The following is a 72,089-nucleotide window of genomic DNA, read 5'->3' on the forward strand; positions in this document are numbered from 1 at the left end:
GTAAACGTTCACATATGTAACCGGCGGCCCGACTGCCTCTACTGCCACTCTCGCCCCGTTCACTTCAAATCCTTCTGCCACCATTAACCTCGTGGCCTGGCCAGCATTGCGGGTGCATACAAGAATTTTTGCGCCTCCCATATGTTGCAGTACTAATACGCTGTCGTCACCAGCTGTCTCTTCAATTGCGTCAATCCACTCATCGACAGAGATATCGCCCTCGGGCGCGGAAAACATGAAACAATTCTCCCTCACCACGGCCGGGCTAGAGAGCGAGCGGCGTGCGCGCTTTCGTACGGCCTCCGCAGTGGCGGCGAGAACAAAGGGGAGGAGTCTCGACGTACAGTTCTGCCGGTCTCCGCACGGGGGCTACGCGAGTCAACCCTTGCCTGGCACTTGCGCTGCTTGCGCGCTTGCATTTGCAGGCTGCTTTCGACGCACGTGCGGGCTGCTTTCGCAGTGTTTGTGCTTCTGTGATTCAACCGCAATCACATCGTCTTACTTTTCTTCGGTCTGAGAGAGGCTGAAGGCGTGAGTTTTCAGAAATTCATCGCAGTGCGCTGCATGTTGTTCAACATAGTAAAGTGAACTCAGTGTATATGCTTCGACCGGTGCTGTAATGGTGTACTGTTGTGTCCCGTACTGCAAATCGCGTGCCGGGAAAACGCCGGGGGTTCCGTTCCACCAGTTCCCTGTGGATCAAAGACTGTGCTCAAAATGGCAGCGGAACATTTCAAGGCAGAACCTCGTAATAAATGACAGGTCACCGTCGACTGTCGTATGCAGCAGGCACTTCCGTCAGATCGATTACGCTCTTGACTGCAGGATAAGAAAGCTGCTTCCCGGAGCCGTGCCAACTGTCTTTGAAGATTATCCCGCATACTTGGCGCCAAGTGCGAAGAAGCCCCGGAAAGAACCAGTCGTAAGACAATCTTTGCCCCCTCGCAAACCAACTAAGCGGAAGGCAGAGCCAGAGGAACTACCTGCTGGTTGGGATGCTCCGGAGAGTTTCGACAAGCCGTCTGCAAATGTTTTCACCCAGACCACTAACAATTATGCGCAGCGAGCAAGTCGGTACCTTTCTATGGTTGGAAGGCTGCGTTCTCAAGTCGCCTATCACCGTTCTCAAAGTCAGAAGTCTCTGTCTCTGCTGAGAGCTGAACAAAAGGCAAGCTAGGCGTACCGTGCAAACAGGCACTTGGCTGCACTTGAGGAAATTGTGGCAGACGCTGAGCGAGGGGGAAAAAGGGCCGTTTTCCTTCTACATCAGATCGGAAGGTACGGGAAAAAGCATGACAGTTACCCTGAAGAGTTCATTCGAGAGTGCGTAATATGGCGTTTCATTTCGCCGAAAGGATATGACTACGCTCGCACGTCGGGCCTTTTAACCTTGCCTGCAAAGTGTACTCTACAGATACATGGGTCCATCCCCGACGACATCCGGAATGAGCGCCGCGATGAAGGAGAGGCTCGTTTCCGAGGCGTCGATGCTGAGCAGCAAGCAGCATATGGCCTCCTTGATAATCGATGAAGCAAGCATCAGACCCAAGTGCATCTATGACAGGAAGGCCGACACTGTGTTTATCCTTAAAGACAAGCCCGGCGGTGATACGCCCAGCAGCTCGAAGGAAGTGCTCGCGAACAGAGTTTTGTGCTTTGTATTGCAAGGCCTGTCAAGCAAGTACAAAATTCCCTGTTCGTATTACTTCACAAAACAGCTGAGCGGCAGGGACCTGTTCACGTGGACAAAAGAGGTGATCGCTGTGGAGGAATTGTATGGCTTCGTTGTGACCCGCATTGTGACTGACAATTACTCAGCCAACGTCACCTTGTTTAAACACTTGGGGAGTGGCTCCCTGCAAACAGTCGTGAGGCACCCACACGATGACAGCCGCATCATTCTGCTCAGCTTCGATCCTTGTCACGTCCTGAAGAATGTGCGCAACCAGTTCCTGGAGCGACAGCTTATGGATGGCTCAGGTGTGATTAGTGGCACCTTCGTACAACAGCTGTACGAGCACCAGAAGAATATGAAAATCAAGCTTGCCCGGAATTTGACGAGGAAGCACGTCTACCCTACAAACCTGGAGAAGATGAATGTACTTCGTGCGGTTCAGATCTTCTCCCCACAGGTTTGTGCAGCACTGGAACACCTCGAAGAAAACTCCCGCAATGACCCTGCACTATCCGCATTTAGGCGAGCAAGTTCCACCGTTGTTGTGCCACAGACATGTTCCTCGTTCGGGAGCACGTCGCACAAGATCGAGCCCTGTTTCGACGAACTGTCTCCCCCCCCCTCCCAGCGCCGCCTTCCGTGCAGAAGAACCATGCAGTTCCGGGGATAACGTCGCTTCCTCCGCCGGACCACTTTGCAGTTCCGGGTATGGCTACGTCTCCCCCTCCAAGCCCGAGAACTGGTCCGAGAGAATGGGCCAAAGACGCTATTTAAGGCCGAGCCGTCCCCATGTTAGAAGATTTTGCCCCAGCCGACGTTGTCGTGCTGGCCGGCTCTGTAAAACGACAACCTGCTACAGTAAACGCTACTTTTGTTGCTGTTTTCCAAACGGATTGCCTCCCTGTTTCACCTTCGGGCTAAGGCTTCATCGAAGTCCGCTCGACGGCTCGCCGCTCTTCGTCACCGCTACCATCGCGACAAAGCAAATTCATAACAGTGGTTGGCAGCTACGGGATACGATATCCTACGTTTGGCACGCCGGATCGGACCCCTGGAAGCTCGAGCACGACCGACTTGATATTAGCGTTTGAATACGCTGGGATACGCTACCCCTGTCCTCAACGTTTTGCTGCTCTGGGACCCGCTACCCCGATCTCAACGGCTGAAAAGTTTGATCGGATCTCCTAGCACGAGGAAGCCCGCCGTTATAGCGTTTGGCTACGCTGCGATACGCTACCTGGTTTTCATCGTTCGTCAAGCTGGGACAAGCAACCCCGGATCTCAACATTGGCAAGTTGGACCGGATCCCTGAAGGCCTGACACTGTTCAACGGCAGCCACGAGTTGGACCATCGTCGGCTACTTTGGTTGGGTGAGTGCCCAACGTTTACTGTTCATTTCGACAGACCTCTCTAGCACAGGCAGATGTTAAGAGAGTGTTTTGTTTTGTTTTGGTGGTTACAATTTGATATTCACCTACTTTAAACCACGAGATTAGTTTTGGAGTACGGTGAATATCAGTAGTAAAGCATCACGAGGGACGAGATCGCGATGGAGCAGTACCTGGTGCAGGACCTCCTTGAAATTTGTGGAGCCATGGGGATTTCCGCCGGGTCCGCTAAAACAAAGGAAGCGATTCTCGAGGTGATGCGGGCAGAAAATGTGACTGCCGATGAGGCTGACGAGTTTTGGGAGCTCATCTGTGAAAAAAAGCAGAAGGCCGAAGAAGCTCAAAGGCACGAACAATGCAAGGCGGAGCAGAGACGAAAAAGGACAGAGCATGCTCTCAAAATGAGACAGCTTGATCTTAAAATTCAAGCACTTAAGTGGGAGCGAGCGAGACAGCAGCTCCACAGCTTTCAGACAGGCGAAAACATCGCGCATTTTCTGGATGATTTTGAAGTTGTTTGCACTAATGGGGGTGTTAGCCGCGACCTTTTGGTGGAGAAGCTCGCCACGTTGTTGCCACGCAAAATCGTGCATGTTTTGAGTTGTTTACCCTACCAGGAAGCAGGAGATTTTAGCCAGGCTAGATACAATTTGATAAGATATTTTTTTCTTTCAAATCTTGCTGAAAGTCGGAGCGATAGAGACAGCGCCGAAGCACGCCGTAAGGCGCCTGAAGTAGACGCTTGCCGAAGAGAGCGAGAGGATGAATCGCGTTAAAGAGAGCAGGAGGCCGACTACGAAGGCCTGCGAACACGGGTTATCCTGGAAAGAAAGAGAGAACCCTTACAAACAAGAGAGACACCTTCAGGCGAGTTGATTGGCTTTAAAGGCGTCGGAAATCCCGTTCTGTCGCAAGCAGAGACAGCTAGCAACGGGCCCGAGGAAAAGCTAGCAAACCTATCTGGAGCTTTGACTCCACAAGCTGAACGCAGCGTACTTGCGAATAAGAATAAGAATACCAGTGCTGCGAGCACGGCGATCAGTTCTGTTGAGAAGAGTTGCCGGCGAGAACATAAGGCAAAGTTGAAGAACGCCAAATGCGTGAAAGTGGCTAAACGCCATGGCTCTCGAGGTGCCATGCTCATTGTCAGGGCCGAGGTCGGGACAAAGCTCAATAAAAGAAAGTTGAAGTTCAGGCCGCTGCTGAGATCTAGATCAAACGCGAAGCGCGTCGCGAAGAAAGGAACTTCAATAAAATTCCGAAGCCAAAATCTCCGTTTCCTCTCATCTCCAGAGCAGACACCTAAGAATGACCACAAAGATAAGTTGGTTCAGTCACATACAGTTTTGGCAGAACCTGTCGAAGGCAGCACACTTGTTAATAAGTGTGTCGGGGCTTCCAGCGTTCCTAGCCATTCGAAAAGGAAAAGGCCTCGGCAAAAGCGCAGCGCAGAAGAGACGAGAAGCGTCAAACATGTTAAAGCAGTTGTTAAGTGCCGTGACGCCTTCATTCGAGACGCCAGGTTCAGGGCTACGCGTAGGATCGCGAAAGGGCTCTATAGGAAATGTTTGAGGCTCCTACCATCACTGAGATCGAGATTAGGCGAGAAGCACGTGAAGAAACGCCAAATTTCAGGGAAATTCGAACGCCGAGATCCCCGCCTGGTCTTATCCTTTTCACTGCCGCGCAGATGCAAGCAAGTGGGGAAACGTTGGGAGCGCTTGAGCGGTAACACGAGCGGTTGTTCTCCACCATGGCGAAAGGGTGACTGGTCGAACCGGAGGGGTAAACGACGCAGTGCAGATGCCCCTTTCTTCGAGTTAAGTGGGTGTACGTCAAAAGTCGGTGCTACTAAGTTCGGCGAACAAGTTGGTTCGTCGTCCCATTGTCCAGACCGCAACCCTCGAAAGCTGTGGAGTGCGCGACTCCCCAGAGTTCGTCTGAGATAGTGCGGCCTTACCATAATAACTTTTTTTGAGAATAACTTTTTCTAGTTTTGTCGTCTGCCGATCAGCAAGGAATGGTTCTAAATTTTTGCAAGTTTTACTTTTCTTGTCGTCGCAGAAGCAGATATTATTCATATGTTTGGTTCATTACTTTTGTTCTCCTTATATCTCGAAAGGTAACAGTTGACATGTTTTATTTTAACAGAGAAGGCTGAGTAAAAGCCCTGTTTAAAATACCTTCTTTATTTGGCATTACGTGTTGGTAAGCGTGTCAGTGTAGGCTAACTTTCACTTTGTTTTGTGTAACGCACGCAAGTTTCATTCTTTCGTTCTTATTTCATTCTTATTTCATAATTTTTACTCTTATTGTCTTACTTTTCAAGCGTGTTTTATCTTGTTTTGATCATATTGGCTGCGCGCATTGAAAAGAGAGCTTGTAGGAGGACGAACGTAGTTAAGTTGACAATATGACGCTTGCAGGCGACGCCAATGTGCGTGATTCAGGATTGCTCGGCGTACTAAATTGTAGTTTCGGTGCTAAATTGAGCAATCCTCAGAAGCTTCGATCATCCAGAATCTGCCTAAATCACAATTGAGAATCGCTTGAAAAAAAAATTCTGTTTGGTTTAGCGGTGTCATGCACTGACACTTAGCTAAAGGTGTGTCCGCATTATGTATTCCTCCCGAGATTCGTTGCTCGTGATGCTATTTGTTAGCCCAGCGTAATCTCGAGGAAACATTTGGTTTCTGCTGGTCTGGCGACTTGATCAGCATTTGGAGGGTGCTTGCTTTGGCCGGAGTGGTTCGCCTTTGTGTTCGACTCCGTCGTTCCAGTGAACCTCTGCAGGCCTATGGAAGTCTCAACGGGCGGAGAGAGCGGAACGGCTACCGATGGTCAACCAGCATCCCTCCTTCCGAGCCGCGCTGACGGCTCAAAACTCCGGATGCATTGTCTGGCGGCGGGGATGCTGTTGTGCCACAGACATGTTCCTCGTTCGGGAGCACGTCGCACAAGACCGAGCCCTGTTTCGACGAACTGTCTCCCCCCCCCCCTCCCAGCGCCGCCTTCCGTGCAGAAGAACCGTGCAGTTCCGGGGATAACGTCGCTTCCTCCGCCGGACCACTTTGCAGTTCCGGGTATGGCTACGTCTCCCCCTCCGAGCCTGAGAACTGGTCCGAGAGAATGGACCAAAGACGCTATTTAAGGCCGAGCCGGCCCCATGTTAGAAGATTTTGCCCCAGCCGACGTTGTCGTGCTGGCCGGCTCTGTAAAACGACAACCTGCTACTGTAAACGCTACTTTTGTTGCTGTTTTCCGAACGGATTGCCTCCCTGTTTCACCTTCAGGCTAAGGCTTCATCGAAGTCCGCTCCACGGCTCGCCGCTCTTCGCCACCGCTACCATCGCGACAGAGCAAATTCATAACACCGTGCACTTCATGAGGACAATGAAAGATTGGTTTGATATGCACGACACCTCTTTCGGGGGAACGGGGCAGAAGGCCCCCATTGCAGACGTGGACGATGGCCGGCTATTGTGGCTAGAAAATGACTTCACGTGCTATGTAAAGAAAGTACAAGCAAGCTCAGTCGCCTCTGGGAAGGGCGCTTTCACCGACGAAACGTTTGAGGCCCTGCTTTTCACTATAAAGTCAACAGTGGAAACAACTCGATACCTCCTAACCCAAGGCATCAACTACGTGCTAACAAGGAAGCTAAACAGCGACCCCATAGAAGCAGTATTCGGCAGAGTCAGGTACATGTGCGGTGGAAACGACATGCTCGACGCCCGGGCTGTGACGGCTGCTTTGAACCAAATTGTAAAATCCAAGTGCGCAAGGCCACCTGAAGTCGTGACGTGCGACACTGATGTTGACAAGTTGGTCAGTAGCCTGTCGGTGACGTTCTCTGACGACCTGAAAGAGCTTAGGGAATGTACTTCCGCTCCCCCACTGTCTGTGACATGCTCTGGTTTGGCCTACGTCGGCGGTTACATTGCGAAACTGATCACGGACTTCGGGTGCGAATCTTGCGCCATGCTCCTCACTACAAGCGACAAAGATCAGCCACTGTACGCGCTTTTGAGAGGCCAGGACAGAAGCAGCCTTGCCTACCCGAGGCCAGAGTTCCTTGCACTTTTAAACGGGATCGTCACATTCTTCGAGAAAATAGCAAAACACCTGCCACGCACGCATGTTCTCGAAGTTCTACAGCTGCTCGTAGGACCGCATCGTGAGGACGTACATCTGCTGAACTGCCCCGAAAGTGTTGACAATAGTCACGGAAGACGGTCAGCAAGTTTGATTGCTGACAAATTCTTCAGGATCCTTTCAGTGAATCACTCCACTCGAGTCACCGACGACAATGAAAAGCACATGAACTATACACATAAGCCGTCGAGGAAGCACTTCCGACTGTGAAGCTTCTCCAGCTCGAACAACGTTTCTTTTGTGCAAGACTGTTCTGTCACGCCGAAGATGATTTTTCTGGTGCTCGAACTCGTTTCCATATAATAAACTAATAAACTCGTTTCCAGTTTGCCTGGTGCCTTTCAGTTCACAGATTATCCCCGATGCTTTTTCTTCAGCATGCGTTTTTAAAGATTTCTAACTAACGCTCTGCAAGTTTTAAGTCGTAACCTATGACAATCAGAGTACGCCGCTAAGTACTTCAATGTGCATATGAAACTAGCCAAGGCGAATCAATCACGCTGCGCTGAGAGCAAAATTTTGCAGCAATTCTGTTTGTTGCACCCGATGGCGGGCGCCCACGATAGCGGAGTACTTAGGATTTCAGTTCAGAAAAGAGGGAGGGGGGGGCAGGGAGGGCAGCGTGAAAGACCAAAAAAGTACACAAAAATTAAACCACACAACAGAAAAAAGCCAAAGCTTGTAATTTATTCAGGATACACTAAAAATTTAGGACGATTCCACGTTCTGTCGAATTTTGTAATTATTTCATTAATTTCTTCAGAGAAATTGCAAAATGGCTCATCGTCGCTTTGAGAACATACATCGAAGTCGCGTATGGCTGGTCACGGCCGGGCTAGAGAGAAAGCGGCGCGCGCTGTAGCGCGCGTGGCGCCGCTCTCTAGCCCGGCCGTGGGCTGGTGCGTAGCGTGCGACACAAATAATCAGCCGAAGATCAGAAACCATTATTCGGGGATGGGCACGCAGTCGTCGTTTGGTTCTTCTTACCCGGCCCCCTTTAACCCCCCTTCTGCGTACGCCAGTAGCGGTGATTGTAGTGAAAAATAAAAAAAAAAGAAGAGCAGAGGCCGCGCATAGCTCGCCCGCGCGCAGAGTGGTAGACGAGCGCGTCCGCATGGTTGGCCCGCAGCGCCAGCTCCTAGCAGCGGCCGCAGGCAGGAACTAGGCCTCTTGCGAAGGCCGTAAAAGCGAGCGCGCCGCTCGCTCTCTAGCCCGGCCGTGCCCTCACCGGGAGCTCAAATGGCGTGGCCATTCTGGTGGGCAGACCCCGCAAGCCGCCGGTTGGACGTGGCTCGTGGGTGACTTGTTACATGCAGTCGAGCTGCACTCTGGTAGGAAGCGGCTCAGCCGAGGCGGGTGCCGCGCAGGTCTTGGTGGTACCAGGTGGACCGCAGGGGGACTCCGGGACGGCGGGCCTTGCACCTCCTCCTGGCATGGGGTAGGCGGGCTTCAGGCAGCAAGGCCCGAGACCCAGGGGCGGCGGTCGCACGTACAAGACGCCGGTGCCGCGTAGACTTCTTTTGTCGACTTGAACCCCTGGGGGTCGACGTCCGCGTGACGTGACCCCGGGTCTCGCGCGAGGACTCGAGAAGAGACAGCTAGATCGGCGAACGGAGCGTCGGCCGTCGATCAACTACAGACTAGCGGCGAAGCGCGTCGGCATTTATACTCTTGCCGTCGAATGCTCTAGCGTTATCGCTGGCGGTGGCGTATGTTCCAGAATAATCTGTACCGTTCGCAGAGTGGGCGTGATCTTATTGAAACAATCTACTACAGTCCGGAAGCTTCTCGAAAACTGCAGGCGCGATTTGCGCAAAGAATCGTGTAGTGTTTTGGGACGATAAAAAAACTTGGGAAATGGAACGTGGCAATACTTCATCAGATAATCTGGAAATTTTGGATATCCTGTGCAGCTGTGATTCATACACTCCTTCATTCGAGTAATATTAGAATAAATGTTTAGTAATAAAGTTTAACATTCCAAAACCACCATATGATTGTGGGAGACGCCGAAGTGGAGGGCTCCGGAAATATTTACCACGTGGTGTTCATTATCGTGTACCTTAATCTAAGCTCGTGTACCTTAATCTAAGCTGACCTCAAGCATTTTCGCCTCCGCCGAAAATGCGGCCGCCAAGGCCGGGATTTAGTCCCGTGACCTGCGGGTGAGCAGCCGAGTGCCGCAGTCACTATAACACCATAATATTGGCCGCGAGATTGATCAGAGTCGCCGCCTGGCGGCAACTGGCCCAAAATATGAAGTGTGGATTTCTCCTTGCGTCGTCTGCTAGCCACGTCGCGTCTCTATGTACGCGTAAGTCAAGCACGTTAGTGTAACTGTTTTACGTATGCCTGAAACGACGTACGAAAGCATTTGGTCTTTCTCGACTGCTAATGCTTAATAATAAGATCGGCGAGTGCAACTTTCTAGAGTGCTGCATATTGTCGTCGTACCCTTGATTCACCAGAGTAATTTCAGAGTGAGTGCTGGTATCTGTTTCTAGCACATGGCAAAATGCTCTTGGCATCCTACCAAACACGAGGACTATTGAATTCTGGGCGAATGCAGCGCTTTATAGCGACTCAGCTGTAAAAAAAAAAACACAAGCTTTAGGCCATGCATCTTGGTAGGTGTGCAACTATGGCACTGTAGTTTATCGATCATGCGAGGAGCCTTAGTTGTGTTTATCTGGCCGTGGTAACATCATAGAGTAACATAGTAAACTAGGTTACTTTATGGTACCACTACATAGAAATATTGCTATCACATAAACTGTGAGACTTCGGTACTTACACTGTACTTAAAACAGAGTTACCATACGCAACCGTGTGCATAGATTTATGAACGCTTTAAAGAGTCTAGACATTGAAAATTAATTCAGACGGCATGCCCTATATATAATGTATAATTGCACTGAAAATTTCATCTTTTTTACTTTGTTTTCAGCGTTTGTGTGGCACTGTTATTGACCGACGGAAGGCAGTGGTAATTTTCATCTGTACAAATAAGCTCCGCCGCAGTGGTCTAGTGGCTAAGGTACTCGGCTGCTGACCCACAGGTCGCGGGATCGAATCCCAGCTGCGGCGGCTGCATTTCCGATGGAGGTGGAAAATTTGTAGGCCCATGTGCTCAAATGTGGGTGCACCTTAAAAAACCCCACACAGTCGAAATCTCTGGTGCCCTTCACTACGGCGTCTCTCATAATCATATGGTGGTTTTGGGACGTTAAACCCGACATATCTATATCTAATTTTTGTCTAAGAACATGCTTGTTCCATTAACTATAGGCCTTCGTTGTAGCGCCGTCATGCACGTAATCCATCGATCAAAGCTTTCTGCTGAACTCCTATAGAGGTTTTTTTACTCGTGCAAGAACATAACTTTACACGTGGTAAACGCAGTGAAGCTCAAAGCGCCGTCAGCCACTAAGTTTTCTTGATTAGATTTATCGACTGACTACATTTCATCTTGAACAGATTGAGAAAAAAATCATATGAGCATAAGGTGCGAATGGTGGTACTGAACGAATTGCACAGATATGCGGGCTTTCTACAATCGTCCTTTCTCTCTTTTTTGTAGTATGTAGACTAGAAAGATGTAAATAACTAGTTCAGTCACGCTACAGCAGTGCGTAGCAGGCGGAACACAAGCTAACCACGTACAAAAAACATAGCAAAGGCGTGATTTATTGCGAAAGCGTGAAGAGAGGCAACCTATAGGCGAGTGTCCCTATGAAAGGCAAAATGTACTTAACAGCGGGTAATGTTAACGTTGCGTAGAAGTCGTGCACCGATTCAGTAGAGAAGAGCGTAGATATTAACAGTAAACTGTAGTCAACGCATTTTCTCTGCCGACAATCGGCTGAGAACGCACGCAACGAAGCGCCGCTGCGTGTGTTTGTATACGCGCCGCCGACCGCCTATCCACACTTTCGCGGGGCAGTGCTGCCACCTATAGCCCAATCTCGCGATGAATATCGCCAAAATTGTTGCACAGACAGGCCACCCTGACATGAGCTGATCATTGAAATAGAAACTAAAATGTTTGCTTTGCAAAGTATGCCTACTTGAACATAGTTCAATTATATTGTGGTGTATATGATACACACCAGTCTGTGGGCCAAATGAGGCACGCAACCAAGAAATACAAACATATTGAGCAAGATGACAACACGAAGAAATGATCAAGATGCTCACCGCTGCAGGGAAAGGCTTGAGTACAGTCCATAGTCCAGGTTCAGTTTTTTCACGGTAATATACGAAGGTCACAGCGTCGTCCAAGATGAAATACGTAAAATCTACTAAGGCATTTCGGGTCATGGTTCGAGACAAATCCCCCAATGCAACGTCCGCCACCTACGATGAAAACAGATTAACTGAATGCCGATGAAGGCAGATGATGGTGATGATCCTCGAAAATATTTTCATTGACTAAGAGGCTTTTGGACAAGTAGTTCTCAGTCCAGGGCTCCACTGGCCTTTGGTGGAAGCAGATCTATTACATTGACTGCTGCCTAAAACACTTCATGACGATCATGTTCGAAGTAGATTTGTTATTGTGATATGTGCTTAACGCAATTCAGTGCCAGCAGGTTTAATTGTAATTCGGTAACACAAAAGTTCGATTCGCACAGCTGCGGCACAGCGTTTTTGCGATAGATGCCATATAACGTGGTTGTGAATATCATGATTTAATTAATGAGGACGTTATGACAGTGAAATGGGTGTCGAAGTAACATGCTGAATGTAGTGTTGCGTGCTTCCATGCTCGCTCCCAAAAGTTCCTGCCAGGTATGCTCAAATATTTTCATACGCATCATAAATCTTTAGGTCAACTTGAGTGACTGGAAATTGTTAAAATGCAGTCGATTTCGATCGGTAGTCTTATAGAGAAACAAAAATCGGCAGATCCCACGCACGTTCCAAACACAGTTACCTTCCCACGTAAGGAAGGTGACCATGTTTCAATTTTTATTGAGTGGCATGCCATGAAATGACGCTAAATATATGTACAAACGTTGCACGCAGACATATGCAGAGTTGCAAATGTTTATACAACCACTTGTCTGCAGTTGCGCAACGATGCCAACTGCAACGTGCGTAATAACAACGCAGAAGCTAACATGAAGCTCTGATGCTCGCGAGGATCCTGGCCCTGGACACTGCTACATCAATCAACTTTAGCGCATGCCAACTACCAAAAATTGACGTTAATCCGTCGTGGTGGCTTTATCAAAGGAATACACAAGCAATGTTCATAAAATTGGCTAGGCAGCACTGCAACCAATATTGACGTCGATATTGGTTGACGTCAAAGATAAGCGTCTACTTGAAAAGTAGTTCTCAAACCTGGCGTAGCCGTGTCTGTGGTAAAATGCTTCATTGCCACGCAGAATGCTTGGGTTTGATTCCATCTGGCACCGCGACATTTATTTTTTTCATTCATCGGGTCGGTGCTATCGATTTCGGGTATTGCTTAACGCTCACGCATTAAAATTGCCAATGTGTGTTGCCGTCGTTCGTGGGTAGATACTAAGTGTTTATCACCCGTACCTACCCGCACTCTAGCGGCACATACCCACCCATGGGTATGTGCCACTGTCTGGCTGCAAGTGTTTGACTACGTACATGACGGCATTTTGACAATATTGATGTCTTGACCAGCGCGTCATATTCGTGAAACCACCTTACCCTTCCATGCTAATTTTGGTTTGCGACTGGATAGATAGATAGATGGGTAGATAGATAGATAGATAGATAGATAGATAGATAGATAGATAGATAGATAGATAGATAGATAGATAGATAGATAGATAGATAGATAGATAGATAGATAGATAGATAGATAGATAGATAGATAGATAGATAGATAGATAGATAGATAGATAGATAGATAGATAGATAGATAGATAGATAGATAGACAGACAGACAGACAGACAGACAGACAGACAGACAGACAGACAGACAGACAGACAGACAGACAGACAGACAGACAGACAGACAGACAGACAGACAGACAGACAGATAGATAGATAGATAGATAGATAGATAGATAGATAGATAGATAGATAGATAGATAGATAGATAGATAGATAGATAGATAGATAGATAGATAGATAGATAGATAGATAGATAGATAGATAGATAGATAGATAGATAGATAGATAGATAGATAGATAGATAGATAGATAGATAGATAGATAGATAGATAGATAGATAGATAGATAGATAGAAATGCTTCGCATTTACAACATTAGTAACATGCGAAGAATTCCGCTCCGCCATGAAGTGAGGTGCGGGAATAAATTAATTGACCAGCAGATTTTCCACATGAAAAGAAAAATGGGCAACGCAGAAAGGTTCAGGCAAGTTCACGAATATGAAAGAACTAACGTCACTACAATTGTTATGAAAAGTGGCGGCAGCCACAAGGTCTACTAGTTGCGCTCATCGGTGTTTTGGTTGATATATTGTGACTAGACTCGATCAAACTTCAGTATTCTGCTCTAATTACCAGAGGCCGCGTTTCCCAAATCTGAAAAGAAAACGGAATTTATAGAAGCAGGACTTCATTCGGCCAAGTCTACAACCTTTAGGAAGGTAAATATTTTCATCTGTTTAGTTGAAGCTATAAACAAACTCTTCAATCATCTTACGATACCACCGCTACGCATATAATTCTAAAGCAAATATGAAAGCAGTCTTTTGAGTACTTCATTGTCCTTATTAGTAGTATCTGCTTGAATACTTCTGGAAGCACTCGGTATCGCACCAAAGATGTTGAGATTTTCCTGCTAAGACCAAGATAGCACTACATAGGTATACGGTTCTACAAAGAAAAGATGGAGGTGTTACGCTTACACGGAAAACGCGAAATACAACTTCCGCAATGACTGAGGATCTAGAGGACATTGAAACTATTCTTTAGCGAACTATAAATTGTTCTAAGAGTTCACGGTTGGTCTTCCAAAGGTAGTTAGAATGCATACATCCTGCTGCAAACCACATCTAACTTAAACTTTGAAGGTGCTATACAAATTCAGTCCTAGAACTAATGTCAGTGAATATATTGTGATGCGACAACACCTCACAGCATAATTTAGAGGCGATTGACGTCGGCGGAGGGGTAATTAGCCTATGCGCTTACTTTCTTTCAATCATCCAAGATCATCTGCAGCGTGAATACAGGCCTTCCCATGTCTATTCTTTTGATTTCATGTGCACACCTGCATGCCGTTCTCGTGTGAACACAGCAAACAGGATCGACACCATGTGCGACTTGCCAAGTGCCAAGGTTAGTTCTTTTGTGCAAATACAGAATTTTGTGAGGACTCTTAGGCATAGTTAGGAGTAGCCGATTAGATAACATCATTTTGGGGTGAGTTACAAATACAGATTGACTTGCACTATGGATATAAGGATACTTTCGCAAGAGGCCTGTCGTGTATATGGGCCATCGATGGGCCTTAAAACCTTCGTGTAAGGAGTGTAAAGATAGAGGAAGAGCTTATATTAAAACCGTTCATTGTTTTATACCAATTCAATCAACATTTTTGCTAAGGGACCAATTCCCAATACAGTTCACGTATCCGAGTACGAGATTTGCGGTAACAAGGAAAACATACCTAAAGCCTTTCAACAATGCTCAGATAGCCAAGCATCACGTCAGTACATAGGGCATTTACCAGTCACCTTACTCTCTTCCACAACGCTGGTAAAGTGGTTGCGGCGCGATGAAAAGGGGTTGCAGCTAGCCCGAAGGCCATGAGTTTGATCCAGGCCATGACGGTGGTATGTCGATAAAGGCGAAATTCTAGACGCCCGTGGCTATGCGATGTCCACGCACGGTAAACAATACCAGATGGTCAATATTTCCGCAGTGCTCCCCAGCGGCGGGTCCCATATTCATTTCGTGGTGTTGGCCGGTGGAATCCTATATAATAGACAGATTTAGTTACGCATCTGCAGCAGCCGTACGGGCGCGGCCTGTAATTGAAAATGGCTAGCAGGCTACATCCGTACGGCTTCTCATGACGCGCAACTAAATCTGCGTATTATAATAAATTATTTAGCCCACTACCAATAGCTAGCAAGTAGTTCACACGAATGCGAATAAGAATGAGCAATAGCGGTAAGTGCTTCAGGGCAACTGACTGAATGGGAAGACTCATCTGATATTTTTTGAATAGCTTAATTTCGCAATATCATCCATTAACGTCGTTAGCTCAGTCAACTAAAGTTAGAGTGTAAATAGTATTTGCTACTATTCTGTAAAAAAAACATACCCACAACCCAACACTTCCACCACCTATGACATTTTGGTTGGGAGGAAGTTTATCATGTCAGAGGACTCATCGGTGAGCAGGAATTCTAAATGAGAGTGCACGCGCACAACATAATGAAGAATATGATGACAACACACGGTGACGATGAGGACAGAGAGACATGCGGATTATGATAATGTACAGATAAGGCAGAAGCGGTTAATAAATGTGTGTACATTATGCTAGATAGGTGAAGTTTTGCGCTGTAGCTTCTGGATGCATCTTCGGCATTATATACAGCCATTCAAAAACAGACACGCGCTCACCTCTCGAGCTACGTCACCAATGACGCCCACGTACGCGCCACTGGGAAGCTGCGCGAAATAGTAGTGGTGTTCCGGATCTCGGCTCTCGTACCTGCGGACATTTTTCACGTTTCACGAAGCCCCTACTGATTGGGTTGCAGTCAGAAGCACACGTATGTTTAATTATGAGATTTTGTTCTTAACGTGGAACACACTTCCAGCAACAATTACTATGAAAATTGCCTCCCCAGAAGAAATGTTGCTTACTAGGAGGGATGCACGCATCTAAGGCAGGGCCATATTTTCTACACGTGCGCCATTTTACGCTTTTTTTTCTCATGTGTTTCACAATTATTCAGCACAGAAATGCCTTCAATAGTCCGTGCTTTTGCTACTTCAAGTTTTAAGTAGTATCAATCACGATCTACAGAACTGAGCATCAGCCGCCAGCTGTCGCGCTTGCCCAGTGCTCTGCCCGACCTCAATTCTGCACGTGTCAGGGTCGCTTCTACAATGATTTTTTTTTTTCACAAAACAAAAACGCGAAATTTAGATGTTTACTTTCTTATGTTTCAAAAAGATTTAGCTGTTTTATTTACAGTGTTCGGGCGCTGTTTTAGAGACGAAGCTCCTTAAGGCGTACATCTGTACGTCCTCTGGGGTATGTAGTTGTAGTAGTAGTAGGTATAGGCACTTTTAGATTAGTTTTTGCAGTGTTCTCTAGATGGCGGTACTTAGATCGATGAATAGATGCGAGATGTTATAAAACTAGATGGCGGTACCTATAGTTGATAATGAAAGATGCAAGATATTATAATAAAAATGATGTCACATATTACGCGTGTCACTGGTGGAAGGCAATCGTTTGATTAAGTGCAGCGACGTACGCTATAGGCGGAGCGTTGTAATAAAATTCGTTCGCTGTTGGCGCGCCATGAAGCTGTGTGACACCGCTACCAAGATCCTTCCGTACGATGGCGGGAGGCCCAAGCAGCCCGACATACACACACAGTATTTCTCCCGTCTTTGAATGATGATCAACTCGGCGAATTACGCAAAAGATTCCCGGTTCACCGATATTTCCCTCTGGAGCTTCGCGCACTCGTCATCATTCACCCTGTGGGTATGCTGTGATTTTTTCTTCATTTCTGCGAAGTACGTAAGAATCGGTAAACTCGTGTTTGAGCAAAATATTTGTAAAATATCAGGGATTAACGGGACTGCAACTGCAAAACTACCGCAAATAAATATTTTACCAACTGTAACGTGTGGATATTCTAACATTGTAGATGAGGGTTACATGTACCTTTTTCATGTCTGATGCCAACATTATGCGAATAAAATATACTTCGCAAAAAAAGTATTGTTGATCACCAACATTGGTTGAAACGCCCTCAGGGTTATTTTCTAATTAAAAAAATCTATAGGCTGACCAAATTACAATGTGCACAGTTAATACTGAATATGTGCTTCTTGTGCAGCTTATTTCAAATACATCGAACCTCTTACAGATTTGTTAGAACTACTATGCATGTTGTGCAGTTGTAACGCATAGCAATGCTGTGGTGGAAAGCATGCTGATTTTCTTCGTGCTTGCCACAATGGACACGCTCGCTCCCCTAGTTGGAACACTGGAGGCAATGACACTTAAATATGACTGCCTGAAACAACAACACACTAACCACCGAATTTTCAAACGTATAGTTTTCTCATCATTTGTTTCCTTTGTTGTCGTGGAGCGTTCAAGATGTTTTATTGTTTATGTAAATTACGCCAGTATTGGGGAAAACCTATGAGTTGATGATGGGTGGGGTTTAACGTCTCGAAATCACAATATGAATATGAGAGACGCTGTAGTGGAGGGCTCCGGAAATTTCGACCACCTGGGGTTCTTAATCGCGCACCCGAATCTGAGCACACGGGACTACAGGATTTTCGCCTCCACCAAAAATGAAAAACCTATGAGTTAGCTTTTGCTCTGTTTAGCGAGTTTGTTGTTTTAACTCGCACTAACAGCACAGGACGAAGAAAAAACGTGAGAAGTCTAAGATCGGCTTGAAAATGATAGAATTTGAAACGCGGTGCCGATGTGTCCATTCCTATTTTAAATATTGTGAGCAGGTGTACAGCTACAGTTTTGTGGGGAAACCACCAAAACTCATGCAAACTACAATCTTCATTACCTGAAATGTAGAGAATCTGCGAGGCAGTTCAAGACATCAAAGACGAAACCACTCCACCTTCAGTCATCTTCCACTTCCGGCTTCTTGCGAACTGGGTAAAGCTGAAGGCAAGGGACACAAGTAAAATTACTGTTAGAAAATTCCGAAAAAGTGACCCCCCCCCCCCCAAGCAAGTGGCATTTCTTATCCACTGCTAATTTCATACTTGAGGCCATTGTGGAAAGCGCCCTCACCCCTACTTCTGTGCCACCCGCACCCCCGTCATGTACATAGTCCATGCGACACTGGCCTGCCTGAATCCAAATGAGTTTTGGTCAGTTTCCTGATATCAAAGTGCCTGCACATGTTACCTCTTTGTCATTTACAGTTATGCAATAATAGTGTTCCTAAAATTGTGTGTGCGTGCGTGTCTGTGTGTGTTTGCATATGTGCGCTTGTGTGCTCATCGTTGCTGCACTGTTCTTAGTGTTGTCATGGAGCATTTAGTGTTGTTATGGAACGTCAATGGTAAGAGAGCAGATGCTGCTCTCTTGGACTTGAGCAGATGGAGCATGTGACCGTGTTCGATTCGCTCAAGGACAAGAGAGCACCATCTGCTTACTTGTGGGCCAGCATCTCATTTTCCATCAATGTTGTTAAAAAGTTGCGGCGAATATTTTCTCCTCTTCCCACGTAATTATGCCCACCTAAGCTTAGCACGAACACCCCTGCCGCTTTTCTGGGTCACGTGAGTAAAATAATAAACTTTGAGATTCATATGTATTACAAGATGATGGCTAGCAATGAGGGCTAGTGAGATATGTGTCTCGTGCTAAAACTGCGGCACTGACTCATCATCGGACGCACTTCCATGGCGTCCTTCCGACGGTCTCATCGCGGTGCAATTACGCTGATTGTAATTTAGAGCCGTTCTTGGAATGTGCCTACAGTGGCGGGAGCAAGAATACCAAGAAAACCCATTGGCACCCCATCTTGAATGCAAGGCATTTCTGAGCAAGTGCAATGATTTGAGGGTTCCTTTTATCCGTTTGTCTGTGTGTTGTCCGTCCGTTTGACCTTCCGTCTGGTCCCCATATAATCATAGTATTAGAGTACCCTACCGCTATCTAGCGGTGTTATATACAATTAAACTTTATACACACAACGCCACCAATGAGCAATTCCTAAACTAGAGCTAGCTACATACTATGGACGGAGGAGAGAACGCCTCACACCCAAAGCAGTTTCACACCTAAAATGGAAAGAAAGAAGGCAGACCATCTGGGTACTAACTTCTTTCAGGCTTCACAGCGCTAAAGTGAAGGGACTTTATAGCGCTAAAGTGAAGGGGATTTATTTCTTCCTTCGTTGAAAACTTTACTGACGCCATCATTATTCATTGTGCAGTTCCCGAAAAAACGCCGCCATACCCCTCCCCTGGGTTTAACGGTACATATAAGAGCCCTGTTAGGGCCTTCTCCCTATTTATGTGGTAATATGTGGGAGAAATACATGGACCTAGTGTAAAAATTTCGGCCTTCAGTGGCTTGTTTCAATATTATCATGCCCACTACTAGTCTTTGGTACTAATATGGTGTCAATAAAAGCTTAATATATTCCTCCATCTTTCATTCGACACCCGTGCATAGCATCCCCATCACGCAGAAACATTGACATTGAACAACATCGTAAGACATATTCATTACCAATATTTGTTGTGGCAGTAGCAGGTTTTTGTAGGAAGCAGTGTCGTGGAAAGTTCCAGAAACTACGAGGCTGCCAGAACGCTTACATCGTCAATGAAATAGTATGTTCTTTGTCTGTTTTGAAACTAATTATTGTGGCAAGTATTGTGCTGTGCGGAAGAAAGGCGTGCTAATAACGAAGAGTAGAAAAAGGGACATTACTATAGTCAAGCCTTGGAACTATACAGCGGGTCATCCTCTCCAGTGCCTACTAGCAGGCTGCCCTCTTTGAAAGAGATGAGCAGCTCGTTGTGAGAATTAGTCCCCACCTTGACTGCCGCTGTCGTGCTTCGTCGCCGAGTGCCCGCCAATGAACGTCTTACCAATTTCGTGGAGGTTCTATGCCTTTAAAACAACTTAGGTCCGCATTCAATGCGCTTGGAGCTTCAATTCAGTGCCATGCCATCTACCATGCTCCAAGAAACCGCTAAGCAAACGCTTCCTCCTGCGCCAATCCTCCGCATCCGCGACCCTCTGCCTGCACCGGTGCAGATGGCACCAACATCGAGGACTGGCTTGCCATTTACGAACGCGTGAGCATCCCCAATCATTGGGACGAGGCATGCGAACTCAGCAACCTGATTTTCTACCTCCCCGGTGTGGCCGGCATGTGGCACAACAATCCCGCATTCCCGAATCCCACATTCCATATTTCAGACTTGGCCCACTTCAAAGACTACCGCCTTCGAGGTGTCGGGCCGCCTTGCCGTTCGCTCATTCCCAGCGAAAGAGCCGTTGCATGAACGACCACAGCAGACGAGCGAGTCCTTCATTAGCTACATCGAGGACATTTTTGACTTGTGCAAGAAAGTGGATGCGAACATATCGGAGTCTGACAGAATCGCGCATGTTCTAAAATGCATCGCTGACGATGCCTTCATCATGCTCCTGGCCAAGAACCATCGCACTGTGGCAGAGGCCATTACGCTGTGCCCACGTTACGAGCAGTAGCGCCGGCAGCGCTTGACGACCCTTAAGCCACCATCCCGCGAAGCTGATCTCGCGGGCTTGGTGGCTGTTTCTGGCCACACCACCTTGAACGCCGAAATTAAGTCGTTCGTGCGTGAAGAAATTTGTCGCAAAGCCTATTTACTGGCTTTAGCTCCACCGCGACTTGTTGAACAGCCGTCGATTACACTTCTGCCTCCCTGCTCGGGGCAATTCAGCTGCAAATCGTGGAGGTCATTCCTGAATATACTACCAACGGCCTCCGGTACCTGCGCCAACGAGCTACGCACAATATGTAGCTAGGTCACGCCGATTCACGTGGCTGGCTCACTTGGTTACACCGAAACCGTCACCAGGCCTCAGGCCTTCAGAGAAACTGTGCCGCATACATACGCCGACGTCATCCACGTGCCCCGAGTGCCACCCACCATGCAGTTATATCAGCAGCCGGCTAGCTCATCACGTTCTGCGACATGGATAGGACCCGCGAACCGATGGCGCACTTTTAAAAATCGCCTCATCTGCGTTACTTGTGGTCGCGTCCGTCACAAAGCTCGCTATTGCAACCGCGTGCAGCAATCGCAGGTCGCCTCCAACTTTCCAGCCTATCGAGCCGCTCTTATTATGACCAACCGCCGTCTATGTCATCATCGTCCCGCACCGATCTGTCTACCCGCCGTTCACCATTTCACTGTCACCGATGAGGCCACGTCCACAACAGGCGACTAGGAAAACCACTCGTCGCAGTCCACAAGGCAAGGGCTGCGACACTGTTGGCCTGCGAAAGCCCTCAGAAAAACCCATGGAACGTGATATATGTGTTTGTTGATGGTGTTCATGCCTTTGCTCTTGTAGATACTGGAGCTGCCGTAACCATCATGGGCGCAAAACTTAGCCGATTGCTCCGCAAAGTGATGAAGCCACTTTCCAGGCTCTTATTTCACGCAGCCAGCGCCCAAAGTTTTCACGCTACAGTGGTGGCCACAGCCAGCCTCGGGATTCAGGACGCAATGTACGTCGGCGAATCGGTCATAATTGCCGCATGCTTTCACGACGTTATTCTAAGATGAGATTTTCTCTCCCGCCACAACGCCATCATGCATTGCGCGACAGCTGAAATACAGCTCTCCTCAATCTCTGATTTGACGCCGGAAGACATTTCATCGGCTGCAAGTAAGGTACTCGCCAAAGACGACGCCTATGCGCCTGCCGACTCGTCAACGGCGGTATCGGTTTACTGCGTCAGTCTTTCCGACACCACTGCAGGCACTCCTCTCGTCATGTGAACATGTTTTCATTAAGAAAGGCTTACTGGTTTCTTTCTTGACCATGCAAGTCGCTCATGGCAGCCCCTCTATTATTGTTATGAACTCATCCCCGTATAGTGTTGCGTTGGTGCAAGGAGAATGTATCGGCAGCGTGTGACACATCAAAAACGAAAAAGTTCTTGATGAGCCCTACTACACGAACGGTCCGGATTCCAGTACGCTTGATCAGTGCTGTTTTTACATCTACTTCATCATCCACTGATGTATTTGGTTCCTCCATTCCCGAAGACCTTACGCTGGTCCAGCGTTCCCAGCTTCTGGGCCCGTTGGAAAAATTTCGCTCTTCTTTTGGTGTCACTCAACCTTCCCTTGGCCGCAAATACGCCATAGCGCATCGCAGCGACACATGTGCCCAACCACCACTCCGGCAACGTGCATCTTGCGTATTTCTTGCAGAACGCAGTGTAAGTAACGAGAAAGCCGACGAAATGCTTCGACACGATATTATTCAACCCTATAACAGCCCCTGGGCGTCTCCTGTTTTTATAGTTGCGAAGAAGAACGGTTCTGTGTAGACTATCGACCCCTGAACACGATCACTCGTAAAGACTTTTATTCACTACCGCGTATAGACGACACAATTAACAGCCTGCGAAGAGCATAATTATTTATAGGAGGATAGCGAAACGGTGCGTCGTCTGCTATATGGTACTTACGGTTCGAGGCCCATCCCTTCGCTGCTTCAATGTGCCTGCTGCGCAGTGTAACCGGGGAGAAAACACGTGCAATTGTATGACACTTTTGTGTCCATTTGTTAAGCCATTGTGTTAGTCAATCCTTTTTGCGAATCAATATAAGATTTTTCGCGCATTTCAGAGAATGATTCAAGTAGTGGGTATCGGCATACACGAAGAATGGTTAGCGGCGAGTTTCGAGCGCAGCATGCGGTTATACTTTGGAACATGCGGTAATCTTTTGCATATCCACTTTGATGTAGTATTTTTGAGCACAAACGCTGACCACTTCAAAATAACTCGCACATAAGGGCACGTGCTGGCAATGTTAACGTACGAAAGATGACAACATAACTACGCGCACTCTGCCCCCCTCCCCCGTATTTGCATTGCATATTCTGCATCGCCAACTGTGAGCGCAATATACATGAAAACACTCGAGCGCGTAAAGGCACACGGGACAAAACGGGCGCTGTGGGACGTAAAACAATCGAAGTCGCTTTTGAAGCAACGAGTAGCATGGAAGAGCGCCTCTATTATGTCAGACCCGCAAGCTTGAAGTGCCGATAGGCTGTGTTATGTATGTTGAATGCGGATATTTCGCATTCATTGCATTGAAACACAATGTTCCAGTGCGCGAGAGAATGACATTTAAAGGGAGGTGGAAAGGCGTAAAAAATTTGCCAGAAAATTACAAACGCGCATTTCAGTTTTTGAGTAAGAAACAGTTACTGTTGTCATTCACTGTATTTAACCCTGGATAATATCTTTGCAACACAAAAATAAATAAATAATTTTACGAGTGAGCCCCTGAAAGCAAATGAGCGGATATTTTGTGAGGCTATGACGTGCCGTAAAATGTTCGTATGAGAAACAACATGCCCGATAACACCCTTTGCTGCAAAACAACCAGCATGTGTCCGGAGGTGCATGCCGCTTGAATGAAGGTATGACCGCTCGCATGATTATAGCTATCTCGTAGTGACGACATTTGTTATTCATCTAAACTGCATAGCACTGCAAATTTTTTGGAAAAGTGCACCGAAAGTACGTCATGGAACACGAAGAAAGCGGTGGCACTAGCAATTATGCCCGTGCGGTGGCACACTTCGAACCGGAAGTCGATGCAAATGAGCTCCGTAGCCCACAATCCTTTGCGTGAGCCACGATTTTGCTATCCACCTATTTCGCTCTTCTTTTGATGTCACTCAACCTTCCCTCGGCCGCAAATGCACCATAGCACATCGCATCGACACAGGCGCCCAACCATGCACCACTCCGGCAACGTGCATCTTGCGTCTCTCAATCACAGAACGCAGTGCAATTAACGAGAAAGCCAACGACATGCTTCGACACGATGTTATTCGGCCTTCTAACAGCCCCTGGGCGTCTTCTGTTTTCTAGTTGCGAATAAAAACGGTTCTGTGTGGTTCTGAGTGGACAGAGGCGGTGTCGTACACAATGAAGTGATAACTGAGAGCGACTATTGCTAGTTGGAAAACTTAGTGGACTACCGACGCCTCAACAAGATCACTCGTAAAGACTTGTATCCACTACCGCGTATAGATGACGCTATTAACAGCCTGCGAGGACGACAATTATTTTCATTTCTCAATTTGTGGTCAGAGTACCGGCAAGTGTGTATGGCTGAAGACGCTCAATCAAAGACCACCTTTGTCGAGCCTGATGGTTTGTACGAATTCAACAACATGCTGTTAGGGCTGTGCAATGCGCCCACCACCTTTGAACACATGATAAATACCGTTCCGCGTAACCTGAAATGGCACACGTGTCTGTGCTACCTCATCGACGTCATCGTTCTCGTTCCGGGCTTCACGCAGCTTAAACGCCCGCATCTTGTTTTGACGCATCTGAGTGACGGCGGACTGCAAGCAAACCCCAAAAAGTGTCAATTTGCAGCGCGGCAGCTAGCAATGCTCGGGTACGCCATGTCCAAGGAACGCGATTCTTACTGATTTACCCAAACTTCGGGCCCTGACCTAGTTCCTCATGCCGAAATTTGTGAAGAAACTGCGCAGTTTCGTAGGACTGTGCTCCTACCTTCGGCACTTCATACGGAACTTCGTTACTATCATATCGCCACTAACGAAGCTCCTCAGAATTAACAGGTCTCTACAAATATGGTCGTCACAGTGCGAGGATGATTTCGCAACACACTGCCGTTTGTTGAAATCACCCACCATACTGTGTCACTACGACCCTACGCCTTCTAAAGACCTGCATGCGAACGCGAGCGGTGTTGGCCTCGGTGCTGTTCTTACGCAGCGCCAACCAGAATTCCCGGAACATACCGTGGCACATGCAAGCCATACGCTTACAAAACCGAGACGAATGACGCCATCACGGCGAAAAAATGCTTGGCAGTCACCTTGACCCTAACAAATTCTGACCTTATTTGTATGATCGCCCATCACGCACTCTGCTGATTGTCCGTATCAAAAGGTCCCTCAGGCTGTCCACCCGTGCGGCACTTCACTTGCAGGACTACAGCATTCGCGTGCTGGACAGCAACAAACGCCAGCATGCAGACGCCGGCGCCCAGTCGAACGCTCCCTTGCCTGACGACACTGCCCACAGCTCAGCATCTCACCTTGCCGTTTTTTTCATCCACATTTTTACAGCCGCTGCAGAACAGCGTAAAGATCAATGAATTGCCTCACTGATAGACTTGTTGACTGATCGGCAACACCATCCACTCGCGCCTTGCGTCGTTAAGCCCATCATTTCCCCGTTCGCGACGACCTCCTCCACCGACGCAATCACAATGGTGGCGGCCGCCAGTGGCTTCTAGTCATGCCCTGCAGTTGGCGCTCTGACATGCGAGTCGTTTTAATCTGATTCGCAGTGTGCGCACTCCGGGGTATATAAGACATACCACCGCATTCACCTACGGTACTTCTGGCGAGGGATGCATCCCTACGTGCAGCAATTCCTTCACTCCAGCATGGATTGTCAGCGCCACAAAACTTCAATGCGCCTGTCGTCGGCAGCTCTGAAATCTCCACATTGTCCTGACAGGCCGTTTTGGCACGTTGTCATCATAATGTATGGGCCACTTCTGTTAACATCAGCTGATAGCCACTCTGCCATCGTCGCTGTAGACCACCTTACGCGATTCCTGATACGGCCACCTATCCCCGCGGCTACAGCACACGATGTGGCCTCTTTTCTGCTCCCCTAATTCATGCGGTGTCACGGTCCACCCCAATAACTGCTCACTGATTGAGGCAGTGACTTCCTGAACGAAGTCCTCAAAGCCATTCTCTAAGAGAATAAAGTTGTTCACCACAAAACTGCTGCTTACCACCAGCAGACGAATGATTTCACCGAACGCTTCAGCCATACGCTCGGTGACATGCTCTCCGTCACCGTCGATCACACGAATTGGAACTTTATTCTAGCGTTCGTCACCTGTGCCTATATTCACACCCCTCTAAACACTACTGGTTTTTCACATTTCTTTTTATTGTATGGAAGGCACGCGTACCACACCATTGACTCGCTGCTTCCATACAAGTCAAATCCATCCGAGTGTGCGCCTATTTGTGACTCAGCTAGGCTTGCTGAAGAGTGTCGAGAGCTTGCAAAGACAATTACTGCACAGGTTAAAGGGCAGCAGAAGAGCGTTCGCGCTGACAAAAGCCCTTCTGTGCCCTCCCTGGAGCGTTGATATCTCTCGACCCTTTACACTGCAACTGACTTCTCTTCAAAATTACTGCCTAAACACGAAGGCCCCCACCGTGATGCCTAACGCACTTCCAATATAAACTACTTTATCCAACCCATTGAACCATATTTGGACATGCGCCGTCGAGAGCACGACATTGTCAACGTGGCGCACCTCAAGGCATACCATGACCCGCTCGTAGTAACCAGCTGTTAGGTAGCCTGGCGGCTGCCTTTTCGTATCTGGGGTAATTCTAGGAAAGCCTCGGAACTAAGCAGTGGGCCTTAGTGGGTCGTCTTCTCCAGCACCTTCGAAGAACAGCAGCTCGTGCAGAATAAATTCGTTTATGTAAATGTTTGTATGCATTACATTAAGCACCACACTTTCCTAGGCTATCGGTAATTTTTCTGTTATATACCTCCATTATTCCAAATCTGAACAGTAATTTTTAAAACCACTCGATTCTTGGCCAATCCCCTAACCCCATAGTGGGTATGCGCCACTAACAATACGTGATTAACAACAACAACGACTCTCGCTGTCGTTGGTAGCCGGCGAGTACCCACCCAAAAACGTCCTAACAATAATTCGTGGTGGAGGTAGTTTGCGTATTATGATTTTACACAACTTTTTAACCTCTTTATATACTATAGTCTATAGGTTCCATATAAGGACTTCTGACACCAAGTAATAAGTGTATACTATCTACTTGCGTGCATCATAGCTTATTATTATGGGCTAGCTGGGCAACGAAATAAGTTTTGGTGCTCGTTCATCTGACTGAGATAAGTACTTCATATTTTGAAAACAGTTCTTGTAATTTTTTTTCATTTTTCCACAGATTTTCAAACAATTCATATTCTGCTGAATCTATTTTGTGTGCAACACACTTAGCATATTCGCTCATCTCTCTGGCGTGCTACATCAAGCTAGTCTCCATACTGCTATTAATGCCGAGTTCACAAGAAAGAGTGAAATATTGAGCATGGCACTCACACCAAGAGAAACGACTCGCAGGGTCCTGTCAGACAGGCTGCTAGGATAGGTTTCGAACAGCTGCGATGTCCCGTCTCCAACAGGGGCCCAGCACGTGCTTCCATTCCATAATGATCTTAACTAGTACAGAGTCGCTTGAGTCTCCTGCGTTGAGTAAAAAAGGGATGACTGAACACAAGATCCCAAAATTCTGAATACCCCTTTCTGAGGCGGAACTTGAATTATCTTTGACAAAAACTTCAAAAACTAAACACGAGATTGCATCATTGAGCGCGTGCTTAAAAAGAAGAGCAATGAATTGAACGGCTCTCAATCGCCCTATTTTGAACAGCGAAACTGCGTTAGCCCTCCGTAATAAGTTCGGTGTGTATCATGTGTGCAGAAGAAAAAAGCAAGAACAAGCGCCATGCGCAATGCCCGCTCGGCCAAGTATGGCAAGTAAAAAGTTGGAAAGAAAGATATATGTAGAAAATAAAATAAGAGCAAAATACTAAAATAATACACAGACACGGAGAGGAAATAAACGAAAGTAAGAAATAGTAAGAGTAGAAATGGGCGAAGCCTGCGCTAATTGGCGCAACGCTTGAAGTTGCGAAGCGGAGCCATTCTCATTTCTAAAAAAAAACAACCAATGAGCTATAGCTACGACATCCAGCAAGGCAGAGACAGCCTAAAACTTGAAGCCACTAAAATAACAAAAAAAAAACTTTGAAACCAAACTAAACAGCCTAGTAACTAGTCAAAACATTAAAATGATAGAAGCCACCCAGAAAACAACATTGCCAAAAGATTAGGAGCTACGTAGAAAGAACCTAGCGTTTCTAGTTAAAAGTATAACAACCACCTACACACAGCCTAGCAGCACCTGGGTAAAGCCTAGCAAGAACTGAGAATCAACTTATTAAGGCATCATCGGCATTAAGCGTAGCAAAAACTAGAAGCAGCCTAACTAAAACCTAGTGACAAGCTACGAGCGACGATGTTATACTTGAGACAGTATTAATTGCTCGGTTGGACCCACGAAAGCCGCGGCATGATTATGAGAGGCGCTGTAGTAGAGGGCTGGAGAAATTTCGATCACATGGAGTTCTTCGAGATGCACCTATGTCTCAGTACATAAGCGACGGCCGTTTTAAAAATGCAGCCGGCGCGGATGGCATTCGATCTTGTTACCTGCTGGGCAGCCGTCAAGTACCATCAAGCATACTATGAAGTTTCCTTATATACACTAAAGGGAACTCTGGCGCTAATGTCTATGAGAGCTGCAATGCACGGCGATTCAGCGAGCATGGGTATGATGGGTAGTACACGTATTTGTACAATCTGCGTACTTCTGGCCTGCTTCTGGCTCCATGTGTGTTCGTGTGGCTTGGAGCTGTTTTCTCACGAAACAAAAATCAGCAAATGTTCAGCCGTCGTGAACTTGTTAACAGCGCAACACTTGAAACACAGGACAGGGAAGGAGCAAAAGAGTAAAGAAAAGACGGCGCTTTCTTCTCTCTTCTGCTCCTTCCCTGTACTGTGTTTCAAGTGTTGCGCTTTTAACAAGTTCACGATGGATCCCAACGAACTGGCCCAACTTACCGTCTTACTAAAATTTTCAGCGGTTGCGCTTCACCACTTCATTTCTTTAGGCTTACGATATTGAATCGGGTCACAAAGCTCAAAAAGGTTCGTTCTTTCCTTCAAAACGAAACTGTAACCAGCAATAAATGGAGCCGCAAGTACGATTTACCACCAGCAAGTGCGAAGACTAGGCAAATTCTTGTACTATACCATCATTCCCATGATCGCTGAACGGTCGGGGCGCCAGAGGTCTCTCTAATTAATTTTCGAAAACTCTATGCCATCAAGTACAAGACCCCCGTGGCGGGTGTACTTGACAGTTGTCCAGCTTCGCTGTTTCAAGCTTTGCGTGACTTAGTGCAACCTTCGCTATATTGAGGGTGTTTTTTATGCAAGCATGAATCGTATTTCAGATCCGGTCGTGATACGTAGTTATTTGCGATTGTGTGCGCGCACTTTGTGATATCTTGCATGTAACAATGATCCGATTAGGCAGAAATCTCATGAGCAAAGTTGGAAGCAAAGACTTATTGTGGCCAACCATCAACTTTTAAACAACATTCTTCCTGATTTTAGTTGTAATTGAAAAAAAAACGTAGAAAGTTAGAGAGTTCTGCTACGTTGTCTGCCAGTTAACTTGCCTCAGCTACAGTGGCAAGGGGACCTTTGTGAAGTGAAGCGCACACAAGCTACATGTTGAAAAAAAAAAGAAACACAGAAACACAACGTAGTAAAGAACTTCATCCCTCTTATGAATGCGGTATTAAAGAGTTTGTAAGTTCTCCATGTGCGAGTAATCTTATACTGCAATCGAACCACAAATATTTGAAATGAGGACGCCACTGCGTCAGCGTTATTTAATTTCTCAAAATTAATTGTTGATCCTGCCAGACGTGACTGACACGCAGTGGGCTCTTTCTACGTTGAAACGAGCTGGATAAGCCTATCGCGCTAGTCTCATGGTACATCGCGATACTCTCATGGCGATTCGCTCTCCAGACTCCAGAGACGGCGCTTCATAGAGAGCTACGCACTAAAGGTATTCTTTAAAACTGAGTTAAGTGCGCTCTCAACATCCCTTGGGGCTCCTAGTTGGACTGACGGCTCACAGTGCTGCGGGCATCATAATCAGGTCATGGTTTTGACTAGCGAAACCAACAACTCAATCAAACCCAATCTTTGGCAGTGTTTTTTGTGAGATCAATCCGTGCTGGAGATACTACCACCCACATATTTATGTATATTTAGAGCTTAAAATAGAAAGCAGAAGTAACGAAAGAATAACATTAGAAATTTCAATAATCGAATATGCTTCTACAATTTGTGGCGCCGCATATAAATTTAATCTAGGCAACGGTGTATTTAGCCTTGTTACGACGCGGAGTTAAGGCTTCTGTGTGCATTTCTTCTTGTCCCGTCACGCTCACTTCAGTTCTGCGCTCGACAATATGAATGTAATATACGGTTATGAACAAAGGCTTTTCAGTTGGCGTGTTAGCAAAACGTTTCGCTCGACATGCCAAAAGTTAAGCCATTATATAAAGACGCTGCGGTATTGAGCGGTAGCTTAAATTTTAATATTGTAAGCTACGCAGTCGTAAATCAGTAAAATATTATATGGAAAGTACGTTGGTTCGAATGAACGCCAAAATACCACTCGCCTTAAAGGTACTTCAGTACATGATAAGCATCTCGTATACTTTCAACATGTATTGTTAGTAATCCAAAAGTAGTGCTTGTATTCTGATGTTCAAATTTCACTCGACTTCTTATAGAAGTGAGTGAGTAATCTAAGGTGTAATCAGATGCTGCAGTAATGCCTATACACAATTATGATATACTTTCGTGTATGAGTTGAAGTAATTATGTCATGCGCAAATAAGGCGGGACTCAATATTTGAAAAGCTGAGGTCGTCACACGTTATATATCTCACATGTTCACGCTGAAGAGTTGTTGGTATGGCATCCTGCTGACGTATTCCAGCTTTCCTTGCTTTAGTGTCTCTCACGCTACAGTTCATTCCTCACATTATGACCTTTCTTGTGAAGAGAACGAGTTCTATATCTGATTAGGCATAATCAAACAGCTGTAAATACTCACAGCAAGTATCGCAAAGGCGTACGGATAATTTATTTGTGACATTATTAGTATTTTACAAGCAGTACATGTACATTTGTATTACAATGTCCTGTTTTGAATTTCTCGCTGTCTGTGACTAAAGTGTGAGCACACAGTAGTACTGTAAGAGCAGTGATAGTGGCCTTGGGTGTTATCTAGCACTTCATGAGCTTTCGCAAAAGAACTGCGCATTGCGGGAGTGCTATTGCGTAACTTTGCCATCATAAGGTGAAAATTATGTCTGTGAAGTGGTGATTCCACCGATACACCATAGCATCGTAGCCACTCTGACTCGTGCGCACTCATATATGTACAAAAAGTTTAAAATTTGTCATTAACCTCTTCTCGGGGTGCCGTGCAGGTATTGTGCAGTGATGATGGCAGGGGCAGCTGTAGCGCCAGCTGCTCACCATCAAAGCCTGCGAGAAAAATCCTCTTGCTTGCTGGTGATGAAACCAGCAATTGCCAGTGCACGCCGTATCCTGTTAAATTTTGTTTCTGCAAGAAAGTTGCAAGAACATAATATTAGACGGCAGTCTTCGTGTATCTAGTACTGCCCCGAGTGTTTCATCTTTTTTCAAAAGGGCCCTGCAACACTTTTCGAAGTATTCTTGGAATGATTTCAATAAAAGAACTCATTTCTTCATGAATTGAGCATCGCAAAAACTTTAAACATCCGGTCTCTGTGAGTAGAGTAACAAAGGTGCGTTGTATGTTTTTATTACTTCACCTCTATTCTCGGTCCGGCGAAAGCGCTATACGCTAATCAGGGAGGGATCACCCGGGGAAAGAAAATACGTCACGCGAGCCTCCTGACATTCAGCAGCTTCACTCTTTTTTTTTCTTCAAGCGCGTGGCTTTTCATTGCGATTGTGCTTGCCCGCGTGGACAGATTATGGCCTCCCGTAGTAGCCCCAGTTACTTCCCAGAGCGCCACGCTCAAGTCAGCCAATGGCTGATACTCGATCTGCCACACAGAGGTTTTTGAGCCTATAGCATCATCTTTCGTGAGAAGCGAAAATATTGTATGGCTGACTTTTGAAGCTTATTTGAAATTCTAGGCTACGTGACGCGTTATGATATTTCGTTCGCGTGTTCTCGAGAGCCTCAACTACCGGTCAGCAACATTTTCTGATCATGCCAAAAAATCACAGCATATCCACGAGGTGAATAATGACGAGTGGGGCGAAGCACAGACGGACGGGCGCACGGACAGAGAGACAGACAGACGGACGAACGAAAGTACGTATGGACGCACAAACGAACGGATGGAGGAACGCTTCGTCCACTCCTCATCATTTACTCCGTGCTATTATGAGATAACAACTCGGGTCTCGCGCAGCGCCGCAGTTGTCCACCGCCGCCACCACCGGTGTCCATAACCACATCACGCGAATTTCAAAAAAAAAGTTTAGTACTAATGACATAGCGGGGCTCAAACCTGGGTCGAACCTGGGTCACTACGCCGAACCGAATGAAGACAATGTAAAAATATAACATCCAAATTTTGCACAAAACTATCACAAGGCAAAAAACGAATTCCATACGGAGTAAAAGGTAAATCTTCTTTAAAGTCCTCTGTAAAATGTCCCAAAAGAAAATAGCATTCTTACAATCAATAAACACATGTTCAATGGTCTCAGCTTTGTTACACAGGAGACAGCTGCTTCCCCATGGAACATACATCCCTCTCTCTTCAAGCCACGTTTTTACTGGCAAGGTTCCCGTATGAAGTTTAATAAAGAAGGTTTTAACATTGGGTGGTGTACACATGTTTTTCACTCGCTTTAGTACGTCATGACTTGATGTCGGGAAAGCCATCTCGTGAATACGACTTATGAAGCATTTTAAAACAGCGAAAGAACAAGCAGCCGTCGCACAAAGCGAATAGCGTAACGAGAGAATCGTTCGATGTTCCAATCCTTTATAAAAGCTTGTTTTTGTTTAGCTGTTAACTGTGACGCATACCAACTTCAGGCATAATTCCTCATCGTCTTCAACCACTGTATGAAGGATGGGCACCAAATTTCTTGCAATGGTTTAGCGGATACCACGCTTCTCAGAACAATGACGAAAAATATCATAGCAAACGCCGGCTCAAACTAACCTAAAGTTTTTTATAATAATGCCATAGTGAGCATTATTAAGCAAGTGTGCTTGCAGAAGTTACCCAATGAGTGTTTAGAAAACGCTCTGAAAGGCCGCTCTTCTTGCTTTAGCTGTGACTGTGCTGCGCCTTCCGCGCAGGCTTAGCGTTTTTTATTGACATACTATGCAATGCAATTGGAATCTACGACGACTACGACGACATGGGGCATACAACCCACTGCGTAAGAAGCTTCGCCCCGAAACGTGTATCAGGGTCTCCTTAAACAAGCCACAACTGCTTTGGCGGCTGTCACAATCATTCTCAAGACAACGCCTTAATCAATTAGGCCTCGCACCATTTCTTCTGGACAATGTGCACCTGGATTATAGAACGAACGTGCACGTGCTTTTGAATTACCCCTAGAAATTAGGATTTTATAATCTAGTGTATTTCTAAAGATAGAACGAATGCGGCAAGGCAGTGAACCAATCACCATACCCTCAGACCATCCAAGGCTTTGCTCAGCGAGGAGATCTTGGAGGAAAGTACAAGGCCGTGTGACGATTGCTCCTCGGGTACAAGGCTGGTGTCTGTGAAGAATGTGATTGGCTGTGCTTCTCCAAGAAGGCTCCGCCAGTTAGCACTTTTCACTGTGTTCATGAGAATAAAGAGTCTAGGTTATTCCAGCTGAAAGAGCGTATTTAGCGAGTATGGTTTTCGTTGTGTTCATATGGGTATATATGGGCATATAGCGAAGTATTAACCAACTCATAAAAATCAAAGTGAAAGTGAAAGCCGCCGCGGGACACAACAAAGTTATTTTAGGGTCGAAATATCTTGGGGTGCCGGCGTGTCGCCGTACATCGTCAGCTGTTGCGACGGTTTATTTGGTGCTTGGCGCAAGAGGGCGCCACCAAGTCACTCGCCGCTTGCCCAGTATACATAAAGAGCGGGTGGTAGGCGTTGACTACGGATACGCCCTTGTGGGGATGAAATGAACTACCACCTTGCAAGAAACGAGAACACGATCTCGCCCTCGAGAGACAACGACGCAGCAGGCAGTGTCTGACAGACAGTATTTTCATAAAAAAAAACGTACTGCTCGCACCTGCAAAATCGTTCATTGAACACCGCGTATATATAGTCATTGCATCTTGACCTGCAAAGCAGCGCCAGTCAGTGATTTTTCTTGTACGTAGTTGGACAACAAAGATTTGCAGCGTGCGCGTTAACTAAAAGCTGACTTATTTTACTTCGCTTCATTCTTCTCCCCGGTTTTTGATAACATCTTTGTAATTCGCAAACTCTTTTCTTATGTGGCAGGTTAATAAAAAAAAAGTTTTGCTTCAGTCGCCAATAGAATTGAAACTAAGTGCACCCTGAGGAACTCAGTCAAGTACTCTAAATTAGAATGATCCTTCGTTGACATGGTGAAGCAGGAAAAAGGAAGAGAAAAGAAGTGGAGTTTAAGCGCTAACGTTCATCTAGGCAATATAAATCATAAGTCGGGCGCAAATTAAGATGAAGTTTCTGCAAATACAAGAACTTGTCACTAATTTGTTCACAACGGCGTTACAATAATGATTTCGTTCATCGGTATTTTATTCTTATTGCAGTTGATAATATTTATTATGCAAAATTCAGTATATATATATATATATATATATATATATATATATATATATATATATATATATATATATATATATATATATATATATATAGAAGGCTTATATGCAGAAGAATAACTTCGGTTGCCGCAAGGTTATAAATATGAAAGTAGATGCGCTTTCACATAACAACTGTTTATTGTGCCGATGTTTCGACAGGAACCCCGTCTTTTTCAAGGCATAATACTATTTACACATGTTCCGTGTCTTCTTATATCCTGTCGAGACAGGAGGGGAGGGGTCAAAAGAGAGAGAGAAAAAAAAGAAACAGCGAAACGGGAGGACAAACATTAAATAAAATATAGAAAATCTAGGAGAACAAGCAAGACCGACACGGCGTAATTAGAAAGGGGCAGCATTTCAACAGAATAGGGCAGAGGTAGATAAGCAATGTCATCATTGTCAACAATACCTCCCCCGCACCCACTCTTCCTCAAGTGGGCAGGGAGCCGCCGTTCTTGTACCTTTCCGTGTAGTCCGCTGGCGGCTTGTTCCTCTTTGAAGTGTATGACAAGTTAATGGGGAGGGCTTAAGCGCTTTGAGTGCGTGCTGGTGGCGTCGGGAGGAGCGAAAAAGCCGGTGAATGAGGCACCGCAATCGATATTCATTATATGCATTGGCTCCTTGTCAGTGAAGGAACAGAATGTGCGTTAAAAATTAAAGAAGGAAAAAAAAGAACAGGGGGGGGGGAGGGGGGAGACTGTATGACATCCGAGACAGTCACCATACAGTTGCGGCTCACTGGGAAGACATGCGCGCATGTATGAAAAAGTTAACGAAACCACCTAGCTGTCAGCTCCTTGTCAGTGAAGGAACAGAATGTGCGTTGAAACTTAAAGAAGAGAAAGAAAAAAAAAGAAAAAAGAAAAAAAGGGGGGGGGGTCGTACAACATCCGGGACCACTTATCTGTGCGTTCCGGCTGTGCTTGATGAGGCACATCATTTCTATGTTGTCAGATGCATAGGCCAAAAGCTTTGTTAGCGGGTAATATTATTGTCCTAATGAAACCGGAGTGATTATAGAGAAGCGTTTGCGTCTTTTAGCGGTCGTAACGCAGACAGAGTGCTTGCGTGTTCATTTATTCCGTATTTTGTCGTGTTAAATTTGTAGATAAAATAAGATTCCCGTTGTTCCCGTTCTCTGATTGTTCGAAAGTTGTTCTCTAGTAGTGTAACCCTAATGTCATCAAAGCTGTGGTTTTTTAATGTGCAGTGTTTTGAAAGTGGAAGGCCTGGCAGAGATTGTACATGTGCCCGATGGTTGTTGAATCAAATTCTAAACGGAGTGTCTGTCTGGCCCACGTATTGCTTGTTACATACCCCACATTCCAGGAGGTATATGACGTTGTCTGAGTCACAGTCTAGTGCACCTCTTATCTTGTGCTTAAAATCCGAGAGGGTGCTTTTCGCCACTGTCGTTGTCTGCATGTGTTTGCATACCCTGCATTTGCTTTTTCCGAAATGCGGCCCCTTTCTAATTACGCCGTGTCGGTCTTGCTTTTTCTCCTAGATTTTCTATATTTTATTTAATGTTTGTCCTCCCGTTTCGCTGTTTCTTTTTTTTTCTTTTTTTTCTCTCTCTCTTTTGACCCCTCCCCTCCTGTCTCGACAGGATATAAGAAGACACGGAACATGTGTAAATAGTATTATGCCTTGAAAAAGACGGGGTTCCTGTCGAAACATCGGCACAATAAACAGTTGTTATGTGAAAGCGCATCTACTTTCATATTTATAACCTTGCGGCAACCAAAGTTATTCTTCTGCATATAAGCCTTACCACAAATGGCTGCTGCCCGCGCCTTTCGCAAACAACTTACATGGAGGTTTCCGATCCACGGAGCCTCGACGGCAATAGTCGGTGACTCACAACTAAAGTACCTGCATCAACACTTCGATCCGGCCAGCCCCCATTCACCTGCCTTGATCTGCCAGCCTGGCGCATGCATTGGCGACATCGGAGAGCTATTGGACTTCGTCCCTAAAGGTACCTCGAACGTTATTCTTCACATTGGAACTAACGACCTGGCCAATACGGATGCCGCTCCTTGACCGCATCCGGCATGAGAGACCAGATATTCCTATGGTGTTTGCCACAGTAGTGATCCCAGGAGCCCCCAACCAACGACTCCGCCGACACAACTGGCGTGCGGTGAGGCGGTTCAACTTCGAGGCTCGGGAGTTTAACTTGCGACTGCTGAGTTTGTGCCATGAGAGAGAGGGCGTCTTCTATGTGAACCATCGCATCGATGCGCTCCTGCCGTGGACCGTACTCGCGGCCAATGGTCTGCACCCTAACTTCGCTGGAGTGTCTCTCCTGGCCTGGAACATCTACAACCTGCTCCTCGACCTACGGCGGCCATACATCAACAACTGGCTGGAACACGCGCCACAACCAGAGGCGGGGGCGTACGAGCTTCGGGAGACGCCATCCTACTCCCAAGCACTGCGGCGTGACTCTTCCGATGCCACCTGTCGAGGCGGAAAAGAGAAGAATATGAACTCAGCAGTCCCAGAAACAGCTGCTGCCCCTTCTCCAGGCCAGCATACCCCGTCGGGACCCCCCTCACCGAGTGCACAACTGCTATCACGCTTGCCACGGCTGTCGTCGACGCCTACAACACACACCCCGGAAACGGTGACGAAGGGTAATCCGGGCCAACAACAACTGCCAGCTGTACCAAAATCAACAGCAACGAGTGGCCAGAATAAACCACCCGCAAGGAAAAATCAGCAGCCAACATCATCAACGAACAAGCAGCAACCGCCAGCAGCCAACAGCAGGCGTCTACAGGCCAGCTCGTCACGGGAGGCACAACGGGATGGAGCTCCCACCCAAACCAGGTACGACCTCCGGGCACCTTGCGGCTCTATTCGCCGCGTCTGTAAAAAGTGACATACTGGCTGTGCGAGTGGGCAAACTCCGTCCGTTTCAGATGAACTAGGCCATAGAACGGGTCCAAATTTTCTTAAACTTAGAAAAGTGGTTGACAAAGGAATACCGCACGAACTTCACGTGCAAAGCCTCGAGCAATATGTACTGGCGGGTACGGCTCCAAAGGGGCTGCGCTTGTCGCTAACACCATCGATGCATAACTTTGCCGAAGGGGAAATGAAACTGTGGAACGAAATTCTCGATCACGCCACACAGGAGCTAACGAAGGTCCCCATCGAACACTGTAGAAAGACTCTAAACGCACTGACAGACGAGTAGCGGTATTTAAGAAATAACTTTTTTCTTTCGGAGTGGGAAACTAAAGAACTAGACGTATTTGAGCACAAAAAAACGGAGGAAATTGAAAAACTTAAGAGGAAGAAATTTGCGTGGGACAATGTGTCACAAGCTATACCCACTGCTGCTTACGGAAAAAATACCAAATCATCTCACGTTCAAAAAATTTTGCCACCACACCCCAAAGAGCCAAACGTTATTAACCTTTCCGACAAAGAAATTAGCAAGGAAGAATTGAGTATACTATCACGCGGACTTACATTCTGCCCTGGCAATGGAAGGTATGATGAATTCACGCTCCTAAAAGACCTAGACAACTTCGCACGAAATTCACGATTGGAGGAATATTTCTTTGATAAACCCGAAAAAGATAACGCACCTTTTCATGGGGTAATCGGACGGCAATGGACCCCAGACGCCAACAGAGATCGACATCTGGATCTCTATATAGACGCGGTTCAAAAAGATGTTATACATGCGTACAAAGTGCACTAACCAAGCATGAATAACATATCAAAAAGAGAAAAAGAGGCACTACTCACGTTGAGCAACTGCGAAGATCTCGTCATTAAACCAGCAGACAAAGGAGGCGCGATTGTTGTTCTGAACAGATCGGACTACATTGAGGAAGGCAAGCGACAACTAAATAACAAACAATTCTACAAACACCTCGACTTTGACCCTACCACGGAGCACAAAAAGATCATTGTAACAACCGTAGAGAATCTCACACGTGAAGGCGCCATTAATTCAAAGCTTAAAAAGGCACTTATTACGGTACATGCGGTGCCTGGTCGTTTTTACATGCTGCCGAAGATTCATAAAGAGAATAACCCTGGCAGACCCATTATATCAGGCACGGGAACGTTAACGGAACCCATTTCCAGTTATATTGATTCTTTAATAAAAGACATACCACCCAAACATGAGTCCTTCTTGCGAGACACAAACCACTTCCATCGGGAAATAGCAGACATGAAAATTCCAGACGGTGAATTTCTCGTAACATTGGATGTTAGCTCACTCTACACAAATATCCCACATGACGATGGTGTAAGGGCGCTTGTTTAATCGTATGGCACACACAACCCTGTCGCTTATCCAAGCAAAAAAGTAATTGAAATCTTCACAAGACTTGTATTCGATTTGAACAGCTTTGAATTTAACAACCAGTACTATCTTCAAATCAGCGGTACGGCAATGGGTACAAGAATGGCCCCAAACTACACTAACATATTCATGCACCACATAGAGTCCAATTTTCTTTCATCTTGTAATATCAAACCATTACTCTATAAACGGTACCTAGATGATATATTCCTAATTTGGACACATTCGGAAAACGAACTCCTCAAATTCATACAGGCATTCAACCAGGTACACCCCAGCATTTATTTTACACACACCTACTCTAACACTGAAATAAACTTTCTTGATGTACTCATTCGAGTTGACGATGGTGCGTTGGTAACTAACGTATACAGAAAACCTACAGACAGGCAACAATACCTGCACTTCAAAAGCTGCCACCCGTGACATTGCAAGACCAGCATTCCCTATTCCCAAGCACACAGATTTTGACGAATCTGCTCCCGCACCGAGGACTTCCACAAAAACAGCACACACATGCGCGAAGTACTCCTTAATCAAGAATACCCGCCAGCTATCATCGATGACGCCATCAAAAAAGCTGAAAATCTGGACCGCCAGATTCTTCTCAACCACCAGAGAAACGCCAACCAACACCGCAACAAAAACTTGCTATTAACTTTCACGAGCAACCCACCGAACATAAACAAGGTCCTAAGAAAACACTTTAACATATTGGAACAGAGCGTGCGACTATCCAAAGTTCTCACTTCTCCTCCTTGTGTTGTATACAGAAGGCCGAAAAATATAAAGGATCATTTATAAATTCAAAGATAGGTGTGAAACCTCAAATTGGGTGTCACCCTTGCGGAAAAAGCAGATGCAGGGTATGCAAACACATTCAGACAACGACAGTGGCGAAAATCACCCACTCGGATTTTAAGCACAAGATAAGAGGTGCACTAGACTGTGACTCAGACAACGTCATATACCTCCTCGAATGTGGGGTATGTAACAAGCAATACGTGGCCAGACAGACACTCCGTTTAGAATTAGATTCAACAATCATCGGGCACATGTACGATCTCTGCCAGGCCTTCCACTTTCAAAACACTGCACATTAAAAAACCACAGCTTTGATGACATTCGGGTTACACTACTAGAAAACAACTTTCGAACAATCAGAGAACGGGAACATCGGGAATCTTATTTTATCTACACGGGTTACACTACTAGAAAACAACTTTTGAACAATCAGAGAACGGGAACATCGGGAATCTTATTTTATCTACAAATTTAACACGATAAAATACAGAATAAATGAACACCCAGGCACTCTGTCTGCGTTACAACCGCTAAAAGACGCAAACGCTTCTCTCTAATCACTCCGGTTTCATTACGACAATAATATTACCCGCTAACAAAGCTTTTGGCCTATGCATCTGACAACATAGAAATGATTTGCCTCATCAAGCACAGCCGGAACGCACAGATAAGTGGTCCCGGATGTCGTACGGTCCCCCCCCCCTTTTTTTTCTTTTTTTCTTTTTTTCTTTTTCTTCTTTAAGTTTCAACGCACATTCTGTTCATTCACTGAGAAGGAGCTGACAGCTAGGTGGTTTCGTTAACTTTTTCATACATGCGCGCATGTCTTCCCAGTGAGCCGCAACTGTGTGGTGACTGTCTCAAATGTCGTAAAGTCTCCCCCCTCACCCCCCCCCTGTTCTTTTTTTTCCTTCTTTAATTTTTAACGCACATTCTGTTCCTTCACTGACAAGGAGCCAATGCATATAATGAATATCGATGGCGGTGCCTCATTCACCGGCTTTTTCGCTCCTCCCGACGCCACCAGCACGCACTCAAAGCGCTTAAGCCCTCCCCATTAACTTGTCCTACACTTCAAAGAGGAACGAGCCGCCAGCGGACTACACGGAAAGGTGAAATACAAGAACGGCGGCTCCCTGCCCACTTGGGGAAGAGTGGGTGCGGGGGAGGTATTCTTGACAATGATGACATTGCTTATCTACCTCTGCTTTACTCTGTTGAAATGCTGCCCCTTTCTAATTACGCCGTGTCGGTCTTGCTTCTTCTCCTAGATTTTCTATATTTTATTTAATGTTTGTCATCTCGTTTCGCTGTTTCTTTTTTTTCTTTTTTTCACTCTCTCTCTCTTTTGACCCCTCCCTTCCTGTCTCGACAGGATATAAGAAGACACGGAACATGTGTAAATAGTATTATGCCTTGAAAAAGACGGGGTTCCTGTCGAAACGTCGGCACAATAAACAGTTGTTATGTGAAAGCGCATCTACTTTCATATATATATATATATATATATATATATATATATATATATATATATATATATATTCATCGATGACATCTTCATGATTTGGCCACATGGCGAAGCAAGTCTCTTAAGCTTCATTAAGAATTTCAACAATGCCCACCCCACCATTACTTTCACCCATAATTACTCATCAACAACAATAAACTTTCTTGACGTTACCGTCACAGCTAGCGAAGGACGGCTCTCCACAAATCTCTTGCGCAAACCGACTGATAGGCATCAACTCCTCCATTTTCATAGCAGTCATGTCCGACATTGCAAAACAGGGATACCGTACAGCCAAGCTCATAGGTTTAAAAGAATATGTTCCAGCCACGAAGATTTCGTTTCGAATTGCCAGGATCTGAAACGTTTGCTCATTCAACGTAAATATCCACGGGGAATAATTGATGACGCCATAAAGCGCGCTGAAAAACTAAACCGAAATGACCTGCTCAGCGCTGACCCCAAGGCGTTGTGTACATCCCAGGTTAACCTTGTGCTCACCCATTCAACGTCAGCTCCAAACGTCACCGCGATTTTGAAGCGACACCATAACATATTAACGCAAAGCAAGCGCCTTAAAAATGTATTCGCAGAGCCACCGAGAGAGGTGTACAGACGTGCACGTAACCTCCGTGATATTCTTTCATCGTCTAAGCTCGCTGCCCGTAAACGAAATGGCTGCGCTCCTTGTTCGAAGTCGCGGTGCAGGGTGTGTGCGCACATGGTAACTACGCAAACTGTGTTCAGTTCATCCACTGGCTTTCAGTTAACAATCAGGGGCAATCTAAATTGTGACAGTTCCAACGTAGTATACATGCTCGAATGCGATATCTCTAATCTACAATATATTGGCCATACAGAAACACCGTTTAGAATTATGTTTAATAATCATAAGTCGCATGTCAAAACCCTTCCAAATCTGCCTCTATCGAAATATCTAGCAATGCCTGGTCATTATTTCGACAATATTAAAGCAACGGTACTGGATTCCGGTTTCTGCTCACATCATGAGCGGGAAATGCGCGAGTCGTTTCTAATCTACAAGTTCGGTACACTAAACTCTGGAATAAACGAACACGCAGGCACACTCGCTAATCTACCTTGCACCACTTAAGGTGTCTCATACCCTTCCGAGATTTCTAGTTCATTTTCTGTTATTTTACTCCTTATTTTTGTTTTCGGCAGAACCATCCTTGTTCCCAGCTTAACAAACTCAGTTTACCTGTTTATCTTTAGTATGTATACCGCTCGTTCATGTGCTTCAATCTGCACGCATGGTTATCCTAATGCTTTCCACACCATGCGCCATTTTTAAAATCTCTTTCACTCTACTGATGTCGCTATAACGATAAGAGGTGACCACTGTGTCCATGTTACTTTACGCATTGCATCTTCACACTAAATGTATTTTGCCTTTTTGTATAATCATGTCGAATCACTTCCGATTGCTATTGCGCATGTCCCAAAACTGTTTTAGAAATGTATATAATGGCTACGAAAGCTACATTACATGTCACACTGACGAAGGCTGGCCCACCAGCCGAAACGTATGTGAATAATAAAAGTGTTTCCTCGTTAGTCGTGCTTTTTCGCTTCTGTTTAGACTACGGAGCCAGTGCGCTTCCTTCCTCGCAACGTCTATATATATATATATATATATATATATATATATATATATATATATATATATATATATATATATATATATATATATATATATATATAGTTGCAGCAAGGAAGTAACGCTGGCCCCGGTAGAATAAGGGAAAATAGAATACGACGCACGTTGGTTTTGCACGGTATAGTCTGACCGACAATTTGGCTGGCGGACCAGCCTTTGTCAAAGTAAGACGTACATGTCAACGCGCTTGCTTATAAATACGACTCACATGGAGTACTAAAGATCGGCGACGTATAGCAGCGGTTAGACAATTCATAGCGTGAAGTGTTCATGACGGTACAGTTAGATATCATGCAAAACATAAAAAAATATATATACATATATAAAAGTGTAGAACACCAAAAAAACAGAAATTACTTCTTTGTGCACACAGCATAAGTCTGTAAGAGCCGGAGATAGATAATGATAAAACAACAATGAAACATGGATAACAAAATATCGAAAAACCGCGTGATATTACATTCAGATTGCGCGTCATATACACAGATCAGTCATTGCGATACGAATAAGATGAGTAGTTCATGCTTTTATTGCGCGTGCGCGTTAAAATAAAGTCTCGCTTCCAAATTCGTGATAGCAGCGGCAATTAATAAACTCAAGTGACTGTAAACATTGGATACACAAATATACACAATAACAAAAGCATTAGAGACGGTATCCAACAAGCTTAACCGATCCCGCTACGGGTGATGGGTTAAGGCTGATAATGCTTGATGGGCACACTAGAGAGCGTGCCTGTACTTTCGTTTATGCCTGATGACACGGCGTTGAATTTGTAGGTGGGGTACGATTCGCGGATTTCCCGATCGTGGTGAGAATGAAAGCCCGATTCAAGTATAGTGACCCTAATTTTTTCGAACGAGTGCCCTGGTAAGCGAATATGTTTTGAGAGTGGGAGGTTATGTTGCGTATTGGTATGCGATTTATGGTTGTTGAAGCGTATTCAGAAGGATGTTTCTGTATGGCCAATATACTGTTCTTGGCAGACGGCGCACTGGAGCATGTATGTGACGTTAGAGCTATCGCAATTAAGGGGGCCGCGAATTTTAAGGGTGAAACTAGACGACGTACTAACGGCTTCCTGGGTGGTTTGCGTATGTAGGCAAACCTTCCAGCGTGGTTTGTTGTAAGGTGCACAGCCAGATGTTGTGGTTTCGTTTAATTTTGACGATGTTAGCATATCGCGGAGATTCTTAGAGCACCGGTAGACTACGCAAGGTGGTTCAGGAAAGATATTTTTCAGATGCTTACTTTGAGTAAGGATGTTGTGGTGGCGTTTGAGTATAGAAAGAACCTTTGGCACTGATGCCGAGTAAGTTAATACGAGATTAGTGCCAGCACCCTGTTTAGGCAAACTGTTTGCGCCAAGAATGCCGGCTCTATTCACTTGGTCTGCTCGGTCTATAGCATTATCGACTAAGTCCGCTGGATACCGTCGCTTAATGAGAGCGCTTTAAGTTGCTCGCAGATAGATAGGAAGTCTTCGCTATCGGAACACAATCGCTTAAAACAGTGAGTCTGACTATAAGGTATACCTGTATTACAATGTCACAAGTGACTGCTCTGAAAATGGCGAAGCTGGTTTCTATCAGTAGGTTTGCGGTATAATTTTGTGATCAATTTTCCTTCAGAAAACGCGACGGTGACATCCAGAAAGTTAACAGAATTTGTCGAATAGCTGAGCGAAAGCTTGATTGACGGAAGGAAATTATTGAATCCATCTATAAATGTTAGGAGCGTGTTTTCCCCATGTGTCCAAATCAAGAATATATCATCGAAAAACCGTCTCCGAAACAAAGACTGTAGGTGAGTGCTGGACAGATAATTATTCTCTAGAATGCCCAAGAAAATGTTAGCATAAGTAGGGCCTATTCGGGTTCCCATTAACTTGCCACTGATCTGAACGTAACGACAATTAATAAATTCGAAGTTATTGAGTTCGAGGATAAGCTTCAATAGCAATTGTAGGGCTTCATTATCGATTGGTTTATCGAGGCAAGAATCCTCGTATACATTAAGTACTGCAGCAATACAATCGGCATGCGGTATGTTAGTATAGAGTGAAGCGACATCCAGTGTTACAAGTATTGCATTTGGGGGAATGTTAAGACCTAATATGTCTTGAAGAAAACTATTGGTGTCCTGGACGAATGATGGAAATGTGTCGGGAATATGTTTTAACAGAATAAACAGCGCGACAAGTTCTCGGTTGTAGTGCTTATACCGGAGATGATTGGGCGGCCCGGATTACCTTGTTTATGAATCTTCGGGAGTATGTAAAATCTGCCGGCTACAGGGCTGAGCGGAATAAGTGACCGAACAATTATTTCCTCTAGTTTTTATCTCTTGCCAGAGTCATTAGTTTATCTTGCAAGATGCACTTAAAACTATCTCTTGGGTCGTTTGGAAGGGCTTTATGAAAACTGTCCTCGGAGAGTTGTCAGGTAGCTTCCGCTATGTAAACCTTCCTATCAAGAATGACGATTGTTCCTCCCTTATCGGCAGGTTTGATGACAATGGGAGTGTTATTGGATAGTTCTTCAAGCACGCCTTTTTCCTTCTTTGTTGAATTTTGTAGGTAATGAACACGGGTCTTGTACGCCTCAAGGACGTCATGCTGTACAGCCCTGATGTACATATCGAGGCATTAATTACGTTGTGGTGTTGGTGTCCACCTCTTGTGAGACGGCACTGGTATTGTATTGTTATTATAATTTTCACGGTCATGAAAGTATACTTTAAGGCGCACGTTACGTGCAATGTTATAAAAATCTTTTAAAAGCTGGAATTCACTCAATCCACCTGAGGCTGGGCGAAAAGTACGACCTTTCGACAATGCAGCTATTTGAGCACAAGAGAGAGAGTGATAGCCGATAGGTTTACGACATTATCGCTGAGTTCAGTGGGCATGCTTTTGACCGATGATTTAACAGGAGCATTCTTCGTATTAACCGTATATACAGACGAGTCTATTCTGTCACGAATGAATTTATTGCATTTAAGCGTAATTAACTTATTCTTTTTCTTATGTTTTTAGGCTTCCTAGGACTCACGAAACCCTAATTGAGCAGTAAAGCAGGCTTCTTTGCTATGGAAGCAAAGCGCACGCAATTTGTAGTGATCAATCACTATACGTAGTAGTTCTGGTGAGGCGTCACTCAATACTTTTTGCCACTTGGCTTTGTGTAAAGAAGATAGATCACAAGTGGCGGGTTGAAATCTTAGCTGTAAACTTTTAGGGAACTTATGAACCCCTCAAGTATGCCGACAATGTAGTGACATGCCGCTCTGAACGAATGCTTTTCTCGGTAATCTTCCTAGATTTCAGAAATGTTCTAGAAGGCACATGCATAACATATTTATCAGAAACTGGCACTCAATTGGTAGCGTTGTCGCGAGCGGGTTCTTCCGGGAAGGGTAGCGGCGGCCCAAGGACGGAGTAGTCTGTGCACTTTCCTCACTCAAGTTCTGGCGGCTCCGAACTGGAAAGTTGATTTCGGCGTCTGGGCAAAGTTGAGGGTAGCACACCCTTGGAGAAGTCTGCGTAGCACCATGTGAAGGGTAATACTACGCGAATTCACACCACAGTGACACTTTGTTGTAGCGCTTGCAGCAAAGTTCACGAATGTGGCTGGCGATGAGAGCGACACCTTCAAAACTCCGATGAAGACGTTCGGCAGCCAGTGCGCGCTGGGGGCAGGTGTTGGAAGCCGTGGTCCAGGAAAAAGACTTTTCTTGAGTGACTGCAGAATCCACGTGCAGTCGGTTGAAGTAACTTGCTTCCCTGTTGCAACGTCGGACGAACGAGAGTTTTTAAGTTATCACGGCGACGGTTGGTGCAACGAGGAAGGACGAGTGTTGCGTAAATTCTGGATATGCTCAGCATAGTCTTCATAACAAAATAGAGCAGAGAGCGATACTTGTCGAACGCAGCTTCTGCTGTTCCTATTGCCATATCATTAGTTCCAAGGAGGAGCATGAGGGTATTGGCTGTTTCTGGCACAAAGTTGATGAGTGACCGAACGTCATCAATCGTGGTGCCAGTTTGCGAAATAAAAGCTGGCGTATCTAGAGAAGTGGGATCGAAGTATTGGTGCAAGTACTCTGACTGGGAGTCACCGATGACGACTGTGGAAGTTTCGGTCCTTGGAGTCCTCAGGCTGATGTTCTTTAACAGCGTTGTTGTGGGGGCCATTGCGGAAAAACAGTTGCAGCAAGGAAGTAACGCTGGCCCCGGTAAAATAAGAGAAAATAGAGTACGACGTACGTTGGTTTTGCACGGTATAATCTGACCAACGTTTCGGCTGGTGGACCAGCCTTTGTCAAAGTAAGAAATACATGTCAACGTGCTTGCTTATAAATACGATTGTGGTAAAAAAACGCTGCCCCGGAGAGTGTGCGTCATGTTTTGACGTAGAAAATCAGTGTGCGGGGCCGATTTAGTATTTCAGGGTGCGCGGAAATCATCATGATGGTGATAGTGGTGAAACAATGCGCTCACCTATGCGCATGCTCGTGCGCGTACCTCGTGAAAAGCTCCCGAGCCACGGGGACAGCTCGGCTGGTCCCGGAGAGCAGAGCGCAAGGACAAGTTCGGGCCATGCCCCGACTGCTCGTTCTGGCCCTCTGTGTGCGGGCCTCGTCTCGGCGTTGAAGTCCTCGGGTGCGTCCTGGACTGGGCGACGCCCCACCTCACCCTCGGGTCGGTCTGAAGCAACGTTCGTCACGGCCAGCTGCTGTTCTGGTCGCGGAGCGAGACGCTGTCCCAGGTCTGTTCGCGGCAGTCGGCGGTACGCTGTTCTCGGTGGTGTACAGGCAAGCCCAGGCGTTGACCACCGTACTGGGATGCCCCTGTCGGTTATCTTCTAGGCCGGGTGCGCCTCGGTACGAACTCCGCAACCACAAGGCACACCGCCCCCTGACTACCAGAGAGCTCAAGGTCAAGCGCAACGTTCACGCTCCAAGAGCAGAACGTGAGTGGACGAACAAGAACATTAACTCCCTTCCGCGCAGGACCGTGAACGCCTGTATATATGTGTGAGTTTATGTTGTGTGTATCCCCTCGTCCGTCTTCGTGTATATAAAAGTCTCTCGTTGTCCTCGAACGTATTCTGTCCTCATCTGGCTAACCTGCGCCCACAGTTGCCCACAAATTTTGGCGAGCCTTGCCATGGATAGATCGGCCTTACCTTCTTGCCGAGAGCCAGACGGGCGGGACGAACCGATGGATTTAGAGAAATTTCACGCGATCGGAACGGACATGGGTCTAACGGGATCGGCACTACAGGAATGGGTTGACGCGGAGCACGTTATCGAAAGGGACCTTCGTGCACAAGTTCGAGACGAGCAGCGAGAAAAGATAGCGCTGGAGGAGAGACAGCTGCAAGCCGATGAGCACGTTTTGCAGTTGAAGCTGAAGTTGCAAGAGCAGACGACTGGTTCGAATACGGGAGAGATAGGGCGACCGGTAAGCGACGACGCAGCGTCCCCAGCTGTAATGGATAGCTGTGGCCCGCGCAAGCTATTGCCACCGTTCAACGAGATGCGATATGACCTCGACGCATGTCTGCAGCGTTTTGAGCGCGTCGCAGTGTCTCAGGAGTGGCCTCGGAGCAAATGGGCCTTTTCGCTCAGTTTGTGCCTGACGGGAGAGGCGTTATCCGTGATTAGTCGACTTGACTCTGCTTCTGCCACCGACTATGATCAGGTGAAGGCAACACTGCTTTTACGATTCCGGTATACGGCTAAAGGATACCACGAGAAATTTCGGAGGGCGAGACCAGAGGACAAGGAGACGGGGCTCCAATATGCTTCTCGCATAGCAGGTCATTTCGACCGTTGGATGGAGCTGGCAAACGTCGAGAAAACATATGACGCTCTTCGCGACGTGATCATTTCAGAACAGTTCATGAAGGAATGCTCACCCACCCTGAGGGTATTTCTGAAGGAGAGGAACTGTAAGAAATTGCACTCTTTAGCGCAGAACGCAGATTGCTTTCTGGAAGCCCAAGATTTGTTGAATTTGGGCAAGGACAAGCTGTATAAAGAGAGCTCAGAACATGCTCGTAATGCAGAAACTGCTAAGCGCCAGTTTAGGGGCCAAAGTCTCTGTTTCTTGTGCAATAAGACAGGGCACCGTTGTCTGAATGTTGGTCTCGGACAAGAAATAACCAGTCAGCAACAGGCTGGTCGAGTGGCAGAAACGGTTCGTCTGCGGAGACAACTCGAACCCAGAAAAAGCGGTTGGCGTCGTGCATGCTGTCACCTAAAGAAGGAGACAACGCTGACACACCGGAGAAACCGGATGAAGGGTACGTCGTACTCCAGACTGGGGAGACTATTCCGGTCGTGAAAACGACGTCGTCGCATACCCCAACTGTGGCTGATGTCGGGACTCTGCCTGTAGTGAGAGGATTGCTTGAGGGCAAAACTGTATCTGTACTTCGAGATACGGGATGCAACACGGTAGTGGTACGAGAAAGGCTTGTGCCGGAAGAGAAGTTTACGGGCACTAGAAGCCCGGTTTGTCTGCTCGCTAGAACAGTGCACTACTTGCCGGAGGCAATCGTTTCTATTGACACACCGTTCTTCACCGGTGTCGTGCGAGTTAAATGCATGAAGAACCCTCTAAACGATGTCGTGCTAGGCAACATCGAAGGTGCCCGATCTACAGAGCTAGAATATTCGCACAAGCCTCAGCAGCATCGTGAGAGGCATCGTGATTACAGCGGAGGGAAGGTAGTCAGAAAACTCTCTAACTCGCGCGGGCCCATCATCGCGGACGACACGCAAAGTGATGTCGGAAACAATTCAGGCTACTTACCGATGACAGTAGAGACAACTTGCACACCTCATAGACTCGCAGATCAAGTACTACTAGGTGATAGTGCTGCAGCAGTGAAAGAAACACGCGCCACAACCAGGCTACCTGTTCTGAAAGCCACTGCCACAATCATAGATAAAGTGACACTTGAGGAATACCAAAGAAATGACCCATCGTTGCGGCATTGTTATGAGAGTCTTGGTAAAAAGTTGATGGTAAAGAATCGCGAAACCTGCTTCTTTCTTGTCGACGGTATCTTGTATCGGAAACACAAGCTTCTCTTGGAGAAGAAACTCGAGCAACTGGTCGTACCGAGACAACTGCGAGAGACTGTGCTCAAACTAGCCCATGAAGGTATCCTCACCGGACACTAAGGAATATCCCGAACAACTGACCGTATTCTTGCCGAATTCTTCTGGCCAGGTGTTCAATCGGAAACCAAGAGGTTTGTGAAGTCCTGCGATATCTGTCAGCGTACTGTCCCGCGCCATTTGGTTGGTCGGGCTCCGCTAGGTACCATGTCAATCATTGAGACGCCGTTCTCACGTGTGGGCATCGACATCATCGGCCCTTTGTCACCGACATCTTCCAAGGGCAAAAGGTACATTCTAACCATGGTGGATTTCGCAAAGAAATATCCAGACGCCATCGCACTTCCTTCGAGTGAAAGCAAGGTCGTGGCAGAGGGACTAATGGAAATGCCTTCGCGAGTTGGTCTACCACGCGAAATTCTAAGTGACCGCCGGACAAGCTTGATGTCGTCAGTTATGAAGGAGTTCAGCTGGCTACTATCTATCAGGCAATTACCGACAACCCCTTACTACCCGATGGCAAATGGGTTAGTGGAGCGATTCAACGGCACGTTGAAGAAAATGCTCCACCGAATGAGTCAGGAAAGCCCGAAAAATTGGGACCGCTACCTCGGCCCCCTCCTTTTCGCGTAAAGTGAGATGCCACAAAAAAGTACCGGATACTCGCCGTTCGATTTACTCTATGGCCGATACGTTCGTGGTCCAATGACGATTTTGAGAGACTTGTGGACTAACCCAAAGTTGGATGACGCGACCAAGTCAACCTACGAAGACATCGTAGAATTGTGGGAACGTCTGCAACGAACCTGTGAAATAGCATTTCAGGACCTTGCGAAGGCGCATGTTCGTCAGAAGACATACTATGATTGCAAGGCGAAGAAGCTGGACTTAAGCGTGGGTGACAAGGTTCTCGTGCTGCTACCCGCCGATAACAACAAACTGATACTAACATGGAAGGGCCCCTTAACTGTCATAGACAAGAAAAGCCCATTGGATTATGCTGTGGACCTCGCTCACAGAACAACTGTCTTCCACATCAACATGCTCAAAAATTACGAGCTGCGGAAGGCCCCGGACACGTCAACGACGACAGCTGCTGCTGTAACGTCAATCCATCAAATAGAAATCGAAGGCGCAGAGAATATATTACATGCCCCACTTGCACAAACGCAGAATTGGAATGATGTGGCTGTAGCACCTAGCCTTACTAGAGAACAAAGAAACCAAGTCAACAAGCTCCTTTCCACCTACCACGACATATTTTCTGATTTACCGGGAAAGACTGATGTTGTGGAGTGCCAGCTGAAATTGACCACCACTCAGCCCATACATGTCCGACAATACCCCATACCTTTCGCTCTTAAGGAAGCTATTGAGAAAGAGATCCAGGAAATGTTACGGCTGGGCATAATGGAGAAGTCTACACCTGCTTATCAAGTGCTGATTGTGGTTGTCAAGAAGAAGGATGGCACGATGTGCCTCTGCATTGATTTTCGTCCACTTAACAATATGGTCGTTCCGGATGCGGAACCGATTCCCCGCCCGCGCTGACATAATGTTTGCACGACTTACTGAGCGTCAATACTTTTCGAAGCTTGACTTCACAAAAAGATATTGGCAGGTACCCATGGCCAGTACGTCAAAAGAAGCTACAGCATTTTCCTGTGACTCTGGTCTATATTAATTCCAGGTTATGCCTTTTGGCATAAAGACTGCACCTGCCGTGTTACACCGATTGATGCGAGAAGTCGTCGGCGACATTCCCAATGTCTATCACTACTTTGATGATGTTCGTGTTGCGATTTCAACATGGGAGGAACACATGGTCACATTACGCCATGTATTTCAACGTGTGGGCGAGGCGCGTTTAACTATCAAGCCGAAGAAAAGCGAGGGAGGTTCCCCGACGACTAGCTTCCTTGGTCACGTTGTGGGAAAAGGGCTGCTATAACCCCATAAAGACACATCAGACAAAATCATGTCAGCGAAACGGCCGGAAAGTAAGAAAGAGTTTCGAGCTTTTCTCGGACATACCGACTACTACCGAGAGTTTGTGCCATACTATGCCGAGCTTTCACAACCAGTTATTGAGCTCACGAAGAAAGGAAGTCCTAATAAGCTGGACTGGCGTAACAAGCATTAGGATGCATTTCAAAAGCTCAAGGCAATGATGTCAAGGCGACCCATACTGAAAGCACCTAACCTCGAAAGGCCTTTCGTATTGCGCACTGACGCGTCATCATGGAGTTTTAGAGCTGTCCTCCTACAAGAACACAATGGTCTCTTGCATCCAGTGTCCTAGGCCAGTAGAAAGCTGCTACCTCGTGAAGTGGCATATTCTACAATTGAGAGAGAATGCCTCGCCATCGTGTGGGGTGTCCAGAAATGTCATGTGTACCTCTACGGCAGGCAATTCGTTTTGCAATCGGACCACCCGCCACTGAAATACATCAACTCTGCCCGACAAATCAACACACGAGTGCTACGCTGGAGTCTACTCTTGATGGACTACGACTTCCACGTAGAATACATTCAGGGCTCAGATAATGTAGGTGCCGACTATCTAAGCCGCACATCTCTTACTACTTACTGACTGGGCTGTCCGATTACTCGTATAGACAAACAAAGAACTCATGACGCGAGTAATACGTTGTCTACTCTATGAACATGTCTACCCTTCTTTTCCCACTGTTTCGATGTTCTTGAACTGGAGGAAAGATGTGGTAAAAAACGCTGCCCTGGAGAGTGTGCGTCATGCTTTGAGTGAGTGAAACAACTTTATTCGGTCCACAATAGACGCGAGTAAACTCAGCGTCACCTGGCTAGGCCCACTCGGGGACCATCAGGTTAAACCTGACGGCCCTCGCGCGGGCCCTCTGGACGGCCAGGATTTGAGAGGTCTGGTCCTGGGCCTTAATGAGTCGCTTCATTTCCTCTTGGGTGAAAGGGGGACCGGCAGAGGCACAGCCCCACAGTACATGCTCGAAGTCCGCATAACCACCACACAGGGGGCAGTCCGGGCTTGGAAACCGTTCAGGGTACATGAGGGTGGCGATTTGGGCTTGTTGGTATGGTTGCATGATGATGGATGGTAGCGCAGACAACGAACACGGACAAGAGAAGTCTGTTGTGTCTATGTGCCTTCTCTTGTCCGTGTTCGTTGTCTGCGCTACCATCCATCATCATGCGTTCAGGGTACATTGTGTGCAGTGCCGCAGGGCTCGGGTAAGTGTTTGTTTGTAGCAGTCGGAGAGTAAAAGCTTGGGCCCTGCATCGCGAGGAGTGTGGTAGAGGCAGCAGTCTTCTTGACAGATAGTGGTGCTTGCATATCTCGTTGTACGAGCAGAGAGGCTCAGGTCGCCCAGGAGATGACGCGTTACCCGGCACACGGTCAGTCAAACCTCGTGCAGCCGAGTGCGCCTCCTCGTTGGGATTGAGCGAGGCACCCTCAATGGTTCCAAGGTGCGCAGGAAACCAGACCAATGAGTGATTTTTGAGGTCTTTGACTTTTTGAATAATCTGTAGGACCTGGGGAGCCACCATGCCCATCCGGAAGGCCTTGATAGCGGCCTTGGAGTCTGAATAAATTGTGTCATGTACACCATCCGTCAATGCAAGAGCAATGGCAACCTGCTCTGCAACGCTAGAACTAGAAGTGCGGATGGTAGCGCAGCTGATGACCCTGCAATCACAGTCGACGACCACTGAGGAGAAGGCTTCTTCTTGAATGTACGAAGCAGCATCGACGAAGCAGGCTCGATCCTTGTCCAAGCGGGCACTGGCGAGCAGAAATTTACCCCTGACTCGTCTTCGTGCTTCGTTGTAGGTTGGATGCATATTGCGCGGCATCCGCGCAATCATGCTTTGACGTAGAAAATTGGTGTGCGGGGCCGATTTAGTATTTCAGGGTGCGCGGGAAAAATCATGATGGTGATAGCGGTGAAACTATGAGCTCGCCTATGCGCGTGCTCGTGCGCATACCACGTGAAAAGCTCCCGAGCCACAGGGACAGCTCGGCTAACCCCAGAGAGCAGAGCGCAAGGACAAGTTCGGGCCATGCTCCGACTGCTCGTTCTGACCCTCTGTGTCAGGGCCTCGTCTCGGCGTTCAAGTCCTCGGGTGCGTCCTGGACTGGGCATCGCCCCACCTCACCCCCGGGTTGGTCTGAAGCAACGTTCGACTCGGCCGGCTGCTGTTCTGGCCTCGGAGCGAGACGCTGTCCCAGGTCTGTTCGCGGCAGTCGGCGGTACGCTGTTCTCGGTGGTGTACGGACAAGCTCAGGCGTTGACCACCGTACTGACATGCCCCTGGCGGTTATCTTCTAGGCCGGGCCCCGCCTTGGGATGAACTCCGCAAGCACAAGGCACACCGCCTCCTGACTTCCAGAGAGCTTAAGGTCAAGCGCAACGTTCACACGTTCACGCTCCAAGAGTAGAACGTGAGTGGACGAACAAGAACATTAACTCCCTTCCGCGTAGGACCGTGAACGCGTGTATATATGTGTGAGTTTACGTTGTGTGTATCTTCTTGTCCGTCTTCGTGTATACAAAAGTCTCTCGTCCTCAAACGTCCTCTGTCCTCATCTGGCTAACCTGCGCCCACAGTTGCCCACAACGATTCACGTGGGGTAGTAAAGATCGGTGACGTAAATCAGCGATTAGACGATTCATAGCGTGAAGTGTTCATGACGGTACAGTTAGATATCATGCAAAACACAAATAAATATATATACATACATAAAAATGTAGAACACCAAAAAATAGAAATTACTTCTTTGTGCACACAGTACAACTCTGTAAAAACCTGAGATGGATAATGATAAAACAATAATGAAACATGGGTATCAATATATCAAAAAACCGCGTGATATTACACTCAGATTGTGCGTCATATACACAGCTCAGTCATTGGGATATGAATAAGATGAGTAGTTGATGCTTTTATTGCGCGTGCGCGTTAAAATAAAGTCTCGCACCCACATTCGTGATAGCAGCGGCAATTAATAAACTCAAGTGACTGTAAACATTGGATACACAAATATACACAATAACAAAAGCATTAGAGACGGTATCGAACAAGCTTAACCGATCACGCTACGGGCGATCGGTTAAGGCTGATAATGCTTGATGGGCACACTAGAGAGCAAGCCTGTACTTTCGTTTATGCCTGATGACACGGCGTTGAATTTGTAGGTGGGGTACGATTCGCGGATTTCCCGATCGTGGTGAGAATGAAAGCCTGATTGAAGTATAGTGACCGTAATTTTTTCGAACGAGTGCCCTGGTAAGCGAATATGTTTTGAGAGTGGGAGGTTATGTTGCGTATTGGTATGCGGTTTATGGTTGTTGCAGCGTATTCGGAACGATGTTTCTGTATGGCCAATATACTGTTCTTGGCAGACGGCGCACTTGAGCATGTATATGACGTTAGAGCTATCGCAAATAAAGGGGCCGCGGATTTTAAGGGTGAAATTAGACGACGTACTAACGGCTTCTTGGGTGGTTTGCATATGTACGAAAACCTTGCAGCGGGGATTGTTGCAAGGTCCCCAACCAGATATTGTGGGTTCGTTGAATTTTGACGATGTTAGCATATCGCGGATATTCTTAGAATGCCGGTAGACTACGCGAGGTGGTTCAGGAAAGATGTTTTTCAGATGCTCACTTTGGGTAAGGATGTTGTGGTGGCGTGTGAGTATAGAAAGAACCTTTGGCACTGATGCCGAGTAAGTTAATACGAGATTAGTGCCAGCACCTTGTTTAGGCAAACTGTTTGCGCCAAGAATGCCGGCTCTATTCACTTGGTCTGCTCGGTCTATAGCATTATCGACTAAGTCCGCTGGATACCGTCGCTTAATGAGAGCGCTTTAAGTTGCTCGCAGATAGATAGGAAGTCTTCGCTATCGGAACACAATCGCTTAAAACAGTGAGTCTGACTATAAGGTATACCTGTATTACAATGTCACAAGTGACTGCTCTGAAAATGGCGAAGCTGGTTTCTATCAGTAGGTTTGCGGTATAATTTTGTGATCAATTTTCCTTCAGAAAACGCGACGGTGACATCCAGAAAGTTAACAGAATTTGTCGAATAGCTGAGCGAAAGCTTGATTGACGGAAGGAAATTATTGAATCCATCTATAAATGTTAGGAGCGTGTTTTCCCCATGTGTCCAAATTGAGAATGTATCATCCATAAACCGTCTATAAAACAAAGACTGTAGGTGAGTGCTGGACAGATAATTATTCTCTAGAATGCCCATGAAAATGTTAGCATAAGTAGGGCCTATTCGGGTTCCCATTAACTTGCCACTGATCTGAACGTAACGACAATTAATAAATTCGAAGTTATTGAGTTCGAGGATAAGCTTCAATAGCAATTGTAGGGCTTCCTTATCGATTGGTTTATCGAGGCGAGAATCTTCGTATGCATTAAGTACTGCAGCAATTCCACCGACATGCGGTATGTTAGCATAGAGTGAAGCCACATCCAGTGTTACAAGTATTGCATTTTGCGGAATGTTAAGACTTAATATGTCTTGAAGAAAATTATTGGTGTCCTTGACGAATGACGGAAATTTCTCGGGAATATGTTTATTAACGCAATAATCATAGCGCGACAAGTTCTCGGTTGTAGTGCTTATACCGGAGATGATTGGGCGGCCCGGATTACCTTGTTTATGAATCTTCGGGAGTATGTAAAATCTGCCGGCTACAGGGCTGAGCGGAATAAGTGACCGAACAATTATTTCCTCTAGTTTTTATCTCTTGCCAGAGTCATTAGTTTATCTTCAAGATGGACTTAAAACTATCTGTTGGGTCGTTTGGAAGGGCTCCATGAAAACTGTCCTAGGAGAGTCGTAGGGTACCTTCCGCTACGTAATCCTTCCTATCAAGAATGACGATTGTTCCTCCCTTATCTGCAGGTTTGATGACAATGGCAGTGTTATTGGATAGTTCTTAGAGCACTCCTTTTTCTTTCTTTGTTAAATTTTGTCGGTAATGAACACGGGTCTTGTACGCCTCAAGGACGTCATGCTGTACAGTCCTGATGTACATATCGAGGCATTGATTACGTTGTGGTGGTGGTGTCCACCTCTTGTGAGACGGCACTGGTATTGTATTGTTATTATAATTTTCACGGTCATGAAAGTATACTCTTAGGTGCACGTTACGTGCAATGTTATACAAATCTTTTGAAAGCTTGAATTCACTCAATCTACCTGAGGCTGGGCGAAAAGTACGACCTTTCGACAATGCAGCTATTTGAGCACAAGAGAGAGAGTGATAGCCGATAGGTTTACGACATTATCGCTGAGTTCAGTGGGCATGCTTCTGACCGATGATTTAACAGCATTCTTCGTATTAGCCGTATATACAGACGGGTCTATGCTGTCGCGAACGAATTTATTGCATTTAAGCGTACCTAAGTCATTCTTTTTCTTCTGGTTATACGCTTCTAAGGATTCCGACTAGCGAGACCCTAATTGAGCGGTAAGGCAGGCTTCTTCGCTATGTATGCTAAGTGCACGCGATTTGTAGTGATCAATAAATATACGTAGTAGTTCTATTAATGCGTCACTCAATACTAGTTGCCACTTGGCTTTGTGCAAAGAAGATAGATCAGAAGTGGCCGGTTGCAATCTTAGCTGTAAACCTTTAGGAACTTTAGAAGCACTCAAGTATGCCGACAATGTAGTGACATGCAGCTCTGAAGGAATGCTTTTCTCGGCAATCTTCCTAGATTTCAGAAATGTTCTAGAAGGCACATGCGTAACAGATTTACCAGGAACTGGCAGTCATTTGGTTGATTGTCACGAGCGGGGTTCTAACATGCTCCCCCTCACATTCCGAACTCCTAATCACTAGAAGTAAAGCCAAAAAGACGCCAGGCATGGGCGCCCAACAACAAGCACCGATAAAAATTATGTTGGAAAGCGGCCCGGTTTCTCCGGTTCTGACCATTAAAGTGCTGGGTATGATCATTCAACATAACACACCAACTACCATGGCCCTCACAAAGTTGCAAAACGCCGCCAAACAAATTGGTGGACTGCTCAGGAGAGTGGCCAACAGACATAGAGGCATGAAGGAGATGGACTTGTGTAGGCTCATTGACGCCTTCCTAATCAGCCGCATAGTCTACTCTTTCCCCTATTATCATCTCAGGAAACCAGACAAAGATAAAATTGAAGCTATAATTCGACAGGCGTATAAATGGGCGCTAGGTTTGCCTGTTTATACCAGCACCGAGACGCTCCTACAACTTGGAATGCATAACACTCTAGAGCAGCTGATCGAAGCGCACAAAACAGCACAAATAACACGGCTTTCAGACACGATGACGGGACTACATATCCTGCATAAACTGAAAATTCAGCCCATACACACCACGGGAGGCAGAGAACCATTGCCTCCCGCAATCAGACATTACCTACAGATCAAACCAATACCCAAAAACAACCTGACGGGCAGACACGACTCCAGGAGAAAAGCCAGAGCAGCTAGGCTAAGTGAAAAAAAGAAGCAAGAACAAACCGCGGTCTTCGTCGATGCCGCCAACCAGGGACATAACACATACAACCTGAGTGCCGTGGTCGGAGAACAACTTAAAATCGTAAATGTGGCTTCCACTAGAGCCGCATCAATCAAAGAGGCCGAAGAAATGGCCATAGCGCTGGCCATTATGCATCCAACCACCCACACTGTCCTTAGCGACTCTAAGAGCGCTATTTTCAGCTTTGTAGGGGAAGTGTGGGACTAAATACAGCGAAGGTTCTGAGAAACTTTAATCAGAATGATAGAATCAAAATCAATCTGGTCTGGGTCCCCACTCACTCGGGAAACCCCGGTGACGAGGAAGCGCATAAAGTGGCCCGAGGGTTGGCAAACCGGGTCGCGCTTTCTATGGAACCGGGCTCCCCGATTGGAGAGGCAGTGACCTCCTATAACGAACTTACAAATATGTATAAAGAAGACAGGAGGTTATATCCCCTACCGCACAGCAACCTCACGAGAGCACAGGCCACTATACTCCGCCGAATTCAAACGAACAGCCTTACCACTCCTCACCGCTTAGCGATATTCACAGGTGGAGAGGTTGACTCAACTTGCAAAAATTGTGACAAAAATGCCGTAGCAAACCAAAGTCACATTCTCTGGAAATGCGAGGGCCTTCCCCCGCCCAGAGAGCTTCTGCCAGTTCCCTCCGAAACGACATGGGAGACTTTAATACGGTCCCCCGACGAAAAATTGCAGCAAGCAGTCCTTGCATGGGCACAAAAGGTCACCGCAGACAAGCGGCCATCTTGAAACCCATGGAATCTCTTTTACTAAAGTTGTATCCTCCTCCTCCTCCGGGAAGGGTAGCAGCGACCCAAGGACGGAGTAATCTGTGCACTTTCCTCACTCAAGTTCTGGCGGCTCAGAACTGGAGAGTTGATTTCGGCGTCTGGGCAGGGTTGAGGGTAGCACACCCTTGGATAATTCTGCGTAGCACCTTGTAAAGGGTAACACGACGCAAATTCACACCACAGTGACACTTTGTTGTTGCGCTTGCCGCAAAGTTAACGAATGTGGCTGGCGATGAGAGCGACACATTCAAAACTCGGATGAAGACCGTCGGCAGCCAGTGCGCACGCTGGGGGCAGGTGTTGGAAGCCGTGGTCCAGGAAAAAGGCTTTTCTTGAGTGACTGCAGAATCCACGTAGCAGTAGGTTGAAGTAACTTGCTTCCCTGTTGCAACCTCGGACAAACGAGAGGTTGCAGTTACCGCGGCGACGGTTGGTGAAACGAGGAAGGACGAGTGTTGCATAAATTCTGGATAAGTTCGGCATATAGTCTTCCTAACAACATCAAGCAGGGAGCGATACCTTCGAACGCAGCTTCTGCTGTTCCTAATGCCAGATCATTAGTTTCATGAGGGTATTGGCTGTTTTTGGCACAAAGTTGATGAGTGACCGAACGTCATCAATCGTGGTGCCAATTTGCGAAATAAAAGCTGGCGTACCTAGAGAAGTGGGATCGAAGTATTGGTGCAAGTATTAGATTGGGAGTCACCGATGACGACTGTGGAAGTTTAGGTACTTGGAAACCTCAGGCTGATGTGCTTTAACAGCGTCGTTGTGGGGGCCATTGAGGAAAAGCAGTTGCAGCAAAGAAGTAACGCTGGCCCCGGTAGAATAGGGGAAAATAGAGTACGACGTACGTTGGTTTTGCACGGTATAATCTGACCAACGTTTCGGCTGGTGGACCAGCCTTTGTCAAAGTAACAAGTACATGTTAACGCGCTTGCTTATAAATACGAATCACATGGGATAATAAAGATAGGCGACGTATATCAGTGATTAGACGATTCATAGCGTGAAGTGCTCATGATGGTACAGTTAGATATCATGCAAAAACATAAATAAATATATATACATATATATAGATGTAGAATACCAAAGAACAAAAATTACTCTTCGTACACCTAGCATAACTCCGTAAGAACCGGAGATAGATAATGATAAAACAACAATGAACCATTCATATCAAAATATCAAAGAGCCGCGTGATATTACACTTAGATTTCGCGTCATATACACAGCTCAGTCAATGTGATATCAATAAGATGAATAGTGGATGCTTTCATTGCGCGTGCGCGTTAAAATAAAGTCTCGCATTCAACTTCGTGATAGCGGCGGTGATTAATAAACTCGAGTGACTGTAAACATTGGATACACAAGTATACACAATAACAGAAGCATTAGATTGATTGATTTGATTAATATGTGGGGTTGAACGTCCAGAAACCACCATATGATTATGAGAGACGCCGTAATGGAGGGTTCCGGGATTTTTAACCACCTGGGGTTTTTTAACGTGCACCCAAATCTGAGCACACGGGCCTACAACATTTCCGCCTCCTTCGGAAATGCAGCCGCCGCAGCCAGGATTCGAACCCACGACCTGCGGGTCAGCAGCCGAGTATCTTAGCCAATAGACCACCGCAGCGGGGCCACAAGCCTTAGAGACGGTATCCAACAAGCTTAGCTGTAAACCTTTAGGGAACTTTAGAAGCACTCAAGTATGCCGACAATGGAGTGACATGCAGCTCTGAACGAATGCTTTTCTCGGCAATCTTCCTAGATTTCAGAAATGCTCTAGAAGGCATATGAATAACAGATTTACAAGAAACTGGCAGCCATTTGGTAGCGTTGTCGCGAGCGGGGTTCTTCCGGGAAGGGTAGCGGCGGCCCAAGGACGGAGTAGTCTGTGCACTTTCCTCACTCAAGTTCTGGCGGCTCAGATCGGGAGAGTTGATTCATTACAACCGGCCACTTGTGATCTATCTTCTTTGCACAAAGCCAAGTGGCAACAAGTATTGAGTGACGCTTCACTAGAATACTACGTATAGTTATCGATCCCTACAAATCGCGCGCGCTTAGCTTCCATAGCGAAGAAGCCAGCCTTACTGCTCAATTAAGGTCTCGTGAGTAGGAATCCTTAGAAGCCTTTAAACATAAGAAGAAGAATAACTTAAGTACGCTTAAATGCAATAAATTCATTCGCGACGGCATAGACCCGTCTGTATATACCGCTAATACGAATAATGCTTCCGTTAAATCATCGGTCGGAAGCATGCCCACTGAACTCAGCGACAATGTCGTAAACCTATCAGCTATCACTCTCTTGTGCTCAAATTGCTGCATTGTCGAAAGGTCGTACTTTTCGTGCTGCCTCAGGAGGATTGAGTGAATTCTAGCTTTTAAAAGATTTGTATAACATTGCACGCAACATGCGACTTCAAGAATACTTTCATGAGCGTGAAAATTATAATAACAATACAATACCAGTGCCGACGCACAAGAAATGGACACCACCACCACAACGTAATCAATGCCTCGATATGTACATCAGGGCTGTAAAGCATGACGTCCTTGAGGCATACAAGACCCATGTTCATTATCGACAAAATTTAACAAAGAAGGAAAAAGCAGTGCTCGAAGTACTATCCAATAACCCTGCCATTGTCTTCAAACCTGCCGATAAGGGAGGAACAATCGTCATTCTTGATAGAAAGGATTACATAACGGAAGGTACCCGACAAGTCTCCGAGGACAGTTTTCATAGAGCCCTTCCAAATGACCCAAGAGATAGTTTTAAGTGCATCTTGCAAGATAAACTAATGACTCTAGCAAGAGATAAAAACTAGAGGAAATAATTGTTCGGTCACTTATTCCGCTCAGCCCTGTAGCCGGCAGATTTTACATACTACCGAAGATTCATAAACAAGGTAATCCGGGCGGCCCAATCATCTCCGGTATAAGCACTACAACCGAGAACTTGTCGCGCTATGATTATTGCGTTAATAAACATATTCCCGAGACATTTCCATCATTCGTCAAGGACACCAATAATTTTCTTCAAGACATATTAAGCCTTAACATTCCGCAAAATGCAATACTTGTAACACTGGATGTGGCTTCACTCTATGCTAACATACCGCATGCCGATGGAATTGCTGCAGTACTTAATGCATAACGAAGATTCTTGCCCCAATAAACCAATCGATAAAGAAGCCCTACAATTGGTATTGAAGCGTGTTCTTGAACTCAATAAATTTGAATTTAATAATTGTCATTACGTTCAGATCAGTGGCACGTTAATGGGAATCCAATAGCCCCTACTTATGCTAACATTTTCATGGGCATTCTAGAGAATAATTATCTGTCCAGCACTCACCTACAGTCTTTGTTTTGGAGACGGTTTTTCGATGATATAATCTTGATTTGGACACATGGGGAAAACACGCTCCTAACATTTATAGATGGATTCAATAATTTCCTTCCGTCAATCAAGCTTTCGCCCAGCTATTCGACAAATTCTGTTAACTTAGGTGTCAGTTGGAGTGGTCTGAGGCAACATACTTTGATATCATATCCCCTAGGGCACGGTTGAATCTTTTCGCCAATCCATTCGTCTGCGAATGGTAGGCGGTGGTAGTCCGGTGAATGATGCGGCATTCGGCAAGGAGTGCGTTGACGACTTGAGAGAGCAATACACGTCCTCTGTCGCTGAGAAGTTCACGTGGTGCGCCGTGACGCAGAATGAAGTTCCGCAGGAGAAAAGATGAGACGTCGCCTGCTGTGGCACCAGGCAAAGCAGCTGTTTCCGCGTATCGCGTCAAGTAGTCGACAGCGACAACGATCCAATGGTTCCTGGAAGCCGTGAATGGTAGAGGCCCATACAGATCAATTCCAACGTGGTCGAAAGGCCTGGCTGGGCAAGGGATTGGCTGGATTGGACCAGAGGCGGGATAAGGGAGAGCTTTGCGTCGTTGGCACTGAGGGCATGACTGAATGTATTTGCGCACAAAGGTGTACATGCCTCACCAATAAAACCGGGAGGAAAGCCGAGCGTATGTTTTGAAGACACCCGCATGTGCGCACTGAGGGTCAGTGTGGAAAGCTGAACATATTGCAGCACGAAGATGGCGAGGTATGACGAGTAACCACTTTCGGCCGTCGGACTTGTAGTTCCTGCGGTAAAAGAGGCCATCGCGGACCTCAAAGTGAGCCGCTTGACGGCGCAACGTTCGAGAAGATGGAGAAGTCGACGGGTCTGAAAGGAATCGCAGAAGAGTGCTGATCCAGTCATACTTACGTTGCTCAGACGCCATGTCACAGTTTTCTGGGATTGACACCATTTCGTCCACGGCAGATAGACATGCAGAGCTTTCGGAGGACACAGGTGAGCGTGATAGGGCGTCGGCATCAGTGTGACGTCGACCAGACCTGTAGACAACACACATGCCGAACTCTTGCAACCGCAAAGCCCAGCAAGCTAAACAGCCGGAGGGGTCTTTCAATGTGGATAACCAGTGAAGCGCATGGTGATCAGTGACTACGTGGAAAGGGTGACCATATAGGTATGGTCTAAATTTATCTAGAGCCCATATGATTGCCAGACACTCCTTCTCTGTCACAGAATAGTTCTTCTCCGCTTTGGTGAGAGTATGGCTTGCGTATGCGACTACGTACTCCTCGAATCCTGATTTGCGCTGCGCGAGCACTGCGCTGAGTCCAACACCACTGGCATCGGTGTGTACCTCAGTCGGAACAGTCGGGTCAAAGTGACGCAAGATTGGCGGCGAGGTTAACAGGCGGCGCAACTTTTCGAAATCATCGTCACAGGCGGGTGACCAAGCGTAACTTTTCGAGTCACTGCGCAGAAGTCCAGTCAAGGGAGCGGTGATCATCGCAAAATTCCGAATAAAGCGGCGGAAATAGGAGCAGAGGCAAAGAAAGCTGCGCAGATCCTTCAGAGACGCAGGTTTAGGAAACTCTGCAACTGCCCGAAGCTTGGAGGTGTCAGGAAGAATACCGTCTTTAGAAACAACATGGCCGAGGATGGTGAGCTGATTTGCGCCGAAGCGGCATTTCTTCAGGTCTAGCTGAAGGCCAGCGTCAGTTAGGCACTGCAGTACTTCATCTAGTCTGCGGAGATGCGTTAGAAACTCTGGTGAAAATATAACTACGTCATCCAAGTAGCACAAGCATGTTTTCCACTTCAGGCCACGCAAAAGATTGTCCATCATCCGCTCGAAAGTTGCGGGGGCGTTGAAAAGACCAAAAGGCATGACACAGAATTCGTAAAGGCCATCAGGTGTGACAAAGGCCGTCTTAGGCTGATCTTCAGGGGCCAGAGGGACTTGCCAGTAGCCACTCCGTAGGTCAATAGAAGAGAAGTACTCCACACCTTGGAGGCAGTCAAGGGCATCGTCGATTCTCGGTAAGGATAAACGTCTTTTCGAATTATTTTGTTAAGACGACGGTAGTCAACACAGAAGCGAATTGACCCGTCCTCCTTCTTAACGAGAACGACTGGAGATGCCCAGGGGCTATTCGAAGGCTGGATGACGCCACGCTTGAGCATGTCAGCTACTTGGTCATCGATAACCTGGTGCTCGGCTGCGGACACGCGATAGGGTCTTTGACGCAATGGCGCATTGGTACCCGTATTGATGCGGTGACACACAGCAGACGTGCGGCCGAGGGGAGTATGCTGGCAGCCAAAGGAAGAACGGAACTTCTCCAGCAATCGTAGCAGCTGAGCACGTTGCGAAATGGTTAACGTGTCGGCGATGGAGCTGCTGAGTACGTCAGGCCTAGTAGTGTGCGACGAAGAGGCACAAGTCACTCCGGCGACTTTGTGTTTGGCGGAAGGGCCAGTCGACATGTGAAAAATTGCAGAAGAGTCGAGACTGTAAACCAGCCCGACGCACTCACCCCGAACTAGTGTTACAGGACATGACAAGAGGTTCGAGATGAGCAGTCTGCTGACGCCGTCATGGAGTTCTAGAAGGGTATAAAGTAGCGGCGAACACTTGCGGCGAACGAAAAGGGCAGATGGCGTGAAAAGGGCACTCGACTCGGCGAGCGAGTTGCAAGATACCACTAAAATTTATATATGTTTTTGCATGATATCTAACTGTACCGTCATGAACACTTCACACTATGAATCGTCTAATCGCTGATATACGTCGCCGATCTTTATTATCCTTTGTGAATCGTATTTATAAGCAAGCGCGTTGACATGTACTTGTTACTTTTACAAAAGCTGGTCCACCAGCCGAAACGTCGGTCAGAATATACCGCGCAAAACACGCACACACACACACACACGCACACACACACACACACACACACACATATATATATATATATATATATATATATATATATATATATATATATATATATGTGTGTGTGTGTGTGTGTGTGTGTGTGTGTGTGTGTGTGTGTGTGTGTGAAATAACCTGAAATTATATTTTTCGTGGAATTTCCAAATAGTGGAGCATTAAAATGCTTTTCAGTATCGTACTAAAGCGCCGAGGTAGATTCTTCAAAAACGAGAGGACATTATTCGGAAAACATAGCGCTTGAAATTCCTGGAACATATTTACAAAAAATGTACAGTTGACAGTTTAACATATCAAATATATTAGTTCGGACAACCATTTGCATCTGCGCTTTTTCATACGCAGTTTGCCTTTGATGGCCGCATATCTGTTGGGACTTTTCAGTTTCATTAGATCAGTTGCTAGATGAACTTTGTATGTAGTGTATTGGATGTGTGAGTTGGACTGCTTGGTGCGGACTTGCTTCAGCCATAACTAATTTACACGAAATGAAGAAAGGACAAGGTCAATAAATGGAAATAGGGCGGTGCTCTTGTCTTTTCTTCTGCTGGCTCTTCGTAATTTTTTACGAATTAGTTGAGCCTGGTGTTTTGTATGCCACATTTTATTGTTTGCAGCCGTGCTTATTCCACTAAGAACGCATACTGCTCGAAAACGGCATGTGAACCACTCACCTTGGTCATCCGCAAGCACTACTGTGAGTGACTTCAATGAAACGTCTCTTGCAAGTGTCATAGCATGCTCCCACGAATTGTGTGGGCTCACTTCTGCATAAAATAATATATCGCTGACTGCATGAAAACGCTTGGGAGAATATGCGCATAAAATGATTGTGCTTCATTCACAGGTTTTCATATATAGATTACTGTCGCATTGTAGCAATCAAGACTATTCTATTATAAAAACATTAATATTAATAAATTTGTCTTTTAGGAAAGACACAATGTGAGGCGCCATGAGTAAACACTAAGAAATTAGCTTAGTTTGTCCCTCGCGTGCATACAAAATATCGACCTTTGTACTTTTAGTGCACTCTGTCAGGACTGAAGGAACAAAGAATCGCATTATCAAGTGGTATCGTCGCGCGCACATAAGGACATGAACTCAGGCCCAATATCTAAGCAATATGCACGATGTACGGGCTGTGGTTTGTGCTGATTCAAGAGCTTTGGTGTATTCCCGAGTTTTTTTCATACAATAGCGTGTCACGTTGGTGTAGCATCACCTAGTCCCTCATAGGCTTTAGAACTGCTGCTAAAACATTCGCCTAGATTTTAAGCATCTGTGCTTGACATCTATAACGTCAGAAGTAACCGACATTAGTTTGATTTCTGACAAGAAGTTATGTGTACCTCCATAGTTTTCCATGGGTTGAAAAACGAAGCCTTGTGGCATTTTTAACGTGTTCTATCAACATTCGGTCGCACAATGCACCATGGACTATTCCATAACCAGTAATCATGCACACATTTACTCTACGCCAAAAGAGGCGCAATTTTTCGAACGACAACGCCAACAAACGAACGCATGTCACACGTTGGCCGAGATCGCGCTTACCTTGTGACCACCCAGTTGTGAGCAAGAGGAAGCAGATCAAGATCATTCCTCATCTAGCGCTAGTGAGCAGCTTCCAGCAACTGCTGTCCAGGTTGAGTCGTGCAAACTTCGAACCTTCTGACGCCACGCTCAAGCTTACGCTCCCACTTTGTCGCGAAGGCACCAACGCTTTGTGAAGCAAAATCGATAGGATGAATGTTTCTGTTGTGTTTTCCTACTAGAGCCAACAGCCAGAGTTACACTGAGGGACGTGTGAATGTACACGTAGTCGAAGTAAGCCTCCTTCAACCTGTTTTTGTCTGATTCTCGTTCCGTGGACTTTTTCTTCATTGATTCAATAGTAAGTCATGTGTCTGGCGCTCGTCGAATGTGTAGGCATTTGTAATTTGACTTACTTTATAGATACTAAGACTACACGAGTCGACCACATCTGTTATTGAGCGCAATTAGATCGGTGTCAGTGTGCTTCTCTGTGTGGTTGTAAACACGTGAGTTAAGTATATGGTTTACGCCCTTTTTTGCCAGATATGACTTACATTATCCCGCTGTTCATAGCAGTTATAGACAGTCAGAACTGCCTTACAGGGTCTGATTGAGAGACAGCTAAGTAAGAAAAGTGAAAAATTAGGAGGGCAAGGCCATAATTCTCTGTCTATCGTCGCTAAAGGGTGGCCACCTTAAGTAGGCAATGTGCTTTTTGGAGCTTCAGAAAGCGATAAAATGGTCCACGCCACCTTTTGAAGACCTGCTGCTCATCGACAGCTGCACTGTCGCACTTCCACACGAGTCGTCGAGGCACGCCCAGCCTAGTTGTACTGGCCAGCTCTTTTTGACGCATGCGGGCAGCCCACTCATTGATTCTTTCTTCAAAAGGTACATCAAGCGCGAGTGCATCCAGCCGAAGGCTAATTGAAGCCTTTCTAATCAAATAATCGATGTGGTGGAAAAGGACACAGCACAGATATACCAAAATGTGCTGTCTTTTACTGAGCTTTCTCAAGTGAAGTTTTATTTGGGAGCTACTTCGATTGTGGGCGCGTAAGACAAAACTGCAGCGCGAAACAAAGGGTGTGCTTCGAGAGAGAAGGCCTAGAGGGTTCCATTTACCAAAATGGTCGTTTTAGGCATGTGTTATTCAATGAATCGACCGGCTGTCCCACTTTGAAACTAAGTAATAAATTACAGTGAGGAACTACAAACATATAGGGTACGCTGCGGCCCAGGTGCGTTTTTTCAAATATTTATATGGGCGTTTTGTTTGCAACAAATAAAGTAAATTTTACGACCATTACCCCAACATCAGTAATAAATACTGTTTACTCACGAAAAAATAAATGTAGGCAGGTACCTTCTATTTGTAAATATTTGAATGTACTACAATATTTTTTACTGCTATTGCCTGCTTTTTATAAAGTTTCTAACTAGTTTCTACACGTAGGTTCTACCGAGGATAGGTTTCGAAACAACAACAAAAAAAAACATTAACAGGCTTGTATTTTCTCGGTACCTTATTAAAGTTCATCGTCTATTCAAAAATATCACAAAGTAATTAGTCTCCTGATGCATGTAGCTACGCAGTGAAAGTTTCCACCCACATTGTTCGCATCATTCGTGCGAGAACGTTGTGAAACTCCTGAGTAAAACATGATTGGCACCAAATGGTGGCCATAGCAATGGTACTGAATGCCCAGAGTTTCTTTCTTTGTTTCTGTCTTTTTTTTCTTTCCTTCTTTCTTGTTCATTTCATTCTTTCTTTGTTATGTTTTTATTTATTTACCTATTTTTATTGTAAACGCCGTTACACAATTGCAGGCGCCTGAAAACAAGGTACTATGAGCAGCTTGACAAGCTCTTAGCTGCCAGTGCCATGGGGTGGAAGCAGCTGTCAAAGACGGCAAAGTGACGAATGTGACGTGATTGAGCTTTAAAAATCAGTATTTACTCTGAAATGAGCAACATTACTTACACAATCGTAACAAGCACAACCAACAAGAGCTAACGTACAGTGCATAAATATCTCTGTAAAATCTTAGTTATACTCGACGTACACAAGCGCAATTTTCAGTATTTTTGACTCCGTATTCTTCAGTGACCACTATCCAGCAGACGATGTAAAAATTGAACGTATGTATGGCATGTGTTAAAAATTGACAAATTGAGTTCATGCTCCGTCCCTGTACACGATGCCACTTTACTCCAAAAATGAATTACCACTTACTCCGTTTTCAGCAAGGATATATAAGGATAACAGCGTACTACGCTATCTTCTTAACGAAGTGCCTTTGAACAACTCGCTGACGTTTCAGTTTGTAACATAAAAATTGTATGTAAAATATTCAAATAAACTCTACCCCACTGCATTCATACATATGTGTCATCTTGTACAACGAAGACAAAAAGACGGGATCTTAGAGTACACGCGACATCATCTACAAAAAAAGTGAAAAGGATAAGAACGTATTTGAAAGCCTTTTCCTGGGTGACTCCAAACACAAAATCTGTGAAATAAAAATAATAGCCGTTAGAGGTATTAACACAGCTGTCACAGCTGAGGTAACATTCTTCTCCCCACAAAACTTCTGCATTTACGTTTTAGCGAATAGAAAAAGTTACTTTTCATCAGGAATACGAAGACCGCTACGTCGAGTGCTTCGGCTCCCGCTTCTCGGTACTGTTTCGGCAGCTTGACTTTCTCAATAGTCAACAAAAATGTTGCCATCTGACGGATGAAGTCCTAGAATTCAACATCATAACAATATCGCGCTGGATGCACTTTTCACCACTTTACCGACATTTCACTGTGCCAACCATGGTAGGAATGGGACTGTCGCGAGAGCAAGGTTTCGCGGAGAATCTAGTTCTTTTACGGCTTACAAACGGAGCAGTCAAGGTCGCCTTCGTTCGGGATTAGAAGGGGAAAGCTTACTCGGAAAAGCGTCTAGCAAGAGGCAGGTCCGGCGCCACCGTCTGAGTCTATCTAAGCCATTGTTAACAGGCACGCGTGTCATTGAGAATGACATGGGAACGCGACCACTTAGCCTGACCGAGACATAGTGGCGGCAGGTAAACGACCATATTCTCCCGCGCTGTTGTTAGGATGTCGGGGCGCCTCGCTGTCGCATGTACACCTGGTAAGCAATGGTGTACCCATCGCTCTTAAGGACGCTTCTAGGAAGCAACAGTTAATGAAAGAACTGACGGGGCCCGAGCGTGGGAACGGCCGCCGACGGTAGCCGGCCGAAGGAGGCAGCACGAGTAATGTTAGGCAGCACGGCCTGGTATGGGAGAGTGTGTCCCGTGCGGAGTACCTATCCCTTTGCGTGTTTCATTTGGTAAGGAGGCTTTTACAAATGTAGTGCCTTTTATGAAAGTGTTTCTGTGATTGGTTGTGATGCTGCGAGTCCCAACATGTGATTGGTTTTTGTGAAGACTCTTTGTCCGACCAAGGGTTAAAAAGAGGATGTTTGAACTTGAAAAGTGAGCGGAGTCGGGGTAAACAGCGGATCTCACCACCGGAGACCAGCGCCATGCAGGCCGAGGGGTATGCCACCATTTTCTACGTTTTGTCTTTGTGACCTAGTGCATTTTGTAAATTGAAGTTGTGTTAGCTAAATAAACCGCCAATGAGTGCTCCCCGAAATGATCGTGTTGACTTCTCATCGATTGCCTCAGCGGAGTTTCACCCACACTTATTCGTCTCCCTGGTCGTCCGAGGCGCCTAACTTTGAACAACCCCGACACTTCGCTACAAAGTGGTGGAGGTTGCTCGGTAACGATAGTCCCGCTCTGAAATTATGCCCCGAGTCAACAACAAATATCAGGAACCTACCTCTGACTGCTCCACTATGACGGAACCCCATACCTTCTTCTCTGCTATGTCTACCCCCCAAGCTAAACCATTCGTCGGACCACCAGTCTTTAGAGGCGCGCCGGAGGAATCTATTTCCGAGTGGCTACTTTGCTACGAACATGTAGCATCGCTTAATAATTGGGACCAAGCCACGAAGGTGAAATTTCTATATCTGGCCTTAGACGGAGATGCGAAAAAGTGGCACACTACTCAAATTCTAACCGGTGCCCCTAATACATGGGAAGAATGGGCGATGCTACTAAAAACGTCCTTTACGAGTCGCCACTCAGTCGAGATCGCCCATTTGCGGCTACAAAACCGCACCCAATTGCCGTCCGAAACCCCCGAGCAGTACTACTATGACGTCGTAGAGCTGTGTGCAAGAGTGAACCCGTCCATGACGGAAGATGATCGGTTGCGGCACCTTATGCGCGGTTTGCGTCCGGATATTCTGGAGAAGATGATAATCGCAAACCCGGAGAGCTGCACTGCATTCCTGCAAATTTTGCAACGCATAAATCTGGCAGCTTTGATGAGCCGTGCGTCGGCGCCACAACCGATTGGCATCCAGTATTCTACCGGATCGCAGTCGTGGATGCAAAACATCGCGCATACCGTAGGGTTCGCACCCGCCGCAGCGACAGGGCACTCTCCTCCTAAGTGTGTCGCCACCTGCGCCGCGGCCGAATCACGTTGCCCACGGGAGGCTGCCGACCGCGAAAGAGACCTGAAAGCGATTGCGGACTCGATCGCCTGGCTATCT

The sequence above is a fragment of the Rhipicephalus microplus genome, chromosome 7 (assembly GCF_043290135.1).
Source record: "Rhipicephalus microplus isolate Deutch F79 chromosome 7, USDA_Rmic, whole genome shotgun sequence".
In the NCBI taxonomy this organism is placed as follows: Eukaryota; Metazoa; Arthropoda; class Arachnida; order Ixodida; family Ixodidae; genus Rhipicephalus; species Rhipicephalus microplus.